Here is a 72,089-nt window from a genome sequence, read left to right as displayed (position 1 = left end):
GCAGTCATATGTAATTACCACTGATGAAACAACCTGTCTAACAGTTTCGGTGTCCTTATAGCTCCGCGTTGAAACATTTTTAGCTACAACACCTGGCAAAAATTATGGAATCACCGGCCTTGGAGGATGTTCATTCAGTTGTTTAATTTTGTAGAAAAAAAAGCAGATCGCAGACATGGCACAAAGCTAAAGTCATTTCAAATGGCAACTTTTTGGCTTTAACCTTAATGGCCGCCAATACATCTTTTAACTGACCTGAGATATAAGAGTCTAGCCTCCCCATACAGATGACAATCCAGCAGCTGTCGGCTGTACACTATAGCTGACAACTTGCTGCATCAGCCACGATCAGTGTTTGCACCGTCCAAATCTGTTTAACCCCTTAGATGCGGCTGTCAATAGTGACTACATCATGTAAATGGTTAACAGAGTGTGGGGGCTTCCTCTTTATCCCAATTGGAGCCCTCAGATCATGATTTTGTGGTCCTGTTGCTTGAGTTGGCAATTCACGGCCAAATAGCAGCCTTAGGGTATGGCTCCACGGTACGGCTTGCCGGCGGGATCGCCGCAGCGGCGAAGCCGCTCGGCACGAAGCCCCGCCCCCTTTCTGGGACGCGATGGTGCCGGATGTGTACAGTACACATCCGGGATCATCGCACCCCTCGCATAGGGCTCTGTGATATGCCTTGCGGGGACGCTGCGTCCCCGCAAGGTGTACGGACATGCTGCGATCTGAAAAGACGCGCAGCATGTCCGGAGTCGCAGGGCCGCCGCGTGCGGGTTTCCACGCATAGTGGAGACGGGATTTCATAAAATCCCCTCCACTATGCTGGAACATCTGGACGCTGCTTGTTTGACGCTGCAGCGTCAAACAAGCAGCGTTTACGTACCGTGGAAACATACCCTTAGAGTCTGCCAGCTATAGAGACCTGTTCAGAAGCTAGAGGCATTTAGGTGGTAAAAATACACATTGTCATTTCTGTCATGCCACTTTGCATTAATTCCTGAAAAGCACCTGAAGGGTTAATAAACTACCTGACAGCAGTTTTCAATATGTCAGGGGGTGCTGTTTTTAAAATAGTATAACCTTGGGTGGTTTCCCAATATATGAGACCCCTAAAGTCACTTCAAACCTGGATAGGTCCCTAAAAAAATACATTTTGTAAATTTCCTTGAAAAAATGAAAAATTACTGCTACATTATTAAACCTCCTAAAATGCTAACAAAATAAAATGACATTTTACAAATGGCGCTGATGTAAAGAAGACATGTGGGAAATATTATTTATTAATGTTTTGCTGTGTTATGACTATCTCAATTAAAGGGATATTCATTCAAAGTTTGAAAATTGCTAATTTTTTAACATTTTTCTCAAATTCCTGATATTTTTTTATAAATAAGCACAAAACATATTCACCTAAATTTACCCTTATCATAAAGTATAATGTGTCACGAAAAAACAGTCTCAAAATCACTGGCATTTGTTGAAGCGTCCCAGAATTATTACCACATAAAGTGACACTGGTCAGATTTCAAAAATTTGGCTCCGTCACTAAGGGGTTAAAAAACACTAGAAGAAACCAAGAACAAAAAACGTGACAGTCAGTAATGGTACTTTTTTAAAATGTAATGGTTACAGGTTGAACTCGATGGACTTAAATCTACCTTCAACCATAAGACTATGAAGCTATGAGACGATGAATCTGGTATGCCATAGGAATCTCTTACAAAGTAAGCTCTGGCAGAGAATGATGAGGTAGAAAAAACAAGTGAAGAGGCTCTGGTAATGTAGAAGGAGGCTGAGATGAGCCAGTTGAAAATGAAAAAGAAAATAAAAATGTCTAAAATTGTTTTTCAAATTGTGTCTGCAAATTGAGATTCTGGTTTGGCTTTTACCCTGAGTCATGTGACAAGGCTCGTTAAAGGGTCGACATTGACTGTTAGGATTGCTACTTCCAATAGGTGGCACTAGAGTTCTAGTCCTCTTCCTCTCTAAAGAGACAATTTGCATATTTCCCATTGCGGCTTTAAGTCTCCTCACCTCGACATGCTTAACATGCCACTCTCCACAAGGAGAAACAATACTTCTTAAAATTGTTTTAAAATGCAACATATTTTGGCTGAATGGTGTTATACCATAATATTTTATATATGTTTTTATGTTTTTATGTATATTTTTTGTAATTGTTAAATGTTAGCTCAGATCATTACATATAAAGAGGGATATATATGATCTTCTTTTATTGATCAACTTATAGATACCTGAGGAAGGCTGGATACAGCCAAAGCGCTTTGTAATTTTAAAGGAAATATTTTTAGAATTTTTTATATTATTTATTTTGAAGTAGCCTAAAAAGGGAGGAGAGGAGCAGTATCTAATCATAGTAAACGTGGTAAAGATATATCAAGATGAATTGATAGTTGTTTTCTCACCTGGTGGGGTTGCATTAAAAGGCACAACACTAGGTGTCAATTGTGATGCAAAGAATCCTTCAAAGGACTTGATGCCAGTCTAAAGTAAAATTATTTCCAGGAAACATTTTCAACTTGTAAAAATGGAAAAAGTTTTAGACCAGAGAGGTGCATCAGCTGAATGGATGAGGACTCCAGACAGAAATTATTTTTATTTAAAAAGTGCAACAATTACACTCATAGATTAAAACACAATGTGCTTCAGCTGATTGAGCCTCCATCAGGTGTCTAAGGAATAATGCCCCATATTGCCCACTAATAAAATCTCCAATTTCCCATAAGTGGAGTTTCCCAATGTGAGGATCTAATCTTTACCCCCTTATATGCTCATGTGGTGGGTAATTACAATTGAACACATATAGAAAATGGACAAGTAAACATATATGTAATTCAATAAATGAGGAACATCGCAAAATATCCACTAACATCCTGTAGTGTTTACCAAAGAAGGATGAGATGTTCAGCTTGCTGAGGAATACTTAAAACGGATAATTTATGCAATATACGTGCAAACCTTGCCCTAGGGGATCCCACACAGATACCTTCCGCTCATCCCTTTAACGCACACCTCCTTTTGTCCTCCAGATCTCCCCCAACCACTTGGACAGACAATCCCCAGTGACAGAACCCAAATCGCCAATCTACCACGTGAGGCTGACAGCCGCTGGATCCAACTTGCACCATGGACTTTCATTGACGCCGTCCTCATCAACCATGTAAGGCCAACCTTCGTTGCATCAGTCCCGCCCAACAGACATAAGCAGATGCTATCTGTCCCATCTTACAGCGCACAACCACAAACACGATCTGCCCAACTGCACAAGAGGACAAGCATGTGATGCCTCCAAGAAACGGAGCAAACATAGAGTGGTTTTGTATTGGTCTGTATGATACTAAATTAAGCCTGCTCAAGAATCTCTTTTACTCCATCTGGGTGCAGGCTGTGTAGTATATTACATATCCAGTTGGATTCCTTGGGTTTATGAACTGGTTTTCTGCTCATGGTGTTAATGTGGATTTGTTCTAAGGGTATCACTTGCACGAAATTAAAGATTTTATTATGTTGAGAGTCATGACAGTATAAGTTTTAAAAAAGCTTTTTAACATTATGCCTGTGGCTAGGTCTGCCACCAGTCAGGTCTCCACATTAGCAACTTTTTCGGTCCATCATGAGACTCTGCCAAATTTCCCTCCAGCTCCTCCTCCACCCCTCAAACCTTTCACAGTCCCACTACCTAGTCTTGGAAAAACTCCACTTCTTCATATATATATATACAGTATATATATATATACTGTATATATATACACTCACTGGCCACTTTATTAGGTACACCATGCTAGTAACGGGTTGGACCCCCTTTTGCCTTCAGAACTGCCTCAATTCTTCGTGGCATAGATTCAACAAGGTGCGGGAAGCATTCCTCAGAGATTTTGGTCCATATTGACATGATGGCATCACACAGTTGCCGCAGATTTGTCGGCTGCACATCCCAAAGATGCTCCATACAAGGCAGGATGGATCCATGCTTTCATGTTGTTTATGCCAAATTCTGACCCTACCATCCGAATGTCGCAGCAGAAATCGAGACTCATCAGACCAAGCAACGTTTTTCCAATCTTCTACTGTCCAATTTCGATGAGCTTGTACAAATTGTAGCCTCAGTTTCCTGTTCTTAGCTGAAAGGAGTGGTACCCGGTGTGGTCTTCTGCTGCTGTAGCCCATCTGCCTCAAAGTTCGACGCACTGTGCGTTCAGAGATGCTCTTAGGCCTACCTTGGTTGTAACGGGTGGCGATTTGAGTCACTGTTGCCTTTCTATCAGCTCGAACCAGTCTGCCCATTCTCCTCTGACCTCTGGCATCAACAAGGCATTTCCGCCCACAGAACTGCCGCTCACTGGATTTTTTTTCTTTTTCGGACCATTCTCTGTAAACCCTAGAGATGGTTGTGCGTGAAAATCCCAGTAGATCAGCAGTTTCTGAAATACTCAGACCAGCCCTTCTGGCACCAACAACCATGCCACGTTCAAAGGCACTCAAATCACCTTTCTTCCCCATACTGATGCTCGGTTTGAACTGCAGGAGATTGTCTTGACCATGTCTACATGCCTAAATGCACTGAGTTGCCGCCATGTGATTGGCTGATTAGAAATTAAGTGTTAACAAGAAGTTGGACAGGTGTACCTAATAGAGTGGCCGGTGAGTGTATGTATTAAGCTGAGGAAAGAAGACGAACGTTGTGAAAGTTGCGGATTCCTCAGTGGAAAAAAAAATGAAGCCGAAACTTTCACAGAGATACGCGTGGGAACCTATCCCACACCTCGTTTCCCCTGCTGCTGACATGGCTCCGCTCTGAACTCATGAATTTTTGGGTATGAGTGCGTACTGGTTTGAGGATTGGCTTGCTTACCTTAGCTTTTTTTCTTCTTTCCTCACCTTACAAGCTTAAGTGACTTAAAATCTTATTCACTTACTTTCTTTGATGCCCTGTACTAGGCACGCACACACACACACATGCACGCACACACACACACACATATATATATATATATATATATATATATATATATATATATATATATATATATTTGTGGCAGGAAATCTTTACATCACTTTGGGCTCATATGGTACTGTGATATAGCCATGTATGTATATGTTGACCTTTTACTGTGGTTTAGGTATCTAATATGATTGATTATGTTACAGCATTCATTGCCATTTTTGCAGGGGAACACCATTGTGGGTTATCATTGCCCATATATCAGGGCATGATATTTGTATAGGTTTGTGTTGTATGTTTGCAATTTTAGTGTTTTTAAACAATCACTGTCTGTGTTTTGTCCTTCATGTATTTTTGATATTTACCAATAAAACTAAATATTGTGTATATATTTGTATATTGAGGTGTTCCCATTATGTGGGCATGATCTTTTCTTGCTCTGTGTTGTATACTTATTTCCAAGCCCATGGTGAGCCCTCCTGTTGAACATTGATTGGCGGTGCCCTCCACTTACTTCTAAATATCCCTTAATTAGCCCCTACAGTAATAACGTTACACATCCAGGTCCCTTCCTGTAATAATGTCAAACATCCTAGCTCCCATGTGTCTCATTCCTGTCCCTATATGCTCTCCCATTTTGACCTTATGTGTCTTCATCCTGCCCTCATATGTTCTCCCATCATGGTCACATGTGTCTCTAACCGGCCCCCATATGATCTCCTATACTGGCCCCATATGATCTCCAATCCTGGCCCCATGTGTCTCCCATACTGCTCCCATTTGTCTTCTCCATCTTGCCCCATGTGTTGCCTCCATCCTCCCACATGTGTCATCTCCATTCTGCCCCATGTGTCATCTACATCCTGCCCCATGTGTCATCTCCATCCTGCCCCATCATGTCTCCTGTTGTGAACTCTATTTTTGGGCTCCCTCTAGTGGTCACAAGCGGTACTGTGTAGTGTTGTCTTTCTGCAGGTTGGCAGCATCAGCTGGTTCGTTATCCTTGGTTGGTTTCCTATTTAGCTCACCTGGAGACTCAGTTCCTTGCCTGCTATCAATGTATTCAGTGCTCTTCAGATTCCTTGTGACTACCTTGCTCCCAGTCTCTCCAAGACAAGCTAAGTTTTTGTTTGTTCATTTTTTGATTATCAGCATTCATTATGTTTCTTGTCCAGCTTGCTAAAATGTGATTTCCTCGCTTGCTGGTTGCTCTAGGGGACTGAGTTTCTCCCCCCACACTGTTAGTTGGTGTGGGGGTTCTTGAAATCTCAGAGTGGATATTTTGTAAGGGTTTTTTACTGACCGCATAGATTCCCTTTTCTATTTTCTGCTATCTAGTATTAGTGGGCCTCATTTGCTAAATCTGCTTTCACCCCTGTGTATGTGCCTTCCTCTTACCTCACTGTTATTATTTGTTGGGGGCTTCTATATCTTTGGGGATTATTTCTCTGGAGGCATGAGAGGTCTTTCTTTCTCTCTAGGGGTAGTTAGTTCCTCAGGCTGGCTCGAGACGTCTAGGATTTTTAGGCACGTTCACCGGCTACTTCTAGTGTGTTTGGATAGGTTCAGATTTGTGGTCAGTCCAGTTTGCCACCTCCCTAGAGCTTGTCCTATGTTTGTTACTTAGCTGGAGTAATTTGTGATCCTCAGCCACTAAGGATCATAACAGTATAGCAGGTCAAAAAGTGTTTGATGCATCGCAGAAGTGGGATAAAAAGAAGACCTGAGTACATTTTTTTTTTTTTCCTCCTGCTTTTCCTTTGCTGCAGTCTGTTTAGCTTCTTTCATCCCCTTGAACTCTGGGTGGTTTTGAGCTCATCTGCAGACATGAATATTCAGACTCTGACTTCTAGTGTGGATCATCTTACGGCACGGGTGCAAAGTATTCAGGATTTTGTTATTCATAGCCCTATGTCAGAACCAAAGATACCCATTCCTGAGTTGTTTTCTGGAGATAGATCTAGGTTTCTAAATTTTAAAAATAATTGTAAGTTATTTCTATCTCTGAGACCTCGTTCCTCTGATGATTCCGCTCAGCAAGTTAAAATTGTTATCTCCTTGTTGCGTGGCGACCCTCAAGATTGGGCTTTCTCTCTGGCGCCAGGAGATCCTGCCTTGCTTAATGTAGATGCATTTTTTCTGGCTCTTGGACTGCTTTATGAGGAGCCTAATCTTGAGAATCAGGCAGAAAAAGCGTTGCTGGCTATCTCTCAGGGTCAGGATGAAGCAGAGGTGTATTGTCAAAAATTTCGGAAATGGTCGGTGCTTACTCAATGGAATGAGTGTGCCCTGGCTGCAAATTTCAGAGAAGGTCTTTCTGAGGCCGTTAAGAATGTTTTGGTGGGGTTTCCCACCCCTACAAGTCTGAGTGATTCTATGGCTTTAGCCATTCAGGTTGATCGGCGTTTGCGGGAGCGCAAATCTGCTCATCCTTTGGCGGTGTTTTCTGAACAGAGACCTGAGTCTATGCAATGTGACCGAACTCTGACCAGAATTGAGCGACAAAGTCATAGACGTCAAAATGGGTTGTGCTTTTACTGTGGTGATTCTACTCATGTTATCTCAGCATGCTCTAAACGCTTAAAAAAATTCACTAAACCTGTCACCAATGGTACTATACAGCCTAAATTTATTTTGTCTGTTACTTTGATTTGTTCTTTGTCGTCCTACCCGGTTATGGCTTTTGTGGATTCGGGTGCTGCCCTGAATCTGATGGATTTGTCGTTTGCCAGGCGCTGTGGTTTTGTCCTGGAGCCTTTGGAATTTCCTATTCCTCTGAGGGGAATTGATGCTACGCCATTGGCTGAGAATAAGCCTCAGTATTGGACACAAATGACCATGTGCATGACTCCCGTACATCAGGAGGTGATTCACTTTCTTGTTCTGCATAATTTGCATGATGTTGTCATTTTGGGTCTGCCATGGCTGCAGGCTCATAATCCAGTTTTAGATTGGAAAGCTATGTCCGTGTCAAGTTGGGATTGTCAGGGAATTCTTGGCGATACTCCGTTGGTGTCTATTGCTTCTTCCACTCCTTCTGAGGTCCCTGAGTTTTTGTCTAACTACCAGGATGTATTTGATGAGCCCAGGTCCAGTGCCCTGCCCCCTCATAGGGATTGTGACTGCTATAAATCTAATTCCTGGTAGTAAATTTCCTAAGGGACGACTTTTTAATTTGTCTATTTCAGAGCATGCCGCGATGCGGAGTTATATAAAGGAGTCTTTGGAGAAGGGACATATTCGCCCATCCTCTTCCCCTCTTGGTGCAGGATTTTTTTTTGTGGCCAAGAAGGACGGTTCTTTGAGACCTTGTATAGATTATCGTCTTCTGAATAAAATCACAGTCACATTTCAGTATCCTTTGCCACTATTGTCTGATTTGTTTGCTCGGATTAAGGGTGCCAGTTGGTTCACCAAGATAGATCTCCGTGGTGCGTATAACCTTGTGCGCATTAAGCAGGGAGATGAATGGAAAACAGCATTTAATACGCCCGAAGGCCATTTTGAGTACTTGGTGATGCCTTTTGGACTCTCTAATGCTCCTTCTGTGTTTCAGTCCTTCATGCATGACATCTTCCGAGAATATCTGGATAAATGTATGATTGTTTATCTGGATGACATTTTGGTCTTTTCTGATGATTAGGAGTCCCATGTGAAGCAGGTCAGGATGGTGTTTCAGGTCCTGCGTGCTAATGCTTTATTTGTGAAGGGCTCAAAATGTCTCTTCGGAGTACAGAAGGTCTCCTTTTTGGGTTTTATTTTTTCTCCTTCTACTTTGGAGATGGACCCAGTCAAGGTCCAGGCTATTCATGACTGGACTCAGCCCACGTCTGTTAAGAGTCTTCAGAAGTTCTTGGGTTTTGCTAATTTTTACCGTCGTTTCATCACTAATTTTTCTAGCGTGGTTAAACCTTTGACGGATTTGACCAAGAAGGGTTCTGATGTGACTAATTGGTCTCCTGCGGCCGTGGAGGCCTTTCGGGAGCTGAAGCACCGGTTTTCTTCAGCTCCAGTCTTATGTCAGCCAGATGTCTCTCTCCCCTTCCAGGTCGAGGTTGATGTTTCTGAGATTGGAGCAGGGGCTGTTTTGTCGCAGAGAAGCTCTGATGGCTCTGTGATGAAGAAATGTGCTTTCTTTTCAAGTTGTTGGCTATGAAGTGGGCATTTGAGGAGTGGCGACATTGGCTCGAAGGAGCTAAACATCGTGTGGTGGTCTTGACTGATCACAAAAATCTGATTTATCTTGAATCTGCCAAGCACCTGAATCCTAGACAGGCTCGTTGGTCATTGTTTTTCTCCCGTTTCAACTTCGTGGTCTCATACCTGCCTGGTTCGAAGAACGTGAAAGCTGATGCACTTTCTAGGAGTTTTGTGCCTGACTCTCCTGGAGTTTCTGAGCCGGCTGGTATTCTCAGAGAGGGAGTGATTTTGTCTGCCATTTCCCCAGATTTGCGACGAGTGCTGCAGAAATTTCAGGCGGATAGACCTGACCGTTGTCCACCAGAGAGACTGTTTGTCCCGGATAGATGGACCAGCAGAGTTATTTCCGAGGTCCATTCTTCGGTGTTGGCGGGTCATCCTGGGATTTTTGGTACCAGAGATTTGGTGGCTAGGTCCTTCTGGTGGCCTTCCTTGTCGCGGGATGTGCGTTCCTTTGTGCAGTCTTGTGGGATTTGTGCTCGGGCTAAGCCTTGCTGTTCTCGTGCCAGCGGTTTGCTTTTGCCTTTGCCTGTTCCGAAAAGGCCTTGGACGCACATTTCCATGGATTTTATTTCGGATCTTCCAGTATCTCAGAAAATGTCTGTCATCTGGGTGGTGTGTGATCGTTTTTCCAAGATGGTCCATTTGGTGCCCTTGCCTAAGTTGCCTTCTTCCTCCGATTTGGTTCCTCTATTTTTTCAGAATGTGGTTCGCTTGCACGGCATTCCTGAAAATATTGTGTCTGATAGAGGATCCCAGTTTGTGTCCAGGTTTTGGTGGACTTTTTGTGCTAAGATGGGCATTGATTTGTCTTTTTCGTCGGCCTTCCATCCTCAGACTAATGGCCAAACCGAGCGAACTAATCAGACGTTGTAAACTTATTTGAGATGTTTTGTTTCTGCTGATAAGGATGATTGGGTGACTTTTTTGCCATTGGCCGAGTTTGCCCTTAATAATCGGGCTAGTTCTGCTACTTTGGTTTCGCCTTTTTTCTGCAATTCTGGTTTCCATCCTCGTTTTTCCTCGGGTCAGGTTGAGCCTTCTGACTGTCCTGGGGTGGATTCTGTGGTGGATAGGTTGCAGCAGATTTGGAACCATGTGGTGGACAATTTGAGGTTGTCACAGGAGAAGGCTCAGCGCTTTGCCAACCGCCGCCGCAGTGTGGGTCCCCGACTTCGTGTTGGGGATTTGGTGTGGCTGTCTTCTCGGTTTGTTCCTATGAAGGTCTCCTCTCCTAAATTTAAGCCTCGCTTCATCGGTCCTTATAAGATCTTGGAAATCCTTAACCCGGTGTCTTTTCGTTTGGATCTCCCAGCATCGTTTGCCATTCATAATGTGTTCCATAGGTCTTTGTTGTGGAGGTATGTGGTACCTGTGGTTCCTTCTGTTGAGCCTCCTGCTCCGGTGCTGGTCGAGGGCGAATTGGAGTACGTGGTGGAGAAGATTTTGGATTCTCGTATCTCTAGACGGAGGCTTCAGTATTTGGTTAAGTGGAAGGGCTATGGTCAGGAGGATAATTCCTGGGTTGTCGCCTCTCATGTTCATGCGGCCGATTTGTTTCGTGCCTTCCACGCGGCTCATCCTGATCGCCCTGGGGGTCTTGATGAGGGTTCGGTGACCCCTCCTCAAGGGGGGGTACTGTTGTGAACTCTATTTTTGGGCTCCCTCTAGTGGTCACAAGCGGTACTGTGTAGTGTTGTCTTTCTGCAGGTTGGCAGCATCAGCTGGTTCGTTATCCTTGGTTGGTTTCCTATTTAGCTCACCTGGAGACTCAGTTCCTTGCCTGCTATCAATGTATTCAGGGCTCTTCAGATTCCTTGTGTCTACCTTGCTCCCAGTCTCTCCAAGACAAGCTAAGTTTTTGTTTGTTCATTTTTTGATTATCAGCATTCATTATGTTTCTTGTCCAGCTTGCTAAAATGTGATTTCCTCGCTTGCTGGTTGCTCTAGGGGACTGAGTTTCTCCCCCCACACCGTTAGTTGGTGTGGGGGTTCTTGAAATCTCAGAGTGGATATTTTGTAAGGGTTTTTTACTGACCGCATAGATTCCCTTTTCTATTTTCTGCTATCTAGTATTAGTGGGCCTCATTTGCTAAATCTGCTTTCACCCCTGTGTATGTGCCTTCCTCTTACCTCACCGTTATTATTTATTGGGGGCTTCTATATCTTTGGGGATTATTTCTCTGGAGGCAAGAGAGGTCTTTCTTTCTCTCTAGGGGTAGTTAGTTCCTCAGGCTGGCTCGAGACGTCTAGGATTTTTAGGCACGTTCACCGGCTACTTCTAGTGTGTTTGGATAGGTTCAGATTTGCGGTCAGTCCAGTTTGCCACCTCCCTAGAGCTTGTCCTATGTTTGTTACTTAGCTGGAGTAATTTGTGATCCTCAGCCACTAAGGATCATAACAGTCTCCATCCTTTCCACATGTGTCGTCTCCATCCTGCCCCCATGTGTCATCTTCATCCTGCTCCCTTGTGTCATCTCCATTGTGCCCCCATGTGTTGTCTCCATCCTGCCCCATGTGTCATACATCCTACCCCATGTGTTATCCATCCATTCTGCCCCTTGTGTCTCCATCTTGCCCCAAATATCATCAATCATGGGCCCATATGTCTGCTTTATGTACAAAAGAAAAAAAAAAGTTTCTCCTTACCTGGCCACGTTCCAACAGCATCCTCTTCCTCATCCATATAAAGCACGGATGCCCCTACACATGGCTGTGATGTAATTTGCCAGCTATGTTCTCACCAACATCAGCTGCAGGCCTCTTATTGGCTGGTGGCTGTTAACTGTTGTGGTATAGGAAGACGGCGGCTTCTTGCACGGCAATAGATTTCAACTGAATGTGAGTCCAAGGACACACATTCAGTTACTGAATGAGGACCGGTATACAGCAAAAAGAGGGGAGTCCGGTCTGAGCCCTCCCTCCTCGCTTTTGCCCCATAAACCAGTAAGTGCAGTAAAGCCCTGATGGGGGCCCTGCCTCTAGCCATTCATATATGCTCATGGGGTTTCTGTGGTACAGCCTACATAATGAAGACCCCAATCGCATATAACTGCATTGACATAATTGAATTGCAATACTATTCTTGGTTAAAATTATAAACAATATTGATGTTTTTCATTTTGATGAATTTGTGCCAGGTCTTCTAGTGCCCGGCACTGGACCATGAACAAAGACTTCCTATTGTGTGCCCAGTTTCTGTTCAAGTCCAGAAGTCTAATAAAGCTTGTTAAAAGGCTCCAGTGCAATTAACAAGATTTTAGACTGTGGGTACTTCCAGAGCCATCACAGCCATGCCAAGTATTGGCATTTCTGTTACTGACCGGCGTACCACGTGATGGACGGATCACAAGTGCCACTGCCATTCTGCTCCTATTAGTGTAGGGATAGGACACAGCTGGAGTAAGGGACAGATTCTAACTACACACTCTGCAAAAAAAGCCATTGAGTGTACTCCGCAAGTGAATTATGTCAGAAAACTATGCCAAAAGCCTCTCTGTGTGTATGCTCTGCAATTCATATATGTAGGAGCACTGTGCCAAAAGCTGTTGTGTGTACTATGCAAGTCATATCTGTGGGGTTACTGTGTCTAAAGCCGCTGTGTGTACTCTGCAACCCATATATGTAGGAGTACTCTGCCACAACCAGCTATGTGTACTGTACAAGGCATATATGTGTAAGTACAGTGACAAAAGCCGATATGTGTACTCTGCAACCCATAACTGTGGGAGTACTGTGCCAAAAGCTGCTGTGTGAACTCTGCACACCCCATCTGTGGGAGTAGTGTTCCTTTACACCACTGTGTGTACTCTGTACCCCCCACCTGTGGGAGTGCCTTTAAGCCATTGTGTATGCTATGCACCCCCTGCATGTGGGACTGTCCTGTCTTTAAGCCACTATGCTTACTCTGCCTTCTGTCTGTGAGAGTACTGTTCCCTTAAGCTGCTGGGTGTACTCTGCACCCCCTGTCTGCGGGAGTAGTGTTCATTTAAGTTGATGTGTGTATTCTGCACCCCCCAACTGTGGGAATATTGTGCCTTTAAGCCATTGTGTATTTTCTTGGAACTAAAAAATTGGCATCAGCCATCTCATTGCGATTAGTAGGCCACAGAAATTATTTGTCTAGAAAACTGTGTTTTATAGTAGTCTGGGATATAAATAATTGTCATCAGCCATCTCGTTTCCATTTGTGGGCCAAATAAATAAATTTTCTGGACTGGTGTGTATTTTCTAGTAGTCTGGGAAATAAATAATTGGCATCCACCATCTTCGTGCCATTTGTAGGCCAAATAAATAATTTCTCTGGGCCGCTGTGTTTTTTATAACACTGCAACAAATAAATAATTGGCATCAGTCATCTCAATGCCAATAGTAGACCAAAGTAATATTTTTTCTGGACCGGTGTGAGTTTTCCAGTAGTATGGAAAATAAATGACTGGCATCGGCGGTCTTGTTGTGAGTTGTGTGCAGAATATTCACTTCCATAAATAAGGAAAACATAAAATAAGGGACGTGGCTTGCTGTTGCTGGTGTAGCTGCTGTTGGTGGTTGTGGTGTAGCTGCTGCAGGGAGAGGACATGTTTGTTCTGTACCTACTATGTGCCCGAATCCTCCGGTGCATGCATGCGACTGGACAATATGCGTCCTTTTGTAGGCCCAAATACCTTTGCACAATTGTGAGGCCACAAGATGTTGAAAAATTTTAGATTGGGTGACTGACAGTGGCATAAGTCCATTCGCATTATCCCCCCCCCCCCCGTCCACTGCAGAGAGTGCACACTTGGCACCTGAGGACCATGATCATCCTGTTTCCACCTCACCCCCTTGTAAATCAGCCAAGCGGTCTGAACCCCAAGTCATGCAGGAATCTCTTCTGCTTTTTGATGAGTACGCTGGCTTGTTTTTTAGAATGAGCACATGGGAGGGCTAGTGCACATGGTCAATGGACCACTGCAGCACAGAAACTCAATTGCCAACTGCAGCGCCTTTTTACAGTGTGCAAACTGGTAAGAAGGGCAGGGTTGAAGGGTCAGTAGAAGATGATGTGGGGGATGATGAAGTCCTAGACCCCACATGGAGCAGAGGCCATCCTTGTGAAGTGCGCAGTTCTGAGGGAAAGGAGCTGGCCTTGGTTCCCCAGAAAAATAGCAAAACGGGGCAATATGCAAAGGCAGAGCGGGAGACCCCTAGCCAGTATGTTGGCTGTTACTACCCGACGCACAGTTGCTGAAATCAAAGACAGCTGCAAGAGCTCCCTGGTGTGGCTCTTCTGGGAATGTGCTGCCGACAAGCAACTGGTGGGTTGCACACTGTGCCATCAGACCCTCAAGTGAGGCATAAATGTTCTTAACCTCTACACCACCTCTATGAAGAAGTATCTGACTTGATGTATGAGGTGAAGTGGAGTACACACCTTAAAAGCATGACAGATCTGAGCCTCTTCCTGCTTCATCTTCCTATGTGTAGCAGATATACTCATCTGATATGAAAACTGGCCACTGAGCTGCGCTCATAGCAGACCCCGGTTGGCATATCATGTGATCATGTGACAGAGGTGCCAATGGGTGGAGCTAGTAAGGGCACTGTTACCTTTTTTATGTTATTCATTTACTTTCTATTTTACCATGCTTGTTATGGTGAACCCCTTTAAGTTATTTCCCTATCTACATTTGTTTGCATGACAATTGTCCTGCTCTTACCACAATTTTGCTTTCCTTTTGCAGCTTCCTAGCCCTCACTTCAATCATTTTACAGCCATTTTACACCACTGAAGTTCAAGTCTCCATTGACTTATATAGTTTTTGGTGTCCAGGGTCACGTTTGGGTCAAGTTCGTTCCCTGAATTGGACCCTACATTTAAACACTCTCTTTTTAATATTTTTGGAACATTTCTCTTTCTCTTTGTCTCCAGGGATGATTTCAGAATCATTGGCTATTTTGATGAGTGTTTTTGCCTTTTAAAACACTGGGCGCTATTTGATTTTCCGATGCTGGGGAGTGTTATTCCAGATCGACATTTTAAAATGGCAATGAGGGAATAAGGCCCGTTAATGGTCGCCATTTTAATCGGCAGTCGTCAAAGAATTAAACGAAAGCCTGCCATGACATCTCACTCTCAAACATAATAAAAACTTTAATTCTGTATGGGTAATACCCTTAGAAGAAATTCCCATTCACATCATGGACAGAAAATCAGTTCTTAAGGCCAAGGAGTCCAACTAGGTATATAGACTACACAGCCTGTACCCAGATAGATTAAATGAGATTCTTGAACAGGTTTAGCTTAGTATCACATGGACCAATACATACTCACTCTGTGTTCACTCCCTTAATTAGTGTTTTGCGGCGTGCTTGTTCTCTGTGTACGGTAGGGGCGATCATGTGTGTCCATGTGCTGTAGGTTGGCACAGAAGGCATGTGCTTGTGTCTGTCAGGTGAGACTAATGCTATGAATTTTGTCCTTGCATGGTAGAAGGGGACTGCATTCATGAAAGTCTGTGGTGCAGGTTGGATTCAATGGCGCTTAGACTCACGTGGTGGATTGGCAGTCTGGGTTCTGTTATGGTTTCCAATGGCAAGGAAACATCAGAAGCATAGAATAAACGGACAAGCTCTCGGGTGATGGAAACTAGAGCTGACCGCGATGCTAAACCTACACACCACACTAGAAGTAGCCAGGGGGCATTCCTGCGTTGTCTCTAGATGCCGCGCGCCAGCCGGAGAACTAACTACCCCTGGTAGAAGAAAACAGTCCTGGCTTGCCTCCAGAGAATGTCCCCACAGGAGATAGCAGCCCCCCACATATAATAACGGTGAGAGCAGATGAAAAGACACACGTAGTATGAAAGCAGATTTAGCACAGAGAGGCCCGCTAACTAAATAGCAGAAAGATACAACAGAGGACTTCGCGGTCAGCTGCAAAACCCTTCAAAACACCATCCTGAAATTACCTTAACTCATGTGACAACTCATGCCACTGGAGTGGTAATTTCAGCCCAACAAGAGCTTCCAGCTGCAGAGATTCACATAAGTGCAAACTGGACAAAACATACAAAAATAGACTTAAGGACTAAAGTGTCCAACTTAGCTGAGCAGAAAACTGGGAGCAGGAACATGCAACAGAATCCCTCTGGATACATTGATGGCCAGCATTAGAATGACTGAGGAGCAAGGTTAAATAGGATACTCCCACATCCTGATAGGAACAGGTGAACTGAGAAGGCAAAGCTTGCAGGACACCAGTACCACAAGAGACCACCGGGGGAGCCCACGAACCGAATCACAACAGGGTTCCATCACTGGGGATGGCCTGTCCAAATGAGGGGGGAGATCTGAAGGACAAGAGTGGGGGGAGTTATAGGGGGGAGGAGTGAGGGTTAATGGGGTTAGAGGAGAAGTAACCGTGTCGGATCTCCCTAGGGCATCAGCACAGTTGCAGGTGGTTAGAAGCACCGCAGCTTTGCACCTACGGGATTTCACATCCTGTAAGTTTTCCATGTGTATCAGATAAATTACTGTTTTCAGTATTCGTCAGCAAGTTGGACATCTCATCCTTCTTAGGTAAACAAAATAGAATTTGAGTTATTACAAGGAATGAAAGCTGTACCCATCCCACATACCTTTACATTGAATTGATGGAGGATATTGTTTACTGCAGTTTCTCTCTTCTCCAGGTGTCCTTGTACAGTCTATTAATCTGGTCTCATTACCATTACAATGGATCTGTTCTGTCCATTTCTGATCAAGTCTTCTTGCATAGTTCAGTAATGATGGCACTGCATGTCCACAGTTAGACTCTCTACAGATAACATTGGCTGCTCTTAGATCTGAGTCAATCTCACAAACCGATCCCCAAGTATCACCATGGAGAGCTTCTAAATGGCCTGAACATGGGTGAGACCCACCAACCAATCTGTAGTATCTGTTCCCTAAAGAATCATGAACAAAAAATCAATTGAAAAAATAATTAATGGGGGACATCTAAACAATGTTGTCATTTTGTTATTTGAAACTATAATGGATTCAATGTTTATATATACTGTATATATTTTAAAATATGAGGCTGAGTCAAAAAGCATTTTTCATTTTGATTGAAAAAGTTAATTTTAATCAACTTTTAGAACAAACAAATACATATCTGTTATATATAATCTCCCTGCTTTGTTCATCTGTCAACAAGCTTTTATATTTCTTCAGTAAGTACTATTTAATATTTTTTGCCTTTATTACTTTATTAGGCTGTGACATAAGCTTGCAATATGAAACCTGTAATTGTTTATTTGCTTGTATTATGTATTGCAACAGCATTGCAAAGAATTATATAGTAAAATCTACAAATCTCTTATGAAGGCTAGCCCCAGGCAGTCTGATCTTCACAGGAGCAACATTATAGATGTCGTGGATGTTTTCAGCAGACCCTTACATATAATGTCCATCCATCTACAAGCAGAGGAATACAGATTTAAGACTCTACATGACAGTATCCAAGACACTCTACAGGAAGCCAGTTTAAGGGATCATGGCCCCAGCTGGAGGAATACAGATCTGCTTAATTAACCTTCATTGGACCCATTGAGATGTTTGGAGAATCCAGAGTATGACAATCAGGTCACCTAGCCTCATGGAGATGTGTGAAGAATCCAGGTTGGGACAATCAGGTGTCCTGGCCCCATGGAGATGTTCAGAAAATCCAGGTTGGGACAATCAGGTCACCTGGCTCCATGGAGACATTTGGAGAAGCCAGGTTGGGACAATCAGGTCACCTGGCCACATACCTCAATGGACTATCAGCTTCCTAAGCTTGCCGCTACCCCTTCTTTGTGGGTGCTCTCCAAAATCGGATGCCACTGGTTGGGGTAGTCGACCCTGGAAGCCCTGAAGTCACTGCTGCTCTAATCCAAGGAAGCCAATGGAAGTGTGAAACTCTGTAATATGCACCATCTTGTGTATTTCCAAGGACTACTGTATGTTATGGTCTGTTGGTGGTTCAATAATGAAGTGGCAAACTGTTTTACCTTCACACTTTATTGTCTGAATAGTATTCGGCCCACGGGATACAAGTGCGGGTGTTTAGTGGTATGAGCCTTGATCCATTCGATCTTTCTAAAGACAGCCAAGCCAGCAAATGAGAGCACCCACTGACCCCCGGGTCTGCACAACTAGTATATGACAAAATATCTTATGGTGACCTGGTGCAGTCAATTCACAAAGCCACAAGTTAGGATGGACAAACAAAAGTCAAAGCGCTGGCACAACAGGCTGAAAGGCATGAATAACAGTGCGAACAAACTAGTTATGCTTGACAATAGACAAACAGATGAGGAAAGACATGCTGGAAGCCACAGAATTGAGAAGGCAGATAATGAGGATAACAGCAGGTCTGAAGCTGCACACAGATGTAAATGGCCACAACTCAGACAACATCATCTCAATCAGTATGTTTGCACCTGTAAAATAGCACCTCTGATGCCGGTGTGATGCCCTGGAGACCGAGGTACCCAGCACCAGATCAATGAGGTCCGTCTCTTGAGGGGGATGTCACTAGTGGCTTGACCAGGTGCTGTGGCCTCAGGCGATGCACAGTGTAAGGGATATCATGAAGGAACAGACACTTACTTGATCAGCAGCAGGTCCTCTCAGCTGTTATGACCCCGATCCTGGATTGATGGCTATTGTCCAAATGAAAGACTGAGGCGCTGAAACGTTCAACCAGTTTACTTCAACAAAAAGGGATTTGTGACCAACACCGTCACCGGAGTCTGTATAAGAACTCTGAAATTACTTTGACCCTGTCAGGATTTCCACCTCTTATTATGCGCAGTTTCTGTATGGCCCTGCTGCTGTATGTGAACTGGCTGCCAACCCAATCTGTCTCTTCTATGCTCTGGTTTGACGGACAACCCAAGTCCTTTTTGTCGGCTTACCCCCTCTGGGAGTACCGCTGAACTCTGTGTCTGTTGCTGCGTCTTACCCTGGTGAAGCTGATATCACCTCACGTCCTTCCGGTTGCTGTATTATATATAATGAATATAGCCACGGATCTGGTATCCGTCTCTGCGCCTATTATGGGTAGTGATTATTGCTACCCGGTTCTCACAATGTCCTTTTTCTCTACTCCTCTTTTCCTACTATGGGTATTACGGGCCTATAATCTGTCATAGGGCTGTTAGGAGTTGTTATACGACCTCTCACTTTCAGCTCCTCAGCCCAACTGCCAGTCCTTTTCTCAGACCGGAATAGATCAAGGGGAGTCTCTGGAGCTCCCCCTTCTGGCCGGAGATGGTAGTGCAGTCTTGCTATTTTAGTATTTGTATTTGGTGTCAATAACTATTTTTGTGGCAAATACCCCTAGGGGTGCCACATTTTCCCCCTTAGTTAAGAACAGTACTCCGGGACTGTGGGACGATAACATTTTGAAATAACAATTGATATGTACAGAGTCTTAAAAATAAAAAGTTACAAAAACCACTCAAAGAAACAAAAAAAAATGGAATTCTGTAAAAAGTCACTTCAAATAGTGTCCATTAATACAGTTCTATCCTTGAAGGTACTAGGAAGCCAAGTTCACAAAGCAGTCTTTCCGGAGCTTTGATTTAGTGTTTCCGGGCTGATAAAAAGTTCAAGAATATGCAAGAAGTTCATACAGGTAAGTCTCTGTAGGTACTGGGCTTAAACGTTACAGAACGATAACAATGACTATAGTCTTATAGTTGGTAATCCGCATACCTGGCCGGTAATTGACCCTGGGTACTATGCTGGGATCTACGTAATAGCGGTGTCTCTTTATGTGGTGTACTACTGTCTACTGCGGATATAGTATCTGCCCTCTCTGCTAAAGATAATTCCACCACTATGGGGTTGGCAAGTCCACCGTGAATGGGTTGAATAACTTCTGATTCTGGCTGGACAACTTCTGGCTCTTTCAGCGTTTCCGGACATAGTTTAAGATTGTCTCTTGACACTAGTACAGATGTTAAACCTCCATTTTTGCTAATGAGACACATTTTAGGATTATCCATTCTTGTTGGTAAAACTGTGTAGGGTACGGCTTCCCACTGATTATTCAGTTTATTGGTTCGATGATTCCTCTTGAGTACTTGGTCACCCGGTCTTAATGGAGTTGCTAGAGCATTCTGGTTGAAAGTTCGCTCTTGTCTTTCTCTGGTTTGCTGGAGGCTTCTTTCCACACTCTCTTGTACTTGGCGATACTGCTTTTGCCGTACGACATCCCAATTGGAGTCTTGAACTTCTGCGTCTGGTTTCAGAATTCCCATTTCTAGATCGATTGGCAATTGGCCGGGTCTTGCACGCATAAGATAAGCTGGGGTGCAGTTGGTAGAGCTCACCGAGACATGATTATACAGATCCACCAAGTCAGGCAATTTCTCTGGCCATTGATTCCTTTCTGTTTCAGGTAAAGTCTTTAGTAGGTCTATCACAATATGGTTCATCTTCTTACATAAGCCGTTTGTTTGCGGATGATAGGCCGTCGTCCGGATCTTTTTGCAACCATACTTATTACAGAATTCTCTGAAGATCTCTGATTAAAAGGCTGTACCCTGGTCAGTGAGAACCTGTTCCGGATATCCATGGGGTCTACAAAAGTACATTTGGAACGCTTTGGCTGCTGTTTTTGCAGTCAGATCTTTTACAGGTACTACTACCAAGAAGCGCGAATAATGATCCACGATGGTCAAGGCATAGACGTAACCGGACCGGCTCGGTATCAACTTCACGTGGTCCATGGCTACCAGTTCAAATGGTTGTTTGGTGATTATGGGCTGCAGTGGTGCTCTTTGGCTCTTTTGATCGTTCCTTCTGAGGTTGCACGGGCCACAGTTTCTACACCACTGTTCGATTGATTTTCTCATCCCGATCCAATAAAATCTTTCTCTCAGAAGTACTTTTAGCTTTTTCCAACCAAAGTGACCAGCACCATTGTGGTAAGCCTCGAGGACCATCCTCACATCTTGTTTAGGCACGATAATCTGCCAAACCAATTCATGTGTTTTCGGATTGGTGTATCTTCTACAGAGTTTCCCTTGATACAGGAACATTTTGCCTCTCTCTTTCCAGAGTTGATGCGTCTCTTCTGGGGCATCCTCATCGGGATATGCACTTTGCTCAGTCAATAGTTCCTTCACTAGCTTCACAGCCGGATTGCTATCTTGGGTGTCAGCCCATCTATGGTGTGCTAACGGATTAAAATTCACTTCTTGTTGTTTCTGATAGGTATTTGACTGACGATGTTTTACCTTGGGCTGATGAAAGGCTGGTAGTTCAATTTCTTCAAGCTCCCCCGTTTCTTCTTCTACATCTCTCAAGTGTTGCATCCGGGATAGGGCATCGGCATTTCCATTTTTGCGACCTGCTCGATACTTGATCACGAAGTTGTAATTAGATAACCGGGCTATCCATCGCTGTTCTAACGCAACTAATTTAGCCGTGTCTAGGTGGGTCAATGGATTGTTGTCAGTATAGACAATAAATTCTGCACCGGTCAAATAGTGTTTGAAACGTTCAGTCACAGCCCAAACTACTGCCAGTAGCTCCAATTTGAAGGAGCTATAATTTTCAGAATTTCTTTCAGTAGGCCGGAGTTTTCTACTTGCAAAGGCGATTACTTTCTCCCGACCTTCTTGCTTTTGTGACAGCACCGCTCCCAATCCCACATTACTGGCATCGGTGTAGAGGATGAAAGGTTGATGGTAATCCGGGTACGCCAGAACTTCTTCTCTGGTTAGTGCCTTCTTTAGTTGTTCAAAGGAGTCTTCTCTTTCGTCGTTCCACTGAAAAGGAGGGTTTCAGTTTGAAGGTTTCTTCGTCTGCCCTATCAAAGCATCTTGCAAGGGCGCTGCCAATTTGGTAAATCCTTTTATAAATCTACAATAGTATCCCACTAATCCCAAGAATTGCCTCACTTCTTTTACGTTGGTAGGTCTTGGCCAATCCCTTATGGCAGTTATTTTCTCGGGATCCGGTGCTACTCCCTCCGAACTCACGATGTGCCCTAAGTATTGTACCTTTGACTTGAGAAGGAGACATTTGGATGGTTTGATTTTCATACCATACTTGGATAAGGCTTCGAACACCTCTGCCAGGTCTGTTAAGTGCTGTTCGTAAGTCTTTCAGTAGACGATCACATCATCTAGGTACAGGAGGACGGTCTCGAAGTTCTTGTGTCCGAGGCAACATTCCATCAGTCGCTGGAAAGGACCGGATGCGTTGCAGAGTCCGAACGGCATGCGATTAAATTCGCTTAGACCCATTGGTGTGGTGAATGCCGTTTTTTCTTTATCTCTCTCAGCCACAGGGACTTGACAATACCCGCTTGTTAAGTCTAAGGTGGAAAAATAATTAGCAGATTTCAAAGCAGTCAAGGAATCTTCTATCCTAGGCAAGGGATTGGCGTCTTTATGGGTGATGTTATTAATCCGCCGGTAGTCTACGCACATTCTCATGGTTCCGTCCTTTTTTTTGACAATCACCAGAGGGGCCGCCCAAGGGCTACAACTATCTCTTATTAGCCCGGCCTGTTTCATCTCTCTCAGCATGTCCTTCGCGCATTGATAGTGAGCGGACGGTGTGGGTCTATATCTTTCTTTTATCGGGGGATGGTCACCGGTGGGGATTGTATGTTCCACTCCTTCTATCCATCCGAAGTCTAATGGGTGTTTACTGAAGACCTGTTCATATTCAATCACTAATCTATACACCCCTTGTCTTTGATGGGTAGGTGTTGAATCTACACCCACATCTACCTGTTGGCACCAATCCTCCGATTCTCCATCTGAGCCGTTATTTTCCACCTGACAGGTCAATTCTAAGGGCTCAACGGTTGTGATGGCATTGTTGTCAACAGTATATAACTTTGCCACTGTAGCGTACCTTGGCAAAGTGACCTTTTCCTCTCCACAGTTCAAAAGTCGTACCGGCACCCGTCCCCGGTGTACCTCGACCACCCCTCGTGCCGTGAGTATAGTGGGCCTGCTGTCGGTGTACGCTGGTTCTATTAAGGCTTGATAGTCTCGTCCTTTAGTACCAATGGCCGCTCTACACCATACCGGCATTTCTGTTTTTGGTGGGATTACAATAGACGTTGGATCACTCACCTGTTATGATTTTCCCAATGGCAGGGAAATCAAAAATAACAAACGGACTAGCTCTCGGGTGATGGAAACTAAAGTGACCGTGACCTGAACCTGACACAACACTGGAAGTAGCCGGGGAGTGTTTCCTACGATGCCCTAGACACCACGCGCCAGCCGGAGATCTAACTACCCCTATCAGAGGAATATACAGGCCTGCCTTACCTCCAGAGATGAACCCCAAAAGGAGATAGGAGGCCCCCACAAATATTGACGGTGAGTCAAGAGGAAAAGACATACGTAGGATGAACAGCAGATTTAGCACAGTGAGGTCCGCTTACTAGATAGCAGAAGTACAGGAAAGAGTTACTTCACGGTCAACTTCAAAACACTACTCAAAAACACCATCCTGAAATTACTTTAAAACTCCAGTGACAACTCATGCCACTGGAGTGGCAATTCCAGTCCACGAGAGCTTCCAGCTACAGAGAGTCACATTGCAGATAGCTGGACAAAAAATAGCATTAACTAGGAACAAAATTCAACTTAGCTGAACTGGAACTTGAGGCAGGAGAATGCAACAGAATGCTACTGATACATTGTTGGCCGGCATCAGACCAGCAGCCAAGCAGGCTTAAATAGGAAACTCCCCTAATGGGTGTCAACAGGTGATCAAGGATAGAAGAAGGCAAATAAGTGGCAATACCATAAAACACCACCGGGGGAGCCCACAAAAATAATTCACAACAGTACCCCCCCCTTAAGGAGGGGGCACCGAACCCTCACCAGAACCACCAGGGCGATCTGGATGAGCACTATGGAATGCACGAACCAAATCAGGAGCATGAACATCAGATGCTGTCACCCAAGAATTATCCTCCTGGCCATAGCCTTTCCACTTAACCAGATACTGAAGTTTCCGTCTGGAAACACGGGAGTCCAAGATCTTTTCCACCACATACTCCAACTCACCCTCAACCAGCACAGGAGCAGGAGGATCAGCAGACGGAACAACCGGCACCTCATACCTCCGCAATAATGACCGATGAAAAACATTATGAATAGTAAAAGATGCTGGGAGGTCCAAACGAAAGGACACAGGATTGAGAACCTCCAGAATCCTATAAGGGCCGATAAACCGAGGCTTAAACTTAGGAGACGAGACCTTCATAGGAACAAATCGAGAAGACAACCAAACCAGGTCCCCAACACAAAGACGAGGACCGACACGCCGATGACGATTAGTGAACTGTTGAGTCTTCTCCTGGGACAACTTCAGATTGTCCACAACCTGTCCCCAAATCTGATGCATTCTATCAACCACAGCATCTACTCCAGGACAATCCGAAGACTCCAATTGACCGGACGAAAAGCGAGGGTGAAACCCTGAATTACAAAAAAATGGAGAAACCAAAGTGGCAGAACTGGCCCGATTGTTAAGGGCAAACTCTGCCAATGGCAAAAAATCAAGCCAATCGTCCTGATCAGCGGACACAAAACACCTCAAGTAAGTCTCCAAGGTCTGATTAGTACGCTCAGTCTGGCCATTAGTCTGAGGATGGAATGCAGACGAAAACGACAAGTCGATGCCCATCCTGGCACAGAACGCCCGCCAAAATCTAGACACAAACTGAGTACCCCTGTCAGACACTATATTCTCAGGAATACCATGCAAACGCACAACATTCTGAAAAAATAGAGGGACCAGCTCAGAGGAGGAGGGCAATTTGGGCAAAGGTACCAAGTGAACCATCTTGGAAAAACGGTCACACACCACCCAGATGACGGACATCCTACGAGAAACAGGAAGGTCAGAAATAAAGTCCATAGAGATGTGCGTCCAAGGCCTCTTAGGAATAGGCAAGGGCAACAACAACCCGCTGGCCCGGGAACAGCAGGGCTTAGCCCAAGCACAAACATCACAAGACTGCACAAAAATACGTACATCTCGAGACAAGGAAGGCCACCAGAAGGACCTAGACACCAGATCCCTGGTGCCAAAAATTCCAGGATGACCTGCCAACGCGGAAGAGTGAACCTCCGAAATAACTCTACTGGTCCAGTCATCAGGGACAAACAGTCTACCAGGCGGACAGCGATCAGGCCTATCCACCTGAAACTCCTGCAAAGAGCGCCACAGGTCTGGGGAGACAGCTGACAATATCACCCCATCCTTCAGGATGCCAGTAGGTTCGGAATCACCAGGCGAGTCAGGCTCAAAACTCCTAGAGAGGGCATCCGCCCTCACATTCTTAGACCCAGGCAGATATGAGACCACAAAGTTAAATCGAGAGAAAAACAACGACCAGCGCGCCTGTCTAGGATTCAGACGCCTGGCTGACTCAAGATAAATTAGATTTTTGTGGTCAGTCAAGACCACCACCTGGTGTCTAGCACCCTCAAGCCAATGACGCCACTCCTCAAATGCCCACTTCATGGCCAAGAGCTCCCGATTTCCAACATCATAATTTCGCTCAGCGGGCGAAAACTTTCGAGAGAAAAACGCACATGGTCTCATCACTGAGCAGTCAGGACCTTTCTGCGACAAAACTGCACCTGCTCCGATCTCGGAAGCATCTACTTCAACCTGGAACGGGAGCGAAACATCAGGCTGGCGCAACACAGGAGCAGAAGAAAAGCGGCGCTTAAGCTCCCGAAAGGCCTCCACAGCCGCAGAGGACCAATTAGCAACATCAGCACCCTTCTTGGTCAAATCAGTCAAAGGTTTAGCAATGGCAGAAAAACCCGCTATGAATCGGCGATAGAAATTAGCAAATCCCAAGAATTTCTGAAGACTCTTTAGAGAAGTAGGTTGTATCCAATCACAAATAGCCTGAACCTTAACAGGGTCCATCTCCATAGATGAAGGGGAAAAAATATATCCCAGAAAGGAAATTCTCTGAACCCCAAAAATACACTTTGAGCCCTTCACAAATAGAGAATTAGCTTGTAAAACCTGAAAAACTCTCCTGACCTGTTGAACATGAGATTCCCAGTCCTCCGAAAAAATCAAAATATCATCCAAATACACAATCATAAATTTATCCAGATATTCACGGAAAATATCATGCATAAAGGACTGAAAAACGGAAGGGGCATTCGCGAGACCGAAAGGCATTACCAAATACTCAAAATGGCCTTCAGGCGTATTAAATGCGGTCTTCCACTCATCCCCCTGCTTAATCCGCACCAAATTATACGCACCACGTAGATCGATCTTAGTGAACCACTTCGCCCCCTTTATGCGAGCAAAAAGATCAGTCAGTAAAGGTAACGGGTACTGGTATTTAACAGTAATCTTATTCAGAAGTCGATAGTCGATACAAGGTCTCAATGAACCATCCTTTTTACCCACAAAAAAAAACCCTGCCCCCAATGGAGACAAAGAGGGGCGAATATGACCCTTTTCCAAAGATTCTCTGATATACTCCCGCATAGCAGTATTTTCAGGTACAGACAAATTAAACAAGCGACCCTTAGGAAATTTACTACCAGGAATCAACTCAATAGCGCAGTCACACTCTCTGTGAGGGGGGAGAGAATCAGTTTTAGGCTCCTGAAAGACATCATAAAAATCTGACAGAAATGCTGGGATCTCAGAGGGAGTAGATGAAGAAATGGGAACCAAAGGTGCATCCCCATGAATCCCCCGACATCCCCAACTCAGCACAGACATTGATCTCCAGTCCAAGACTGGATTATGAATTTGTAACCATGGTAATCCAAGTACTAATACGTCATGTAGATTATATAACACAAGGAAACGAATAATCTCCTGATGGTCTGGGGAAAGATGCATAGTCACTTGTGTCCAATATTGTGGTTTATTGCTAGCCAAAGGTGTAGAATCAATACCCTTTAAGGGAATAGAAACCTCCAGAGGCTCTAAATCAAACCCACAACGCTTGGCAAAGGACCAATCCATGAGACTCAGAGCGGCGCCAGAATCCACATAAGCATCCACAGTAACAGATGATAAAGTACAAATCAATGTCACGGACAAAAGAAATTTAGACTGCAAGGTACCCATAGAAAAAGATTTATCAACCTTTTTATCAACCTTCTTTATGCATTTAGAGCATGCTGATATAACATGAGCTGGATCTCCACAATAGAAGCACAACCCATTTTTGCGCCTGTAATTCTGTCGTTCGCCTCTAGACAATACACTATCGCATTGCATATGCTCTGGTGCCTCTTCAGAGGTCACCGCCAAATGATGCACAGGTCTTTGCTCAGAAGATACCGCCATATGGTGCACAGGTTTTTGCTCAGAAGATACCGCCATATGGTGCACAGGTTTTTGCTCAAAAGATACCGCCATATGGTGCACAGATCTTTGCTCAGAAGATACCGCCATATGGTGCACAGATTTGCGCTCCCGTAAACGCCGATCAATCTGGATAGCCAATTTCATGGCATCATTCAGACCTGTAGGCACAGGGAACCCCACCATGACATCCTTCACGGCATCAGAGAGACCTTCTCTGAAATTAGCTGCTAGAGCGCACTCATTCCATTTAGTAAGCACCGACCATTTACGAAATTTCTGGCAGTATATCTCAGCTTCATCTTGCCCTTGGGAAAGAGCTATCAAGGCTTTCTCAGCCAAAATCTCTAAATTAGGTTCTTCATAAAGCAACCCCAAAGCCAGAAAAAACGCATCTACATTTAATAACGCAGGATCCCCTGGCGACAATGCAAATGCCCAACTTTGTGGGTCACCCCGCAATAGAGAAATAACAATTTTAACCTGTTGCGCAGGATCACCAGCAGAGTGAGATTTCAGAGACAAAAACAATTTACAATTCTCTCTGAAATTCAAAAAACGGGATCTGTCTCCGGTAAAAAATTCAGGCATAGGAATCTTAGGTTCAGACATTGGGGCACGAATAACAAAATCTTGTAAGTTCTGGACCTTTGAAGCCAGGTTATTCAGACCTGCAACCAAACTCTGTGGATCCATGATTCAAACAGGTGTAACCAAAGCCATTCAGAGATTAAGAGGAGAGGAAAAAAAAAAAAAGGCTGAAGACTGCAGTTTAAGCAAGGAGTACAAATAAGCACTAAGGTGCACTTTCCAAACACAGAAGGAAAAAAAAAACCCTTTTCATATCCTTTCCTGCTTTAGTGCATAGTTTTAACACATGTGGGCCGGCCAAACTGTTATGATTTTCCCAATGGCAGGGAAATCAAAAATAACAAACGGACTAGCTCTCGGGTGATGGAAACTAAAGTGACCGTGACCTGAACCTGACACAACACTGGAAGTAGCCGGGGAGTGTTTCCTACGATGCCCTAGACACCACGCGCCAGCCGGAGATCTAACTACCCCTATCGGAGGAATATACAGGCCTGCCTTACCTCCAGAGATGAACCCCAAAAGGAGATAGGAGGCCCCCACAAATATTGACGGTGAGTCAAGAGGAAAAGACATACGTAGGATGAACAGCAGATTTAGCACAGTGAGGTCCGCTTACTAGATAGCAGAAGTACAGGAAAGAGTTACTTCACGGTCAACTTCAAAACACTACTCAAAAACACCATCCTGAAATTACTTTAAAACTCCAGTGACAACTCATGCCACTGGAGTGGCAATTCCAGTCCACGAGAGCTTCCAGCTACAGAGAGTCACATTGCAGATAGCTGGACAAAAAATAGCATTAACTAGGAACAAAATTCAACTTAGCTGAACTGGAACTTGAGGCAGGAGAATGCAACAGAATGCTACTGATACATTGTTGGCCGGCATCAGACCAGCAGCCAAGCAGGCTTAAATAGGAAACTCCCCTAATGGGTGTCAACAGGTGATCAAGGATAGAAGAAGGCAAATAAGTGGCAATACCATAAAACACCACCGGGGGAGCCCACAAACAGAATTCACAACACTCACCCTCACACTGCCGATTTCTCCACCTGCAACTTCTATCTGTTGCCTTAACATTAATACTTTTATTTCCCTCCGGAGAACTCTCTGCTGGCAGGATCGGGCAGTTTCAGCAATTTGTTGTAAGACAGAAATAACTTCTGAAAAGCAGTTCTCTAACACATTCATTCCTATCAATACAGTTGGTTCACAGTTCTGTCGGTCAACATCAACGACAATTATACCCTGTTTCTTCAATTCTGCTTTACCAATCTTTATAGTCATCTCCCTGAATCCTAGTTTTGGTACCAACTTACCATTACTGGCCCATATATCTAGTTCAACATCAGAGGGTCCTTTATCAATATCTACCTCAGCCCAGTACCTCTTATGAAGGATATATGGTATAGATGAAATCTGGGAACCTGTATCCAGCAAAGCGTTGAGGGGAATTCCGTCCAGCATGATAGGGATGATGGGTCGTCCTCCAATGTACCTGTCGTGCCAGGGTGTTGGGCCTTGAAAATTCATTCCTGTGAAGCGGCCCGCATTCCCAGGGGATTCCCGTTTAAATCACAATTTCGTGCAAAGTGGCCTGGCTGCTGGCAACGGCGGCAAATGGGCTGTCCATCCGGTTGGTAGCGGTCACGGGGTCGTCCTCTCCATGTCGGGTATCTCCGGGACCTCATCCATGGAACATCCTCTCTATGGTTTGCCAACTCCATCTTGGGTTCTCTCATCTCCTGCATGGTTTTAGCCATTGAAGCAACAACATCAGTTAAAGAGTCAAGCTTTTGCTGAAGAGCCTCATTAGTAATGGGCCCCAGGGACTTAGCACTGGCACCGGACGTAGCTGATGTCACTGGCATTCCCCGTTGCTGAAGTGCATCTGCCATGGGTTTTGTGAGATTCTGATCCCGAGGTGCCTCTGCCAGCTGGAGACGTATAGCTGTTATGGACCTGGTGGTTAGGAGCACCTGAAATGACCTGATGGTTAAACTGTAGAACAGGACAAGCTCTGGGAAGTGGGAGCTCTGCTGACCGCAAACTCTAATCCTATCACACACACTAGAAATAGCCATGGAGCGTACCTAACTCTGCCTAGACGCCTCTTCACAGCCTAAGAGCTAACTACCCCTAAAGATAGGAAATTAAGCCTGACCTTGCCTCAGAGAAATTTCCCAAAGGAAAAGGCAGCCCCCCACAAATATTGACTGTGAGTTAAGATGGAAGTCACAAACACAGGAATGAAACAGGTTTTAGCAAAGGAGGCTAGACTTACTAAACAGACAGAGAATAGAAAAGGTGTCTTTGCGGTCAGCACAAAAAACTACAAAATACCACGTGGAGTGTGCAAAAAGACCCCCGCACTGACTCACGGTACGGAGGTGCCACTCTGCACCCCAGAGCTTCCAGCTAGCAAAGCAATATCATGATAGCAAGCTGGACAAGAAAACAATGAACAACAAAATAACTAGCAGGGACTTAGCTTCTGCTGGAGTAGACAGGTCATCAGAAAGATCCAGGAGAGATCTGAACCAGTACTAAAACATTGACAGCTGGCATGGAGTAACGATCTGAGTGGAGTTAAATAGAGAATCCAGCCTAGCCCTAAACGAGGGCAGCTGGGGAAGGAATCTCAGAACCAGCAGCTCCACTCACAGCCACCAGAGGGAGTCCACGGACAGAACTCGCCAAAGTACCATTCATGACCACAGGAGGGAGTTCAAGAACGGAATTCACAACAGTACCCCCCCTTGAGGAGGGGTCACCGAACCCTCACCAGAGGCCCCAGGCCGATCAGGACGAGCCAAATGAAAGGCACGAACTAAATTGGCAGCATGGACATCAGAGGCAACAACCCAGGAATTATCTTCCTGACCATAGCCCTTCCATTTGACCAGGTACTGAAGTTTCCGTTGCGAAATACGAGAATCTAAGATCTTCTCCACCACATACATCCCCTCGACCAACACCGGAGCAGGAGGGTCAACGGAGGGAACCATAGGCGCCACATATCTCCGCAACAACGACCTATGGAACACATTATGGATGGCAAAAGAAGCTGGAAGGGCCAAACGAAATGACACAGGATTGAGAATTTCAGAAATCTTATAGGGACCAATGAAACGAGGCTTAAACTTAGGAGAAGAAACCTTCATAGGAACATAACGAGACGACAACCAAACCAAATCCCCAACACGAAGTCGGGGACCAACACGGCGACGGCGGTTAGTGAAACGTTGAGCCTTCTCCTGGGACAATGTCAAATTGTCCACTACGTGATTCCAAATCTGCTGCAACCTGTCCACCACAGAATCCACACCAGGACAGTCCGAAGGCTCAACCTGCCCTGAAGAAAAACGAGGATGGAAACCAGAATTACAGAAAAAAGGCGAAACCAAAGTAGCCGAACTGGCCCGATTATTAAGGGCGAACTCAGCCAAAGGCAAGAAGGTCACCCAATCATCCTGATCCGCAGAAACAAAGCATCTCAGATATGTTTCCAAAGTCTGATTGGTTCGTTCTGTTTGGCCATTTGTCTGAGGATTTAAAGCCGAAGAAAAAGACAAATCAATGCCCATCTTAGCACAAAAGGACAAAACCTTGAAACAAACTGGGAACCTCTGTCCGACATGATGTTCTCCGGAATGCCGTGCAAACGAACCACATGCTGGAAAAATAATGGAACCAAATCAGAGGAGGAAGGCAATTTAGGCAAGGGTACCAAATGGACCATCTTAGAGAAGCGATAACAAACCACCCAGATGACCGACATCCTTTGAGAGACAGGAAGATCTGAAATAAAATCCATGGAAACATGCGTCCAGGGCCTTTTCGGGACTGGCAAGGGCAAAAGCAACCCACTGGCACGAGAACAGCAGGGCTTAGCCTGAGCACAAGTCCCACAGGACTGCACAAAGGAACGCACATCCCGTGACAAGGACGGCCACCAAAAGGACCTAGCCACCAAATCCCTGGTACCAAAGATTCCAGGATGACCAGCCAACACCGAACAATGAACCTCAGAGATAACTCTACTAGTCCATCTATCAGGGACAAACAGTTTCTCTGCTGGACAACGGTCAGGTCTATCAGCCTGAAATTCCTGTAGCACTCGCTGTAAATCAGGGGAGATGGCAGACAAAATTACCCCTTCTTTGAGAATACCAGCCGGCTCAGGAACTCCCGGAGAATCAGGCACAAAACTCCTGGAAAGGGCATCAGCCTTCACATTCTTAGAACCCGGAAGGTATGAAACCACAAAATCGAAACGGGAGAAAAACAGCGACCATCGAGCCTGTCTAGGATTCAACCGCTTGGCAGACTCGAGATAAGTCAAATTCTTGTGATCCGTCAAGACCACCACGCGATGCTTGGCTCCTTCAAGCCAATGTCGCCACTCCTCAAATGCCCACTTCATAGCCAACAACTCCCGATTGCCAACATCATAATTACACTCAGCAGGTGAAAATTTCCTAGAAAAGAAAGCACATGGCTTCATCACAGAGCCATCAGAACTTCTTTGAGATAGAACAGCCACTGCTCCAATCTCAGAAGCATCCACTTTGACCTGAAAAGGGAGCGAAACATCTGGCTGACACAACACAGGGGCTGAAGAGGAACAACGTTTTAACTCCTGAAAAGCCTCAACGGCCGCAGAGGACCAATTCACCACATCCGCACCTTTCTTGGTCAAATCAGTCAACGGTTTAACCACACTAGAGAAATTAGCGATGAAGCGACGGTAAAAATTAGCAAAGCCCAGGAATTTCTGAAGGCTCTTCACAGATGTAGGCTGAGTCCAATCATAAATGGCCTGAACTTTAACAGGATCCATCTCGATAGTAGAAGGGGAAAAAATGAAGCCCAAAAATGAAACCTTCTGAACTCCGAAGAGACATTTAGACCCCTTCACAAACAAGGAATTTGCACGAAGAACCTGGAACACCATTCTGACCCGCTTCACATGAGACTCCCAATCATCTGAAAAGACTAAAATATCATCCAAATATACAATCATGAATCTATCCAGGTACTTTCGGAAGATGTCATGCATAAAGGACTGAAACACAGATGGAGCATTAGAAAGCCCGAATGGCATCACCAGGTACTCAAAATGGCCCTCGGGCATATTAAATGCTGTTTTCCATTCATCGCCCTGTTTAATACGCACAAGGTTATACGCCCCTCGAAGATCTATCTTGGTGAACCAACTGGCCCCCTTAATCCGAGCAAACAAATCAGACAGCAGAGGCAAAGGGTACTGAAATTTGACCGTGATTTTATTGAGAAGGCGGTAATCTATACAAGGTCTCAGAGAACCATCCTTCTTGGCCACAAAAAAGAACCCTGCTCCCAACGGTGACGACGACGGGCGAATATGCCCTTTCTCCAAGGTCTCCTTTATATAACTCCGCATAGCGGCATGTTCTGGCACAGATAAATTGAACAGTCGACCCTTAGGAAACTTACTACCAGGAATCAAATTAATAGCACAATCGCAATCCCTATGAGGAGGTAGGGCACTGGATTTGGGCTCATCAAATACATCCCAGTAATCCGACAAAAACTCAGGGACTTCAGAAGGAGTGGAAGACGAAATTGACAACAATGGAACATCACCATGTACCCCTTGACAACCCCAGCTGGACACAGACATTGATTTCCAATCCAACACTGGATTATGGACCTGTAACCATGGCAAACCCAAAACGACCACATCATGTAGATTATGCAACACCAAAAAGCGAATATCCTCCTGATGTGCAGGAGCCATGCACATGGTCAATTGATTCCAGTACTGAGGCTTATTCTTGGCCAAAGGCGTAGCATCAATTCCTCTCAATGGAATAGGATACTGCAAGGGCTCCAAGAAAAAATCACAGCGCCTGGCAAACTCCAAGTCCATCAAATTCAGGGCAGCGCCTGAATCCACAAATGCCATAACAGAATAGGACGACAAAGAGCAAATCAGAGTAACGGACAAAATAAATTTTGGCTGTACCGTACCAATGGTGGCTGACCTAGCGAACCGCTTAGTGCGCTTAGGACAATCAGAGATAGCATGAGTGGAGTCACCACAGCAAAAACACAGCCCATTCTGACGTCTGTGTTCTTGCCGTTCAGCTCTGGTCAAAGTCCTATCACATTGCATAGGCTCAGGCCTCTGCTCAGAAGATACCGCCAAATGATGCACAGCTTTGCGCTCACGCAAACGCCGATCGATTTGAATGGCCAAGGACATTGACTCATTCAGACCAGCAGGCGTGGGGAATCCCACCATAACATCCTTAAGGGCTTCAGAAAGACATTTTCTGAAAATTGCCGCCAGGGCACACTCATTCCACTGAGTAAGCACAGACCACTTTCTAAACTTCTGACAATATACCTCCACTTCATCCTGACCCTGACACAAAGCCAGCAAGATTTTCTCTGCCTGATCCACTGAATTTGGTTCATCATAAAGCAATCCAAGCACCAGAAAAAATGCATCTACATTACGCAATGCAGGATCTCCTGGCGCAAGGGAAAATGCACAGTCTTGAGGGTCACCACGTAACAAAGAAATAATGATTTTTACTTGCTGAATGGGGTCACCAGAGGAGCGGGGTCTCAAAGCAAGAAACAGTCTACAATTATTTTTGAAATTCAGGAACTTAGATCTATCCCCAGAAAACAAATCAGGAATTGGAATTCTAGGCTCCAACATCGGATTCTGAACTACATAATCCTGAATGCCCTGTACCCTTGCAGTGAGTTGATCCACACAAGAGGACAGACCTTGAATGTCCATATCTACACCTGTGTCCTGAACCACCCAGAGTTTAAGGGGAAAAGAAAGACAAAACACACTGCAGAGAAAAAAAAATGGTCTCAGAACTTCTCTTATCCCTCTATTGAGATGCATTAACACTTTACTGGCCAGCTGTACTGTTATGGACCTGGTGGTTAGGAGCACCCGGAATGACCTGAAGATCTGATGAACTGTAGAACAGGACAAGCTCTGGGAAGTGGGAGCTCTGCTGACCGCAAACTCTAATCCTATCACACACACTAGAAATAGCCGTTGAGCATACCTAACTCTGCCTAGACGCCTCTTCACAGCCTAAGAGCTAACTACCCCTAAAGATAGGAAATTAAGCCTGACCTTGCCTCAGAGAAATTCCCCAAAGGAAAAGGCAGCCCCCCACAAATATTGATTGTGAGTTAAGATGGAAGTCACAAACACAGGAGTGAAACAGGTTTTAGCAAAGGAGGCCAGACTTACTAAACAGACAGAGAATAGAAAAGGTATCTTTGCGGTCAGCACAAAAAACTACAAAATACCACGTGGAGTGTGCAAAAAGACCCCCGCACTGACTCACGGTACGGAGGTGCCACTCTGCACCCCAGAGCTTCCAGCTAGCAAAGCAATATCATGATAGCAAGCTGGACAAGAAAACAATGAACAACAAAATAACTAGCAGGGACTTAGCTTCTGCTGGAGTAGACAGGTCATCAGAAAGATCCAGGAGAGATCTGAACCAGTACTAAAACATTGACAGCTGGCATGGAGTAACGATCTGAGTGGAGTTAAATAGAGAATCCAGCCTAGCCCTAAACGAGGGCAGCTGGGGAAGGAATCTCAGAACCAGCTGCTCCACTCACAGCCACCAGAGGGAGTCCACGGACAGAACTCGCCAAAGTACCATTCATGACCACAGGAGGGAGTTCAAAAACGGAATTCACAACATATAGCGCTCTTCCTTAATTGGGCAAATGTCAATTCAGGGTTCTTAAAAACAAGCATGCTCACATGCCCCCGGTGAGAAGGGGTGTAGAGTCCCTCAATAAATTGATCTCTTAGCAGTTTATCGGCTCCTGTGTTAAAAATGGGTTTAGCCAGTGTAAGTGATTTAAGGGCTTCCTGCAGGTTTAAGGCAAAATCTCTCACGCCCTCATTAGCTTTTTGTTTGCAATTAAAGAATCGTACTTTAGCTTTGCTGCTGGTAGTGGTTTCAAATGTAGCTTTTAATCCAGCAAATATGCGTTCAACAGTACCTTTTAGATCAGTTGCCCATGCCGTGACTTCTCGCTTAGCATGGCCACTTAACTGCATCATCAGGAGACTAACACGCTGAGCTTCACCCACGGGGAACATATCAAAATGAGCCAGCATCTTTTCCCTGAAACCGTCAAGGGTATTAGGTTCACCTTCATACATTGGAAGCCATGGCCACCCGGGGTATATGGCATCAACATCGGCATGATGGGCGCCACTCCTTGCACTGCTGCGCTGCCAGGCTCTCTATCGACACTCTGTCTTTCAGCTGCATTAGCGTCGCCGGGTGCTGCGGCGTCTCCGTGCTGCGACACACTGTACCCCCTTAGTTAATCCAGACCCCTCCGGTCCCAGCTTCCGTCTAGATAATGTAGATTCGTTCCTCTGTGCAGCAGGATGACAATGACACGCCCCCTGCTGCCTCTAACTGCCGCACGCTCTGTGATGATGGATTTTGAAGTTTTCAGTTAGACTGGGGCTTGGGTAATAACGTAGCTCGAATAACAGTTTTGTGCTTAGCGGTTATGAGTAGTTTTGAGCGATACCTTCCGATATCGGAAAGTATCGGTATCGGAAAGTATCGGCCGATACCGTCAAAGTATCGGATCTAATCCGATACCGATACCCGATCCCAATGCAAGTCAATGGGACGAAAATATCGGAATTAAAATAAACCCTTTCTTTCCTTGTAGGTTAATTCTACATGAAGGAAAACAATTAAGAAAAATGTAGGACGTATTGGGGGAGGTGGCGGAGACATTAAAGGCACAGAGGTTTAGCCCAATAAAATAGAATAGCATGATTTTTATTTTTTTTATGACGTTCGGCGTTAGAAAGATTTTGACTATGTTATTTTTTTTTATTTTGTCACATATTGATGTTTCACTACTTCCACGCCCTTCACCTTCTTTTTTACTTCTCCCACACTTTCTTCTTCATTATCCTCATCATCAGCTTCTTTGACATCAACTTCTTCACCTTATTCATCTTCTTCTTCATCTTCTACCTATTATTTTTTTTCTTACATTGTTCATATTCTTTTTATTTAACTATTATCTTCTTCGTATTCAACTTCTTCATCATATTCTTATTTGTGACAGGCATTCCCGTAGTTGTTATCTATAAAAGTTTGAAGATTACACCTTCCGTTCTGCCTGTCACAAAAGAGTTACATTTGTCCGCGTTCAGTTTGGCCTGCAGCATCAGGCTTTATCCAGGGGCACCACGAGGAGGAACGGACTCACCCCCATACACTGCTTAGTCTTCTTCTGCTTATAATTTAGATAATATCTTTTGCTCTGATATTTAGTCTTATGCTTAATGTTCTTCTGCTCTTTGTTCTGCAGCCTCTTGTTCTTCTGCTTCTCGGTCTTCCAGGTCGTCGTCGTCTCCAGGGTCGTCGTCTCCGGGGTCGTCGTCATCGGGGTGGTCTTCAGGGTCATCGTCTCCAGGGTCGTCGTCATCTCGGTGGTTGTCGTCTCTGGTGTCGTCGTCATCTTAGGGGTGGTCTTCCGGGTCATCGTCTTTAGTCTCTTGAACTTGGAAATGTAGCAGAAGGTACAAGAAGGCTGAGAAAATGCCGAGAAACAGCTGATGGAACTGGAACTCGGATGGCTACCCGAAGATCCAAGAGCCAATGGAACTACCGAGGACCAGCTGACGTTACTGGAACCCAGTTACTAAGCAGGAGGTACCCGTGCCTGAAAGCACTACCAACGACCACCTGACGTTGGTGGAACTCGGATACCCAGAGGGAGGCACCTAAGCCAAAGGCTCTGCCCAGAACCAGCTGACGGTACTGGAACCAGGATGGGGAGCAGAATGTACAAGAGCAAAAGACACTGCCGCGAACCAGCTGACGGTACTGGAACCCGGATGGGTAGCCGAATGTCCAAGAGCCAATGGAACTACCGAGGACCAGCTGACGTTACTGGAACCCGGTTACTAAGCAGGAGGTACCCGTGCCTGAAAGCACTACCAAGGACCACCTGACGTTGGTGGAACTCGGATACCCAGAGGGAGGCACCTAAGCCAAAGGCTCTGCCCGGAACCAGCTGACGGTGCTGGAACCAGGATGGGGACCTATTTAAGCTTGTCTTCCTAGAGCCCCAACTAGCGTTGTTGGAGCAAAGGGTCAGCAGGGGGAGCAGAGTGTAGGCCGAAGCCTGCACTGGCGGCAGCTTTGGGTCTGTTGTGTCTGCGTGGCTGTTGCAGGACACGTTGCTGGCTACACAGCAGGGGAACAGCTGGCGGTGCTGAACCCCACTGACACATTGGCAAGGTGTTTGGCTCTGTGCAGCTAGCACATCTGGGCCCCAACTGGCGGTGTTAGAGCCTAGGGTCAGCAGGAGGAGCAGAGGGAGCAGAGTGTAGGCCGAAGCCTAATTGAACCAATTTCAAAGGTAACCTTTAACCCCCCCTCAGGTGTTACAAACTAGAAGAGCCACAGCTTATGCAGCAGTAGTGCTGCACAAGTCAAAGGTTGCTCTTTTAATTTTTCTCCTTGCACACGCTGAATGAAACACGTATAACATTTAGCCCTTTATACAGTCAAACTGTGTTGGAGGCGAGAGTTCCCTTCGTAATGAGACACAGCACAGATGTCAAGAATCCCACCTTGGTGCTGGGCGCAGCCTCCTGAGCATTGTTATTTGCTGTACAGGAGTCTGCGCTGTCGTGTTATCCCTTGGCCTTGCGCTGTTAGCGCTGCCCATCTTCTGACATCATTTAATGTCGGCCGTTGCGGTTTGCGATGACCATGAATCCCAGCCCCGCAGTGTCTTTACATAGTTAAAACACTGCGGGGCTGGGATTCATGGCCTGGCGCAGTACATATGTTCGCCTCTCACACTCGGGTCCTTACACCCGCTTCAGACTGTGCGGCGTCAGCTGATCCCTTATCGCATGCCACGGCCATGAAGCCGCACAGTCTGAAGAAGGCGGAAGGAGATGAGGGACAGGCGAACATATGCACTGCTCATGCCCATCAATCACACCCTCGCAGTCCAAATAAATAAGACACTGAGGTGCGTTGTGTGGGTCAGGGCGGCCGCAGAGGCGCAGGCAGCCAAAGAATGATGCCAGAAGACGGGCAGCGCTACCAAGGGGGTTGCAGCGTGTCATTACAAAGGAAAGTCACACCTCCGGGACGGTTAAATGGTCACAGAGGACACATTTTTGACGTGTTCAGTTCCACATGTGCGAGGAGAATAAGTTTATGAGCCACCTTGCACACATGCAGCATTACCGCTGTACAAGGTGGCTGTAAAACATACAAACGCCTGGGGGAGGGGGGACTGGTTCCCTTCAATTTCAGTTCTTGTGTCTGCGTGGCTGTTGCAGGACACGTTGCCAGCTACACAGCAGGGGAACAGCTGGCGGTGCTGAACCCCACTGACACATTGGCGAGTTGTTTGGCTCTGTGCAGCTAGCACATCTGGGCCCCAACTGGCGGTGATAGAGCCCAGGGTCAGCAGGAGGAGCAGGGGGAGCGGAGTGTAGGCTGAAGCCTGCACTGGCGGCAGCTTTGGGTCTGTTGTGTCTGCGTGGCTGTTGCAGGACACGTTGCCGGCTACACAGCAGGGGAACAGCTGGCGGTGCTGAACCCCACTGACACATTGGCGAGGTGTTTGGCTCTGTGCAGCTAGCACATCTGGGCCCCAACTGGCGGTGTTAGAGCCCAGGGTCAGCAGGAGGAGCAGAGGGAGCAGAGTGTAGGCCGAAGCCTAATTGAACCAATTTCAAAGGTAACCTTTAACCCCCCCTCAGGTGTTACAAACTAGAAGAGCCACAGCTTATGCAGCAGTAGTGCTGCACAAGTCAAAGGTTGCTCTTTTAATTTTTCTCCTTGCACACGCTGAATGAAACATGTATAACATTTAGCCCTTTATACAGTCAAACTGTGTTGGAGGCGAGAGTTCCCTTCGTAATGAGACGCAGCACAGATATCAAGAATCCCACCTTGGTGCTGGGCGCAGCCTCCTGAGCGTTGTTATTTGCTGTACAGGAGTCTGCGCTGTCGTGTTATCCCTTGGCCTTGCGCTGTTAGCGCTGCCCATCTTCTGACATCATTTAATGTCGGCCGTTGCGGTTTGCGATGACCATGAATCCCAGCCCCGCAGTGTCTTTACATAGTTAAAACACTGCGGGGCTGGGATTCATGGCCTGGCGCAGTACATATGTTCGCCTCTCACACTCGGGTCCTTACACCCGCTCCAGACTGTGCGGCGTCAGCTGATCCCTTATCGCATGCCACGGCCATGAAGCCGCACAGTCTGAAGAAGGCGGAAGGAGATGAGGGACAGGCGAACATATGCACTGCTCATGCCCATCAATCACACCCTCGCAGTCCAAATAAATAAGACACCGAGGGGTGTTGTGTGGGTCAGGGCGGCCGCAGAGGCGCAGGCAGCCAAAGAATGATGCCAGAAGACGGGCAGCGCTACCAAGGGGGTTGCAGCGTGTCATTACAAAGGAAAGTCACACCTCCGGGACGGTTAAATGGTCACAGAGGACACATTTTTGACGTGTTCAGTTCCACATGTGCGAGGAGAATAAGTTTATGAGCCACCTTGCACACATGCAGCATTACCGCTGTACAAGGTGGATGTAAAACATACAAACGCCTGGGGGAGGGGGGACAGGTTCCCTTCAATTTCAGTTCTTGTGTCTGCGTGGCTGTTGCAGGACACGTTGCCGGCTACACAGCAGGGGAACAGCTGGCGGTGCTGAACACTGACACATTGGCGAGGTATTTTTCTCTGTACAGCTAGCACATCTGGGCCCCAACTGGCGGTGTTAGAGCCCAGGGTCAGCAGGAGGAGCAGGGGGAGCGGAGTGTAGGCCGAAGCCTACACTGGCGGCAGCTTTGGGTCTGTTGTGTCTGCGTGGCTGTTGCAGGACACGTTGCCGGCTACACAGCAGGGGAACAGCTGGCGGTGCTGAACCCCACTGACACATTGGTGAGGTGTTTTTCTCTGTGCAACTAGCACTTCTGGGCCCCAACTGGCGGTGTTAGAGCCCAGGGTCAGCAGCAGGAACAGAGTGTAGGCCGAAGCCTGCACTGGAGCAAGTTGAAAGTGAACCTTTAACCCCCAACCAGGCGTTTGTAGCTGAAAGAGCCATCTTGTACAGCACTAATGCTGGAAAAGGTAAACTTAGCTCTTTTAATTATGGTCCTTGCACATGCTGACCCTACCACTTATGAGATGTGTCCCCTCACACCGTTAAACCGTCCGGTAGGTGGAACTTTCCTTTGTCATGTGACGCAGCACAGCCGTCGCTCTTACCCCCTTGGCGCCGTGCGCCGCCTACTCAGCGTTGTTTGAATCTGTCCCGGAGCCTGCGCTGTTAGGTTACCCCTTGGCCATGCACACATTTTGCGCTGCCCGTCTTCTGACATCATTTGGTGTCAGGCTGGCTGCGCCTGTGCGGCCGCGCTGGCCGAGATCCCGCCTCGCAGTGTCGTCTAATGTAATCCCACCGTGGGCCTGGGATCCGTGGCCATGCGCAGTGCATATCCTTGCCTCTTACTCCCCTCCCTACGGCTTCTTCAGACTGTGCGGCATCACGGCCATGGCATGCTATTAGGGATCAGCTGACGGCGCACAGTCTGAAGAAGGCGTAGGGAGATGAGTGAGAGGCGGAGGTTCTGATATGCACTGCGCATGTCCATGGATCTCAGGCCCCCAGTGGGATTAAATCAGAAGACAATGCGAGGCGGGCTCTCGGCCAGCGCGGCCACACAGGCGCAGCCAGCCAGACACCAAATGATGTCAGAAGACGGGCAGCGCAAAATGTGTGCATGGCCAAGGGGTAACCTAACAGCGCAGGCTCCGGGACAGATTCAAACAACGCTGAGGAGGCGGCGCACGGCGCCAAGGGGGTAAGAATGACAGCTGTGCTGCGTCACATGACAAAGGAAAGTTCCACCTACCGGACGGTTTAACGGTGTGAGGGTACACATCTCATAAGTGGTAGGTTCAGCATGTGCAAGGAGCACCACGAAAAGAGGCACTTTTTCCATTTGCATCATTACTGCTGCACAAGGTGGCTCTTTCAGTAACAAACGCCTTGGGGGGGGGACAGGTTCCCTTAAATTTAAGTTGTTGTGCCTGCATGGCGGTCGCATGACACGTTGCCGTATACACAGCAGGGGAACAGCTGGCGGTGCTGAACCCCACTAACACATTGGCGAGGTGTTTGGCTCTGTGCGGACAGCACTTCTGGACAGCAACTAGCGGTGTTGGAGCCCAGGGACAGGAGGAGGAGGAGGTGGAGGAGATAGGAGGGATTGCCACACACACAGCTGGGGAGCAGGAGGCTTTACTGAACCCCAATAACAGAGGAGCGACTGTTGGGACTGTGCGGACAGCACTTCTGGACAGCAACTAGCAGTGTTGGAGCCCAGGGACAGGAGGAGGAGGAGGTGGAGGAGATAGGAGGGATTGCCACACACACAGCTGGGGAGCAGCAGGCTTTACTGAACCCCAATAACAGAGGAGCGACTGTTGGGACTGTGCGGACAGCACTTCTGGACAGCAACTAGCGGTGTTGGAGCCCAGGGACAGGAGGAGGAGAAGGTGGAGGAGATGGGAGGGATTGACACACACACAGCTGGGGAACAGCAGGCTTTACTGAACCCCAATAACAGAGGAGCGACTGTTGGGACTGTGCGGACAGCACTTCTGGACAGCAACTAGCGGTGTTGGAGCCCAGGGACAGGAGGAGGAGGAGGTGGAGGAGATAGGAGGGATTGCCACACACACAGCTGGGGAGCAGCAGGCTTTACTGAACCCCAATAACAGAGGAGCGACTGTTGGGACTGTGCGGACAGCACTTCTGGACAGCAACTAGCGGTGTTGGAGCCCAGGGACAGGAGGAGGAGGAGGTGGAGGAGATAGGAGGGATTGCCACACACACAGCTGGGGAGCAGCAGGCTTTACTGAACCCCAATAACAGAGGAGCGACTGTTGGGACTGTGCGGACAGCACTTCTGGACAGCAACTAGCGGTGTTGGAGCCCAGGGACAGGAGGAGGAGGAGGTGGAGGAGATAGGAGGGATTGCCACACACACAGCTGGGGAGCAGCAGGCTTTACTGAACCCCAATAACAGAGGAGCGACTGTTGGGACTGTGCGGACAGCACTTCTGGACAGCAACTAGCGGTGTTGGAGCCCAGGGACAGGAGGAGGAGGAGGTGGAGGAGATAGGAGGGATTGCCACACACACAGCTGGGGAGCAGCAGGCAGAGCCCAGGGACAGCAGGAGAAGCAGAGGAACACAATGTAGGCCGAAGCCTGATTGGAGAAATTCGAAAGGGAGCCTTTAACCCCCCCCCCCCCAAGGCGTTTGTAGCTGAAAGAGCCAGCTTGTGCAGCAAAAAAGATGCAAAAGGAAAAGGTGGCTCTTTTCATTATGCTTCTTGCAAACACAGAACTAAACACTTATAAAATGTGTCCCCTGAAACCGTGAGACCGTCCCGGAGGTGGGACTTTCCTTCGTAATATGACGCAGCACAGCTGTCATTCCTATCCCCTTGGCGCCGTGCCCCGGCTCCTCAGCGTTGTTTGAATCTGTCCCGGAGCCTGCGCTGTTATGTTATCCCTTGGCCAGGCACACTTAGCGCTGCCTATCTTCTGACATCATTTGGTGTCATGCTGGCTGCGCCTGTGCGGCCGCGCTGGCCGAGATCCCGCCTCGCAGTGTCGTCTAATGTAATCCCACCGCGGGCCTGGGATCCGTGCCCATGCGCAGTGCATATCCTCGCCTCTCACTCCCCTCCCTACGGCTTCTTCAGACTGTGCGGCGTCACGGCCGTGGCATACTATTAGGGATCAGCTGATGGCGCACAGTCTGAAGAAGGCGTAGGGAGATGATTGAGAGGCGGAGGTTCAGATATGCACTGCGCATGTCCATGGATCTCAGGCCCCCAGTGGGATTAAATCAGAAGACAATGCGAGGCGGGCTCTCGGCCAGCGCGGCCGCACAGGCGCAGCCAGCCTGACACCAAATGATGTCAGAAGATGGGCAGCGCTAAGTGTGCCTGGCCAAGGGATAACATAACAGCGCAGGCTCCATGACGGAATCAAACAACTCTGAGGAGCCGGGGCACGGTGCCAAGGGAGTAGGAATGACAGCTGTGCTGCGTCATATTACGAAGGAAAGTCCCACCTCCGGGACGGTTTTACGGTATCAGTGGACACATTTTATAAGTGTTAAGTTCTGCGTGTGCAAGGAGCTAAACAAAAATAGCTACCTTTTCCTTGTGCAGCATTACTGCTGCACAAGGTGGCTCTTTCAGTAACAAACGCCTTGGGGGGGGGACAGGTTCCCTTACATTTCAGTTGCTGTGTCAGCGTGGCAGTCGCAGGACACATTGCCGGCTACACAGCTGGGGATCAGCTGACGTTACTGAAACCCAATAACACTGGGTCGTATGTTTTGACTGTGCAGACGGCACTTCTGAGCCTCAACTGGCGGTGTTGGAGCCCAGGAATTTAAGTTCAGGTGGTAGAAAGATGAACACAACAGGAGACCTGGATAACGTAGACAGTCACCTAATTATTTAATCAGGAAGAGGAGTGGCAAATTCCTGCGAGATCCAGGCCTTGTTCATTTTCAGGAAAGTAAGCCGGTCAACGTTATCGGAGGATAGTCGCATGCGACGGTCAGTTAGTACACCACCTGCAGCACTAAAGACGTGTTCCGATAATACACTAGCCGCAGGGCAAGCCAGCACCTCCAATGCATACTGGCTTAGCTCTGGCCATGTATCCAGCTTTGAGACCCAAAACTTGAAAGGTGAAGAGCCGTCTGGGAGTACAGCAAGAGGGCAAGACATGTAGTCTGTCACCATCTGACGGAACCGTTGCCTCCTGCTGACTGGAGCCGTCTGTGATGGTGTAGACTTTTGTGGCGGGCACAGAAAACTGTTCCACAGTTGGTCCATACTGGTCTTGCCTTGGGCAGAGGCACTGCTTCTGCTCCCTCTTTGTGCAGAGCCTCCACCACTGCCTGGACGCACTGAGCTGCTTTGTAATGCACTAGCAGCACTTCTCTCACTTGGAATGGAGAAGATAATGGAATTCACCAGTGTGTCTTGGTACTCCCGCATTTTTCGCTCCCGGTTCAACGGTGAGATGAGGCTTTCTACGTTGTCCCGGTAGCGAGGATCGAGGAGGGTGAACACCCAATAATCAGACATGTTGAGAATGTGGGCGATGCGGCGGTCGTTTCTCAGGCACTGCAGCATGTAATCCACCATGTGCTGCAGACTGCCAACTGCCCAAGAAACGCTGTCCCCTGCTGGAGGCGTGATCTCTGCCCGCTCGTCATCACCCCACCCTCGCTGTACACACTGAGTACTGGACAATTGTGTAACTCCCTCCTCTGGACGGATGTCTTCCTCCTCCATTGACTCCTCCTCATCCTCCTCACAAACTGTCCCCTGCCTACGCGTTTGTGAGGAACCACGTGGCGCTGACTGTCCAGAAGATGATGGAAATGGTGAATCCTCATCCTCCACCTCTTCCACAACATCATCCCTTAGCGCTTGCAGTGATTATTCAAGCAGGCAGATAAGGGGGACAGTCATGCTGACTAGTGCATCATCTGCACTCGCCATCCGCGTGGAATAATTGAAGGGACGCAAAACCTGGCAGACGTCATTCATAGTGGCCCACTCTGTGGTTGTGAAGCCTGAACGGCGCGGAGTGCGACTTCTTTGCGCCTGATGCAGCTGGTACTCCATTACAGCTTGCTGCTGCTCACACAACCGCTCCAACATATGTAACGTGGAATTCCACCTGGTAGGTAGGTCACATATGATGCGATGTTCCGGCAGGTGGTGTCGGCGCTGCAGAGCCGCAATGCGCGCTTTTGCCGTGCTGGAACGCCGCAAGTGAGCACACTCTAGGCGGACCTTGTGCAGCAGTGCATCAAGATCCGGATAGTCCCTCAGAAAACTCTGCACGACCAAATTGAGCACATGTGCCAGACATGGGATGTGAGTGAGGTTGCCGAGGCCCAGAGCTGCCACCAGATTTTGGCCATTATCACACACTACCATGCCTGGCTGGAGATTCGCTGGCACAAACCACACATCGCTCTCCTGCTTGATGGCATTCCAGAGCTCCTGCGCTGTGTGGCTTCGATTCCCCAAAGAAATTAATTTCAAGACGGCCTGTTGACGTTTGGCCACGGCTGTGCTCATGTCGGTCGTAACAGGTAAACGTTCATCACGGGTCCATGTGGAGGTGGGCTGTGACGGCTCCTGCAGCGATGATTCTGAGGAACTGGTGTAAGAGGAGGAGTCAATGCGTACAGAATGGATTCCTGCAATCCTTGGAGTGGGCAGGACACGTCCTGCACCACTCGCACGATCTGTACCCGGCTCAACGACATTAACCCAATGGGCAGTGAGGGAAAGGTATCGCCCCTGTCCATGTTGACTGGTCCACGCATCAGTGGTGAGGTGGACCTTGCTACTGACGGCATTCAGTAGCGCGTGTTTTATGTGTCCCTCCACATGCTTGTGCAGGGCAGGGACGGCTTGCCTGCTGAAGTAAAAGTAGCTGGGCACATTGTACTGTGGGACTGCCAATGACATCAAGTCACGGAAGCTGTCAGTCTCCACCAGCCTGAATGACAGCATTTCCAGTGACAGAAGTTTGGCAATGCCTGCAGTCAGAGCCTGTGCTCGTGGGTGGTTTGACGAGAAAGGCTGTCTTTTCTCCCATGCCTGTACTACCGATGGTTGTACACTGGGCTGGGAGTGTGTGGATGACTGGGAAAGTGGTGCTGCGGGTGGAATTACAGCGGGTCTCTGGACAACAGGGCCAGAGGTTCTTCCACGGCGATCCTGGGAGGAAGCCGAACCAGCTGCGTGTGAGCTGGAGGAAAAGGCAACACGAGCTGAAGAGGTGGTAGCTGCCGCTGTTGGTTGGCCTAGCTCTTCAGTGTGTTTTTCTAACTCTGCCGCGTGCCTGTTGCGCACATGTTTCCACATGTTGGAGGTATTGAGGTTGCTGACATTTCGACCTCTTTTTACTTTGTGATGACACACCTTGCATTTGACATAGCAAATGTCATCTGCAACTGTGTCAAAAAAGGACCAGGCACTGCAAGTCTTGGGAGCGCCCTTTTTGGCTTTTGGAAGAGACATGCTCCTAACGGGTGCCAAAGCGGAGGCTGCAGGATCCGCAGTCTTCCCCCTCCCTCTCCCTCTTTGGGCCGTACGGGGAATCTCTTCCTCAGAGCTGCTCCCACCACCTTCCTGTCCCTCACGCCAAGATGGGTCAAGGACCTCATCATCTACACTACCCTCTGCCCCCAACTGCTCCTCCTGGGTAGTCTCAGCAGCAGAGCATGCACCAGAAAGTGGCACCTGAGTGTCATCATCAGTGGATGCGGCCTGCGATGTGGTGACCGGAGGCACTGGCCCACCCGCCTCTTCAGAGGAAGAGAGAAAAAGCTGTTGGGCATCACTGCACCCTGCCTCTTCTTCCATTTCTCCAATGCTGCTTGGCTGGCCCCCTGTTTCCAAGCCAAGAGATTCAGAGAACAGAAGTAGAGACGGCTCCTGTCCTGGGCTCTCTGTCTGCCTGGGCAATTTGGCAGGTGGTGAAGAGACAGATGGCTGCTCTCCAGTGCTCTGTGTCTGAGAGGATGTGGCACTAATTGAAGTTGATGCATTAGCTGCCATCCATCCGACAACGGCTTCAATTTGTTCTTCACGCAGCAGCGGTGTACGGCGCTCTGCGACAAAGCTGCGCATGAAGGACTGTTCGCTGGTGAAAGTGGGTGCTGATGAGTCACCGGTGCCCGCAGCAGGCACAGAATCCCCACGTCCTCTCCCTGCTCAGCGCCCACGCCCATGTGCCTTACTCACTGCCTTCTTCATCTTGGTTGACTGATAAAGATAAGCAGAAAAGTACTAACGGCTTTGTGTGCTTATTCCTAAACAACTCCTAACAGGTATAGGAAACACTAATTTTCTAAAGTGTGGACTAGACTTTAATATGAGCTAATGTGGCCTACACAAATGTTAAGTGGTGTCACTGGTGTGTTTGGTAAACTTTATTATTTATTTATTTTTGGGGGGCTGAACTGACAACAGAGAGAGCTGCAGTCATACGGAGACCGTGCAGACAGCCGTAAACGGCGCTGCAAGGCCCGAAAACCCTCCTCTACGTTATCCTATGTAGTGTTTTTCCACAAGTTAGCTGGAGACGGGTGGAAAGACACTAATAGGAATTTTTTGAAAAAATGTGCAGCAGCCTGCACTACTTAAAACAAAAGGAAAATTGATTTTACGGTATGACGCAGTGAAGAACCCTGAGCTGGAGACAACCAGGCTATGGCTGCTCACAGACGACAGGGCGAGCTGCAGTCACACGGAGACCGTGCAGACAGCCGTAAACAGCGCTGCAAGGCCCAAAAACCCTCCTCTACCTTATACTATGTAGTGTTTTTCCACAAGTTAGCTGGAGACGGGTGGAAAGACACTGTTAGGAATTTTTTGAAAAAATGTGCAGCAGCCTGCACTACTTAAAACAAAAGGAAAATTGATTTTACGGTATGACGCAGTGAAGAACCCTGAGCTGGAGACAACCAGGCTATGGCTGCTCACAGACTACAGGGCGAGCTGCAGTCACACGGAGACCGTGCAGACAGCCGTAAACGGTGCTGCAAGGCCCAAAAACCCTCCTCTACGTTATCATATGTAGTGTTTTTCCACAAGTTAGCTGGAGACGGGTGGAAAGACACTAATAGGAATTTTTTGAAAAAATGTGCAGCAGCCTGCACTACTTAAAACAAAAGGAAAATTGATTTTACGGTATGACGCAGTGAAGAACCCGGAGCTGGAGACAACCAGGCTATGGCTGCTCACAGACTACAGGGCGAGCTGCAGTCACACGGAGACCGTGCAGACAGCCGTAAACGGCGCTGCAAGGCCCAAAAACCCTCCTCTACGTTATCCTATGTAGTGTTTTTCCACAAGTTAGCTGGAGACGGGTGGAAAGACACTAATAGGATTTTTTTGAAAAAATGAGCAGCAGACTACACTACTTGAAAAAAAAAAAAAAGAACAGTATGAGGCAATGAACCACCCTCCCTGAACTGAATACAACCAGCTATGGATGGCCTATGGCTGCACTCAGACTAGAGAGTGGGCTGCACTCACACACACACACAGACCTTGCAGATCGCTGTGAAAACAGCGCTACAAGGCAAAAGCAAGGTGAATAGTAGGTGAACACAGCGGTTGCTAAATTAGCCTTTGAAAAGCACAAAGAAGCAAATCGCTATCTCTAAACTGGCCCTCAGTCAGCAAACAGTGTCCTGTCACTAACTGAATTCACAGCAGAGTGAGCGCAAAATGGCGCCAGCGACTTTTAAACTGCATCATGACATCATTTCAGCAGCCAATCACAGCCATGCCAGTAGTTTCATGCCCTCCATGCTGAACAGGATGTGCCCACACTTGGAATCATTCTCATTGGCTGAATTCGTGCAGTTTGAATCTGGGAACTTCCGATTCCGGTATCCGATACGCGGCAAGTATCGGATCTCGGTATCGGAATTCCGATACTGCTAAGTATCGGCCGATACCCGATACTTGCGGTATCGGAATGCTTAACACTAGTTATGAGATGATTACATCAGGGGATGGCGGCCATTTTTACCCCATTATAACCAATGGAGAAAAGTCACTTTCAATAGTTTTCAATGGGGAACGGGATTTTCTTTAACAAAGTCAGTTTCCAAGATTTTTCATCCAAATTTTCACAGTTTCAGACTCCAATTACGGCACACAATATCCGGTGTACGGGCTGGCCCAATCCTGTTCGTCACGCCAGTTGTGACGCCCTGGAGACTGAGGTACCCAGCACCAGATCAATAAGGTCCGTCTCTTGAGGGGGATGTCACTAGTGGCTTGACCAGGTGCTGTGGCCTCAGGCGATGCACAGTGTAAGGGATATCATGAAGGAACAGACACTTACTTGATCAGCAGCAGGTCCTCTCAGCTGTGATGACCCCGATCCTGGATTGATGGCTATTGTCCAAATGAAAGACTGAGGCGCTGAAACGTTCAACCAGTTTACTTCAACAAAAAACCTGGTGAAGCTGATATCACCTCACGTCCTTCCGGTTGCTGTATTATATATAATGAATATAGCCACGGATCCGGTATCCGTCTCTGCGCCTATTATGGGTAGTGATTATTGCTACCCGGTTCTCACAATGTCCTTTTTCTCTACTCCTCTTTTCCTACTATGGGTATTACGGGCCTATAATCCGTCATAGGGCTGTTAGGAGTTCAGTTATACGACCTATCACTTTCAGCTCCTCAGCCCAACTGCCAGTCCTTTTCTCAGACCGGAATAGATCAAGGGGAGTCTCTGGAGCTCCCTCTTCTGGCCGGAGATGGTAGTGCAGTCTTGCTATTTTAGTATTTGTATTTGGTGTCAATAACTATTTTTGTGGCAAATACCCCTAGGGGCGCCACACCGGCAATAGCCACTTTTCAGTGGTGTTGGCTCTAACTCTCCCGCAGTTTGCATGAGATTGTTTTGTCAAGTGTACTCTGTGCCCAATCAGTGCTGGCTTCACTCTTCCCACCTATGTACATATCAGACATAAAAAAAGTGAAAAGCCAGCTGCAGTTCTGACTTCCTTTAGATGCCTGATTTGTACAAATGCGAATCCAGTGCTGATTGGACACAGGGCTGAAGTAACATAACAATCATACACAACTCTGGAGAAGTGAGTTCCCACACCGATGCCGTCACCCAAGGTGAGTATGTGTTGTTATTTTACTAGTATGTGTTGTTATTTTACTGGTGCCAACATGCTGATTGAGACAGAGTGGTCCCAGTTGTGGGCAACCCCTTTAATGTGAGCAGTTTATGATAAAAGTTTATGATGCTTACAGCAACTGATGGTATAGCTTGAAGACTGATAACAGACTGCTAACTATCATTAGACTGAATGCAGCATAGTGATTAGACTCTAAATGTCAGTTCATAAAGCTTGCTGAAATGATAGGCTAACCAGCTGGTTCTTTTGACCTGTAAGTTTGATTTGCAAAAACAAAGAACATACTGTAGAAGAAATAGTAACAACAGTTGAAGCTGTCAAACAATCAGTAGCTGAACACAATATTGCAGTAGCACTCAGACATAGGTACAATCTGTGTCCAACAAAACCTTAAGAGAGCTAGAGAGAAAAGAGCACTGAGAAACACTAGGCAACTTTAAAACCCAATGTGGTGCACAACAACGAATGTCAGAAATGTGGATAACCTAGCCAAGATAGGTGCATAATGCAATATAAGTAGAAGTATTGTAGATTATCAAAAATATGCAGACATTTTTGTATTCTTTACCTGAGCATATCACACCTCGCACCTTTAAAATGAGGACAGTGTATTTTGCAAAATTCAATTAATGGACAGAGTAAAAAATGTGTCCTTTATATGTTACTCTATACAGTCAGTGGCTGCAGCCAGGTAGTGCTCAGCCGCCTCTTTTTGAATACATGCTAAAGGATTCCATCACTGACATCTTGCTGCTTCTTTGATGTACAGTACAGGCCAAAAGTTTGGACACACCTTCTCAGTTAAAGATTTTTCTGTATTTTCATGACTATGAAAATTGTACATTCACACTGAAGGCATCGAAACTATGAATTAGCACATGTGGAATTATATACTTAACAAAAAAGTGTGAAACAACTGAAATTATGTCTTATATTCTAGGTTTTTCAAAGTAGCCACCTTTTACTTTGATGACTGCTTTGTACACTCTTTGCATTCTCTTGATGAGCTTCAAGAGGTAGTCACCGGGAATGGTTTTCACTTCACAGGTGTACCCTGTCAGGTTTAATAAGTGGGATTTCTTGCCTTATAAATGGGGTTGGGACCATCAGTTGTGTTGTGCAGAAGTCTGGTGGATACACAGCTGATAGTCCTATTGAATAGACTGTTAGAATTTCTATTATGGCAAGAAAAAAGCAGCTAAGTAAAGAAAAATGAGTGGCCATCATTACTTTAAGAAATGAAGGTCAGTCAGTCCAAAATATTGGGCAAATTTTGATAGTGTCCCCAAGTGTAGTGGCAAAAACCATACAAAGAAACTGGCTCACATGAGGACTGCCCCAGGAAAGGAAGACCAAGAGTCACCTCTGCTTCTGAGGATAAGTTTATCCGAGTCACCAGCCTCAGAAATCACAGGTTAACAGCAGCTCAGATTAAAGACCAGGACAATGCCACAAAGAGTTCTAGCAGCAGACACATCTCTACAACAACTGTTAAGAGGAGACTTTGTGCAGCAGGCCTTCATGGTAAAATAGCTGCTAGGAAACCATTGCTAAGGACAGGCAACAAGCAGAAGAGACTTGTTTGGGCTAAAGAACACAAAGAATGGACATTAGACCAGTGGAAATCTGTGCTTTGGTCTGATGAGTCCAAATTTGAGATCTTTGGTTCCAACCACCGTGTCTTTGTGCAACTCAGAAAAGGTGAACGGATGGACTCTACATGCCTGGTTCCCACCGTGAAGCATGGAGGAGGAGGTGTGATGGTGTGGGGGTGCTTTGCTGGTGACACTGTTGGGGATTTATTCAAAATTGAAGGCATACTGAACCAGCATGGCTACCACAGCATCTTGCAGCGGCATGCTATTCCATTCGGTTTGCGTTTAGTTGGACCATCATTTATTTTTCAACAGGACAATGACCCCAAACACACCTCCAGGCTGTGTAAGGGCTATTTGACCAAGAAGGAGAGTGATGGGGTGCTCCACCAGATGACCTAAAATATAAGACATAATTTCAGTTGTTTCACACTTTTTTGTTAAGTATATAATTCCACATGTGTTAATTCATAGTTTTGATGTCTTCAGTGTGAATGTACAATTTTCATAGTCATGAAAATACAGAAAAATCTTTAAATGAGAAGGTGCGTCCAAACTTTTGGTCTGTACTGTATTTGAAATTTATTGTATGTATTACTTATATGTACAATAACTATAATGGCACAGCAAAAATAGTTAAATTACCGTATTTAAAAGTGTTTTAGTAAAAAAAAAATGTAAAGAAAAGTTAATATTTTTACCTGAGCATATCACACCTGCAGCATCAAAATGGTAGCACCAACTTTGACCAAGTTCTCTTGCTTTACAGTTCAATATGTGTGTTTCGTTTCCTACACATTGTACGTTTTCCAGCCAGATATGCCCGGTTCCACTCCCATAATAGGCTCCTGTTGTGGCGTTTATAGCATAACCACAATCCAGCTGCCTACAAACCACATCTGCATCTGCTTTATCCCAGGAGTCATCACAGATCGTTCCCCATCTTCCATTGTGATAAATCTCCACTCTTCCAGCACATTGGCTAGGACCATTCACCAGTTGGAGATGAATGTCTCCTACATTTATAAACAGACATGTACAGGCTATAATTTGACATTTTGCATGTCAATAAAAAGAAAAATCAAATATTATGGGACAAACCTCCCAATGAAAACAGGATATTTTTTAAAAATAAAAAATGCACTGTTCCAAATTATTATTTATGAGCATTTCCAAACATTGTATAGGTCGTATTAACTGAAAATGGTCGTGAGCTGAATTTTGAGCATTAAGAAGTCATATTTGCCTAAAAAAAATCTCAAATCAAAACATCTTAACAGGCCAAGTTACATGATAACATAGGACCCCTTCTTTCATGTCACCTTCACAATTATAGCATTCAGTGAAATTGTGAGTTTTTGGAGAGTTTCTGCTTGTATTTTTTTGTAGGTTGTCAGAATAGCGTCCCAGAGCTGCTATTTCTATGTGACTTGCCTCCCACCCTCATAGATCTTCTTCTACAGGGTTGAGGTCAGGGGAGGATGATGGCAACCCCATGATTTTCTCTATTTTGTCCATAGCACTCGATGACTCAGAGGTATTCTTTGCAACATGACATGGTGCATTGTCATGCATGAAGAGAGATTTTGCTATGGATGTCACGGTTCTTGTTGTATACAATGGATGAAAGTGGTCAGTCACAAAACTGTTTATAAAGAGAGAGGGGTGGTCTACCATACAGCATTGAGATCACTAACTAACCACTGCTCATTTCTCCTGCCAGTTCCTGTTCCTGGCTCACATACTCGGGATCATCCTTCATTAGTGTTGAGCGATACCGTCCGATACTTGAAAGTATCGGTATCGGAAAGTATCGGCCCATACCGGCAAAGTATCGGATCTAATCCGATACCGATACCCGATACCAATACAAGTCAATGGGACTCAAGTATCGGACGGTATCCCTGATGATTCCCAGGGTCTGAAGGAGAGGAAACTCTCCTTCAGGCCCTGGGATCCATATTAATGTGTAAAAGAAAGAAGTAAAATAAAAAAATATTGATATACTCACCTCTCCGACGCAGCCTGCACCTTACCGGCAGCCTTCTTTGCTTAAAATGCGCGCGTTTACTGCCTTCCGTGACGTCACGGCTTGTGATTGGTCGCGTGCCGCCCATGTGGCCGCAACGCGACCAATCACAGCAAGCCGTGACGTAAGGATTTGAAAATTAGGTTACGGCTTGTGATTGGTCGCGTCGCGGTCACATGGGCGACGCGACCAATCACAAGCCGTGACGTCACGGGAGGCAGGAAACGCGCGCATTTTAAGCAAAGAAGGCTGCCGGTTCCCTCGGTAAGGTGCAGGCTGCGTCGGAGAGGTGAGTATATCCCTATTTTTTAATTTTAATTCTTTATTTTACACATTAATGTTGTTTCGATACCGATACCCGATACCACAAAAGTATCGGATCTCGGTATCGGAATTCCGATACCCGCAAGTATCGGCCGATACCCGATACTTGCGGTATCGGAATGCTCAACAAATGTAATGCACCTTATAACTGTGACCCATTCCACACAGGTAAACTTACATCTTTTGTTTCCATTTTGCACCTTATACTACAGTACATTTGCCCAGTATTACCCAACTTCCTATTTCTACTGGCTCTTTTCTATCCACTGTTTGTTTGTTTTTTCACTTGGCATTACCTTTTGACTTTTGCTCTAATCTGTTCCTCACAAATCTTTTTATCTCATTTTATTTTTTATTTTACGCACTTATATAGCGCCATTAATTACATAGTGCTTTACAAACATTATTAGCAGTGTCCCCATTGGGGCTCACAATCTAGCATCCCTAACAGCATCACTCTCCTAATTGAAAATGTAACATGCATTCACATTGGTTAATAACCATATGATAATTATTGTATTAATCACCATCTCTTCTCTCCCCCCGAGGCCCTACAATACCATTTATTTTATGCAAAACTATAGATGAGCTCGCTGAGAAGGCGTTCTATTCTAGAGGCTACCCTTGATATCCTTTATACAGTATTTATGAGTGCACTAATAATCTTAGACCGTACTTATACTCTGTTCTCTAAAATACATCTCTTATTTGTTGTTTTATTTTTTTGTTTGTTTTTGTGCTAATACAGATATATCTTGAAAAAGGCCACAGTATAGGCCGAAACATTGATCTACCGTATTTTTCTGACCATAAGAAGCACTTTTTTTCCTCCAAATTTGGGAGGAAAGTGTGGGTGCGTCTTATGGTAGGGATGTAGCATGTGGGGAGGGGGGCAGCAGCGAGTGGGATCGCAATGATATCCCACTTCAGGAGGCAGAAAAATGTCCCCACTGCCCGGAATCAGTGTTGGGGAAACAGTGTGGTCCTGATGATTAAGTGCAGTGAATATTCATTAGCTACTCCCCGCCCACCTATCAGCTGAGGGAGCAGCAAATGAATACTGCACTTAAGCAGAGACACACATGGTTTCCTCAGCGTTGATTGCTGCAGCAGCTGGGGAGATCCGTGTGTCCGGGGGAGGAGGAGGCAGCAGCAGCAGGGTCCGGGGGAGAGGAGATCGCTGGTACCTTCCTGGGCTGGAGCTGAGTGCTGTGCAGTGTGCACAAGGAGGACCTGTGATGATGTCAGAAGTGGGCGGGCTGGAGCATCACATGGCAGCACAGAGCCCTCCCTCTTCTTGACATCATCACAGGTCCTTCAGACTCCAACACTAGAATCTGCTGGCTTCCATTAGGCTACGTTCACATTTGCGGTCAGCGCCGCAGCGTCGGGCGCCGCAGCGGCACCGCATGCGTCATGCGCCCCTATATTTAACATGGGGGCGCATGGACATGCGTTGTGCTGCGTTTTGCGCCGCATGGCCGCAAGCGTTGGACGCAAGAAACGCATCAAGTTGCATTTTTTTGCGTCCAACTTTCGGCCAAAAACGACGCATGCGGCGCAAAACGCAGCGTTTTAGCGTGCGTTTTGCCGCGTTTTTGTTTGCGTTGTGCGCTGCGGCGCCGACGCTGCGGCGCACAACGCAAATGTGAACGTAGCCTTACCTGTGCTGTGGAAAGGCAACAAGAGGGAGGGCTCTGTGTGTGCAGTCATGGGATGCTTTTACCTCACTACAGGCTGGCTGCCACAATTAAGAGATTAGTCTTTCCAAAACACAATAAAGCACTCTGCCACTCCTTTAGTGAACTATAACTCCCAGCATGTCATAGGATCTGCATGACATGCTGGGAGTTATAGTTCTCCCATGGGATTTTAAAGCAGCACTCCAGTGTTATTTTGCAGTGCTGGAGTGGTGCTTTCAATATAAGCCCTGCGCCCCCATTCTTATACTCACCCTCTAGCGTCTTCATATAGTACTTCACAGACACCACACTGGTCCCGCAGCTTCCAACATTATAATATACTATTATATATAATAACACCACATATAATAGTATGTTATTTATGTTATTAAATATTTTACCACATTTTTTTGCTTCAAATATTTTTTTCCCTATTTTCCACCTCTAAAACCTGGGTGCGCCTTATAGTCTGGTGCGTCTTATAGTCCAAAAAATACGGTAATTATCTGAAATTTACTGGGTCTTTTTGCTTTGTTTGTTAAATAAACTATTTTGCAACATATTTTCCAAAGTGCCAAAGTTTATACTCTAGAAAACTGTCTATATTTTGCGGTCATTTACACACCATCAGCAACCCTAAACAGGTCTACCTGTTCTCTCCCCATTATTCTGGCCTAAAATATAGCTCTTTCGCCTCCTTGCTGACATTGCATTCTTGTAGGGACATGGTAGCCATCCGCAATACATCCACTACTCTAACCATCTGGACCATTCATGGTTGCAAACCACTCATCAGTAAAGAAGACTGCTTTAAAAGTAGTCTTCATGCACAACTGGCCCACTACAACTGTTTCTGCCTGTGAGCACTGTTTTGAGGTAGACAAACAGTAGGTTTATGCACATTTGTAAGCCTTTTGAGGATCCCAAACTTTGACGCATGTGGAACTCCAGAGGCGCCTGCAGCTTCAAATATTTATTTGCTTTTTTTCAATTGTATTTTAGCAACTGTCCTCCTAATATGATGAATTTGTCTGGCAGAAACCTTCCTCACTAAGCTTTTATCTGCACGAACCCACCTGTGCTCTGGATTAACCACAAATCTGTTCACAGTTTTTGTGAATTATCTAATGTTTTTATACCTAGTGCTATGCCTTGGACAATGTGATGCTTTCTGGCAGTAGAGAGATCACTTTTCCATTCCCATATCATTTGAAATCTGTTGCTTGCTTAACCCCTTAACAACTGCCGATACTCCTTTTAATGGCGGCAGTTAAGGGTACTTAAAACACAGAGCCGTTAATTAACAGCGCTGTGGAAAAAGTGAATAGCGCCCCCCAGAGTCGGATTTTCTCTGGGGTCTCAGTTACTGGGGGTAGCCAAGACCCAAGAGAACATGATTTGAGGGTTTTTTACCGACCCCCGGGTTGCAAACGCCGGTAATTAACTGTTCACCGGCGACCGCAAAAAGAAAAAAAAAAGCGATGTGTATTTCTCTGTCCTCTGATGTGATTGCACATCAGAGGACAGAGAACTAGGGGTATCGGGGACCCTGTTATACTTACGGGTGTCCCTGGGTCCTCCTGTGTCCCCTCCTGGCCGCCGGCTTCTTCCTTCGGTAAGAAAATGGCGGGCGCATGCACAGTGCGCCCGCCATGATCTGCCAGCCGGCAGCTAGAGGAGTTGGGACTAAATTTAGGTTAGGGTTAGGGTTGTGACGTCGATGACGTCGCGGCTTGTGATTGGTCACGTGACCGCTCATGTGACGGCTCACGCGACCAATCACAAGCCGCGACGTCATCGAAGGTCCTTCACGCGCTCATTCTTAGGAGCGGAGGCTGCCGGTTACATCGGTAAGGTCCAGGGGCCTCCGGAGGGGTGAGTATATCCCTATTTTTTATTTGTATTCTTTATTTTACACATGAATATGCATCCCGATACCGATTCCCGATATCGCAAAAATATCGGAACTCGGTATTGGAATTCCGATACCGCAAATATCGGCCAATACCCGATACTTGTGGTATCGGAATGCTCAACACTAGCCACAGCCAATTTTGCGCTCAAAAAGTCAAATGGTGCTCCCTCCCTTCTGAGCTCTGCCGTGCGCCCAAACAGTGGTTTATTCCCACATATGGGGCATCAGCGTACTCGGGATAAATTGGCCAACAACTTTTGTGGTCCAATTTCTCCTGTTACCCTTGTGAAAATAAAAACTTGGGGGCTAAAAAATCTTTTTTTGGAAAAAAAAATATTTTTTATTTTCACGACTCTGCATTATAAACTTCTGTGAAGCACTTGGGCATTCAAAGTTCTCACCACACATCTAGATAAGTTCCTTGGGGGGTCTAGTTTCCAAAATGGGGTCACTTGTGGGGGGGAATTCTACTGTTTAGGTACATCAGGGGCTCTGCAAACGCAACATAATGCTCGCAGACGATTCTATCAAAGTCTGCATTCCAAAACAGCGCTCCTTCCCTTCCGAGCTCTGCCATGCACCCAAACAGTAGTTTACCCCACATATGGGGTATCAGCCTACTCAGCATAAATTGCACAATAAATGTTGTGGTCCAATTTCTCCTGCTACCCTTGTGAAAGTAAAAATTTGGGGGTGAAAACATCAATTTTGTGGAAAAAATATGATTTTTTTATTTTCATGGCTCTACATTATAAACTTCTGTGAAGCAGTTGGGGGTTCCTAGTGCTCACCACACATCTAGATACATTCTTTGGGGGGTCTAGTTTCCAAAATGGGGTCACTTGTGGGGGCATTCTACAGTTTAGGTACTTCAGGAGCTCTGCAAATGCAACATGACGCCCGCAGACCATTCCATCAAAGTCTGCATTCCAAGCGGTGCTCCTTCCCTTTCGAGCCCTGATGGGTGCCTGTTGTGAATTCTGCTCTTGGGTTCCCTCCGGTGGTTATTGGTGGTAATGCAGTTGTCCCTGGGTTGTAATTCTGCTCAGGTGTCCCTGCTTATTGCTGTTCTCACTGGGGTATTTAGGTGTGCAGAATCCATTAGTCCTTGCCAGTTGTCCATTGTTCTTGGAGGTTTTACATCTCTGTCTGGTTCCTCCTGCCCTGCTGCCCAAATCAGCAAAGATAAGTTTCTGGTTTTTGTTTCTGCAGCCCACATGCTGTGGGCTTTACTATTCAGTGCTATTTAATATTTTTTCTTGTCCAGCTTAGACTGTGTAAGGATTTATTCAGTCAAGTTGGATTCTCAGGAGATGCAGATATACATTCCATGTCTTTAGTTAGATGGTGGAATTTTTGTATTATCTGCTGTGGATATTTTTTAGTGTTTTAATACTGACCGCTTAGTATTCTGTCCTATCCTTTTCTATTTAGCTAGAGTGGCCTCCTTTGCTAAATCCTGTTTTCAGTCTGCGCGTGTTTTTCCTCTCCTCTCACAGTCAATATTTGTGGGGGGCTGCCTATCCTTTGGGGTTTTTCTCTGAGGCAAGATAGTATTCCCATTTCTATCAATAGGGGTATTTAGTCCTCCGGCTGTGTCGAGGTGTCTAGGATTGTTTGGTACATCCCACGGCTACTTCTAGTTGCGGTGTTAAGTTCAGGGTTTGCGGTCAGTATAGGTTCCATCTTCTCCAGAGGAAGTTTCATGCTGCTCCAAGGTCACCGGATCATAACAGTACAACTGGCCAATAATGAGTTAAATGCATCTCAGAAGAAGGGAAGGAAGGTGTTGAGACATTTTTTTTTCTGTAGTCTGCTTTGTATTTCCTTCCCTCTTTTCCTCTGGGTGACTGAGGAGTTTTGTGCTAGCATGGATGTTCAGGGATTAGCTTGTAGACCAGCTTGCTGCTAGGGTACAGGGTATTTCTGATTATATTGTTCAGACTCCGGTTTTAGAACCTAAGATTCCAAATCCTGATTTGTTTTTTGGTGATAGGTCCAAATTTTTGAGTTTTAAAAACAACAGTAAACTGTTTTTTCCTCTAAAACCGCGATCCTCTGGTGATTCCATTCAGCAGGTTAAAATTGTCATCTCCCTGCTGCGTGGCGATCCTCAGGATTGGGCATTTTCCCTGGAATCGGGGAATATCCGGCCTTGCTTAATATAGACGCCTTTTTTCAGGCTCTAGGATTATTATATGATGAACCAAATTCTGTGGAACAAGCGGAGAAGACCTTGTTGGCCCTGTCTCAGGGTCAAGAAGCGGCAGAACTGTACTGTCAGAAATTTAGAAAATGGTCTGTGTTGACTAAATGGAATGATGATGCTTTGGCGGCAATTTTCAGAAAGGGTCTTTCTGAATCCGTTAAAGCTGTTATGGTGGGGTTTCCCACGCCTGTCGATTTGAGTGATTCTATGTCTCTGGCCATTCAGATTGATCGGCGCTTGCGGGAGCGCAGATCTGTGCGCGCTGTGGCGTTGTCCTCAGAGCAGATGCCAATGCAGTGTAATAGGATTCTGTCTAGAACGGAATAGCAAGGATTCAGATGTCAGAATGGGTTGTGTTTTTATTGTGGCGATGCTTCTCATGTCGTTTCGGTCTGCCCTAAACATACAAAGAGGATCGCTAGTTCATTTACCATCAGTACTGTACAACCTAAATTTCTGTTATCTGTGTCCTTGATCTGCTCATTGTCATCAGTTTCTGTCATGGCGTTTGGGGATTCAGGTGCCGCCTTGAACTTAATGGACTTTGAGTTTGCCAGGCGTTGTGGTTTTCCTTGCAGTATTTGCAGAACCCTATTCCTTTAAGGGGCATTGATGCTACTCCCTTGGCTAAAAATAAGCCTCAGTTTTGGACACAGGTGACCATGTGCATGGCGCCAGTCCATCAGGAAGATTGTCCATTTCTAGTGTTGCATAATCTGCATGATGCTATCGTGCTGGGTTTTCCGTGGTTGCAGATACATAATCCTGTGTTGGATTGGAAGTCTATGTCTGTGATTAGTTGGGGTTGTCAGGGGGTTCATAATGACGTCCCTTTGATGTCAATCTCCTCTTCTTCCTCTTCTGAAATTCCAGAGTTTTTGTCTGATTTTCAGGATGTATTCGATGAGCCCAAGTCCAGTGCCCTTCCACCGCATAGGGACTGTGATTGTGCGATTGACTTGATTCCAGGCTGTAAGTTTCCTAAGGGCCGACTTTTCAACCTATCTGTGCCTGAACATACCGCCATGTGGAGTTATGTTAAGGAGTCTTTGGAGGAAGGGCATATTTGGCCATCTTCTTCACAGTTGGGAGCGGGATTTTTTTTTGTTGCTAAGAAGGATGGTTCCTTGAGACCCTGTATTGATTATCGCCTCTTGAATAAGATCACGGTCAAGTTTCAATACCCTTTGCCTCTGCTTTCCAATTTGTTTGCTAGGATTAAGGGGGCTAGTTGGTTTACGAAGATTGACCTTCGGGGGGCATATAATCTTGTTCGTATTAAGCAGGGTGATGAATGGAAAACTGCGTTTAATACGCCCGAAGGTCATTTTGAATACCTTGTGATGCCATTCAGGCTCTCTAATGCTCCTTCTGTTTTTCAGTCCTTCATGCACGATATCTTCCGGACTTATCTTGATAAATTCATGATTGTATATTTGGATGACATTTTAATTTTTTCCGATGATTGGGAGTCTCATGTGAAACAGGTCAGGATGGTATTTCAAATTCTTCATGATAATGCTCTGTTTGTGAAGGGGTCTAAGTGTCTCTTTGGAGTGCAGAAGGTTTCTTTTTTGGGTTTAATTTTTTCTCCCTCATCTATAGAGATGGATCGGGTTAAGGTTCAGGCCATTCATGATTGGATCCAACCCACATCTGTGAAGAGCCTTCAGAAATTTTTGGGCTTTGCTAATTTTTATCGCCGTTTCATTGCTAACTTCTCCAGTGTGGTTAAACCCTTGACCGATTTGACGAAGAAAGGCGCTGATGTGACGAATTGGTCCTCTGCAGCTGTCTCTGCCGTTCAGGAGCTTAAACGCCGATTTCCTTCTGCCCCGGTGTTGCGTCAACCGGATGTTTCTCTTTCGTTTCAGGTTGAGGTTGACGCTTCTGAGATTGGGGCAGGGGCCGTTTTGTCTCAGAGGGATTCTGTTGGTTCCTTGTTGAAACCGTGTGCCTTCTTTTCCCATAAGTTTTCACCTGCTGAACGCAATTATGATGTCGGCAATCGAGAGTTGTTGGCTATGAAGTGGGCGTTTGAGGAGTGGCGACATTGGCTTGAGGTAGCTAAGCACCGTATTGTGGTCTTGACCGATCATATGAATCTGATTTACCTCGAGTCTGCCAGACGGCTGAATCCTAGGCAGGCTCGATGGTCCTTGTTTTTTTCCCGTTTCGATTTCGTGGTCTCGTATCTTCCGGGTTCTAAGAATATTAAGGCTGATGCCCTCTCTAGGAGTTTTTTGCCTGATTCTCCTGAGGTCCTTGAACCGGTCGGCATTTTGAAAGAAGGGGTGGTCCTTTCTGCCATTTCCCCTGATTTACAACGGGTTCTTCAGGAATTTCAGGCTGATAAACCTGACCGCTGTCCAGTGGGGAAACTGTTTGTTCCTGATAGATGGACTAGTAGAGTGATTTCTGAGGTTCATTGTTCTGTGTTGGCTGGCCATCCTGGTATTTTTGGTACCAGAGATTTGGTTGGTAGGTCCTTTTGGTGGCCTTCTTTGTCACGTGATGTGCGTTCTTTTGTGCAGTCCTGTGGGACTTGTGCGCGGGCCAAGCCTTGTTGTTCCCATGCTAGTGGGTTGCTTTTGCCATTGCCGGTCCCTGAGAGGCCCTGGACGCATATTTCTATGGATTTTATTTCTGATCTTCCAGTTTCCCAGAGGATGTCGGTTATCTGGGTTGTTTGTGACCGGTTTTCTAAGATGGTTCATTTGGTGCCTTTGCTGAAATTGCCTTCCTCTTCTGATTTGGTTCCGTTGTTTTTCCAGCATGTGGTTCATTTGCATGGTATTCCAGAGAATATTGTGTCCGACAGAGTTTCCCAGTTTGTTTCTAGGTTTTGGTAAGCGTTTTGTGCTAGGCTGGGCATTGATTTGTCTTTTTCTTCCGCATTCCATCCTCAGACAAATGGCCAGACCGAGCGAACTAATCAGACTTTGGAAACTTATTTGAGATGCTTTGTGTCTGCTGATCAGGATGATTGGGTGGCCTTCTTGCCGTTGGCCGAGTTTGCCCTTAATAATCGGGCTAGTTTGGCTACTTTGGTTTCGCCCTTCTTTTGTAATTTTGGTTTTCATCCTCGTTTTTTCTTCGGGGCAGGTTGAGCCTTCTGACTGTCCTGGTGTGGATTCTGTGGTTGACAGGTTGCAGCAGATTTGGGCTCATGTGGTGGACAATTTGGTGTTGTCTCAGGAGGAGGCGCAACGTTTTGCTAACCGTCGTCGGTGTGTTGGTTCCTGGCTTCGGGTTGGGGATCTGGTCTGGTTGTCTTCCCGTCATGTTCCTATGAAGTTTTCTTCCCCTAAGTTTAAGCCTCGGTTTATTGGTCCTTATAGGATTTCTAAGATTATTAATCCGGTGTCTTTTCGATTGGCCCTTCCGGCCTCTTTTGCTATTCATAATGTCTTCCATAGATCCTTATTGCGGAAATATGTGGTGCCCGTTGTTCCTTCTGTTGATCCTCCAGCCTGTTGTGAATTTGCTTTTTGCTCCCTCTAGTGGTTACTAGTTTTTTGACTCTGGTTTTTCTGTCATTCCTTTTATCCGCACCTGGGTCGTTAGTTAGGGGTGTTGCTATATAAGCTCCCTGGACCTTCAGTTCAATGCCTGGCAACGTAGTATCAGAGCTAGTCTGCTGTGCTCTTGTCTACTGATCCTGGTTCCAGTTATATCAGCTAAGTCTGCCTTTTGCTTTTTGCTATTTGTTTTGTTTTTGTATTTTTGTCCAGCTTGTTCCAAATCTATATCCTGACCTTTGCTGGAAGCTTTAGGGGGCTGGTGTTCTCCCCCCGGACCGTTAGACGGTTCGGGGGTTCTTGAATTTCCAGTGTGGATTTTGATAGGGTTTTTGTTGACCATATAAGTTACCTTTCTTTATTCTGCTATCAGTAAGCGGGCCTCTCTGTGCTAAACCTTGTTCATTTCTGTGTTTGTCATTTCCTCTTACCTAACCGTCATTATTTGTGGGGGGCTTCTATCCAGCTTTGGGGTCCCCTTCTCTGGAGGCAAGAAAGGTCTTTGTTTTCCTCTACTAGGGGTAGCTAGATTCTCCGGCTGGCGCGTGTCATCTAGAATCAACGTAGGAATGATCCCCGGCTACTTCTAGTGTTGGCGTTAGGAGTAGATATATGGTCAACCCAGTTACCACTGCCCTATGAGCTGGATTTTTGTATTCTGCAGACTTCCACGTTCCTCTGAGACCCTCGCCATTGGGGTCATAACAGTTTGCCAGGCCAGTATTAAATGTTTAATGCATTGCAGAAGAGGGATTATAAGAAAGAAGATTCTGAGTTTTTTTTTTTTTTTTCTTCTTCCCCTTTACCTCAGAGTGGCTATGCTTGCTGCAGACATGAATGTCCAGACCTTGATTACAAGTGTGGACCAGCTGGCTACTCGTGTGCAGGGCATACAAGACTATGTTATCAGAAATCCTAGGTCAGAACCTAAAATACCGATTCCTGAACTGTTTTCCGGAGACAGGTTTAAGTTTAGGAATTTCGTGAATAATTGTAAATTGTTTTTGTCCCTGAGACCCTGTTCATCTGGAGATTCTGCTCAGCAAGTAAAGATTGTTATTTCGTTCTTACGGGGCGACCCTCAGGATTGGGCTTTTTCGCTGGCGCCAGGAGATCCGGCATTGGCTGATCTTGATGCGTTTTTTCTGGCGCTCGGTTTACTTTATGAGGAACCCAATCTTGAGATTCAGGCAGAAAAGGCCTTGCTGGCTATGTCTCAGGGGCAGGACGAGGCTGAAGTGTATTGCCAAAAATTTCGGAAATGGTCCGTGCTGACACATTGGAACGAGTGTGCACTGGCCGCTAATTTTAGAAATGGCCTTTCTGAAGCCATTAAGAATGTTATGGTGGGTTTTCCCATTCCCACAGGTCTGAACGATACTATGGCACTGGCTATTCAAATTGACCGGCGGTTGCGGGAGCGCAAAACCGCAAATTCCCTCATGGTGTTGTCTGAACAGACACCTGATTTAATGCAATGTGATAGAATCCTGACTAGAAATGAGCGGAAAATTCATAGACGCCGGAATGGCTTGTGCTACTACTGTGGTGATTCTACACATGTTATCTCAGCATGCTCTAAACGTATAGCTAAGGTTGTTAGTCCTGTCACCGTTGGTAATTTGCAACCTAAATTTATTCTGTCTGTAACTTTGATTTGCTCACTGTCATCTTATCCTGTCATGGCGTTTGTAGATTCAGGTGCTGCCCTGAGTCTCATGGATCTCTCATTTGCTAAGCGCTGTGGATTTACTCTTGAACCATTAGAAAATCCTATTCCTCTTAGGGGTATTGATGCTACACCATTGGCAGCAAATAAACCGCAGTATTGGACACAGGTTACCATGTGCATGACTCCTGAACACCGCGAGGTGATACGTTTCCTGGTTTTACATAAAATGCATGATTTGGTTGTTTTAGGGCTGCCATGGTTACAGACCCATAATCCAGTCCTGGACTGGAAGGCTATGTCAGTCTCAAGTTGGGGCTGTCGTGGTATTCATGGGGATTCCCTGCCTGTGTCTATTGCTTCTTCTACGCCTTCGGAAGTTCCGGAGTATTTGTCTGATTATCAGGATGTCTTCAGTGAGTCTGAGTCCAGTGCACTGCCTCCTCATAGGGACTGTGACTGTGCTATAGATTTGATCCCAGGCAGTAAATTTCCTAAGGGAAGACTGTTTAATCTGTCGGTACCTGAACATACCGCTATGCGTTCATATATCAAGGAGTCTCTGGAGAAAGGACATATTCGTCCGTCTTCTTCCCCTCTTGGTGCGGGATTCTTTTTTGTGGCAAAAAAGGACGGATCTTTGAGACCTTGTATTGATTATCGGCTTTTAAATAAGATCACTGTCAAATTTCAGTATCCTTTACCGCTGTTGTCTGACTTGTTTGCCCGGATTAAGGGTGCCAAGTGGTTCACCAAGATAGACCTTCGTGGTGCGTACAACCTTGTGCGCATTAAGCAAGGTGATGAATGGAAAACCGCATTCAATACGCCCGAAGGTCATTTTGAGTACTTGGTGATGCCTTTTGGGCTCTCCAATGCGCCTTCAGTTTTTCAGTCCTTTATGCATGACATTTTCCAGAAGTATCTGGATAAATTTTTGATTGTTTATCTGGATGATATTTTGGTTTTTTCTGATAATTGGGATTCGCATGTGGAGCAGGTCAGGTTGGTCTTTAAAATTTTGCGTGAAAATTCTTTGTTTGTCAAGGGCTCAAAGTGTCTCTTTGGTGTACAGAAGGTTCCCTTTTTGGGGTTCATTTTTTCCCCTTCTGCTGTGGAGATGGACCCAGTCAAGGTCCGAGCTATTCTTGATTGGACTCAGCCCTCGTCAGTTAAGAGTCTTCAGAAGTTCTTGGGCTTCGCTAACTTCTACCGTCGTTTTATCGCTAATTTTTCTAGCATTGTGAAACCTTTGACGGATATGACCAAGAAGGGCTCCGATGTAGCTAACTGGGCTCCTGCTGCCGTGGAGGCTTTCCAGGAGTTGAAACGCCGGTTTACTTCGGCGCCGGTTTTGTGCCAGCCTGACGTCTCACTTCCCTTTCAGGTTGAGGTGGATGCTTCGGAGATTGGGGCAGGGGCCGTTTTGTCGCAGAGAGGCCCTGGTTGCTCTGTTATGAAACCTTGTGCCTTTTTCTCTAGGAAGTTTTCGCCTGCCGAGCGAAATTATGATGTGGGCAATCGGGAGTTGTTGGCCATGAAATGGGCATTTGAGGAGTGGCGTCATTGGCTCGAGGGTGCTAAGCATCGTGTGGTGGTCTTGACTGATCACAAAAATCTGATGTATCTCGAGTCTGCTAAACGCCTTAATCCGAGACAGGCCCGCTGGTCATTGTTTTTCTCCCGCTTTGATTTTGTTGTCTCGTATTTACCAGGTTCAAAGAATGTGAAGGCCGATGCTCTTTCTAGGAGCTTTGTGCCTGATGCTCCTGGAGTCGCTGATCCTGTTGGTATTCTTAAAGATGGAGTTATCTTGTCAGCTATTTCTCCGGATCTGCGACGTGTGTTGCAGAGATTTCAGGCTGATAGGCCTGAGTCTTGTCCACCTGACAGACTGTTTGTCCCGGATAAGTGGACCAGCAGAGTCATTTCCGAGGTTCATTCCTCGGTGTTGGCAGGTCACCCGGGAATTTTTGGCACCAGAGATCTGGTGGCCAGGTCCTTTTGGTGGCCTTCCTTGTCAAGGGATGTGCGGTCATTTGTGCAGTCCTGTGGGACTTGTGCTCGAGCTAAGCCTTGCTGTTCTCGTGCCAGCGGTTTGCTCTTGCCCTTGCCTGTCCCGAAGAGACCTTGGACACATATCTCCATGGATTTCATTTCTGATCTTCCACTATCTCAGGGCATGTCCGTTATCTGGGTGATATGTGATCGCTTCTCCAAGATGGTCCATTTGGTTCCTTTGCCTAAGCTGCCTTCCTCTTCCGATCTGGTTCCTGTGTTTTTCCAGAACGTGGTTCGTTTGCACGGCATCCCTGAGAATATTGTGTCAGACAGAGGATCCCAGTTCGTTTCCAGGTTCTGGCGATCCTTTTGTAGTAGGATGGGCATTGATTTGTCGTTTTCGTCTGCTTTCCATCCTCAGACTAATGGACAGACGGAGCGAACCAATCAGACTTTGGAGGCTTATTTGAGGTGTTTTGTCTCTGCTGATCAGGACGATTGGGTGACATTCTTGCCGTTGGCTGAGTTTGCCCTTAATAATCGGGCTAGTTCCGCCACCTTGGTTTCGCCTTTTTTCTGCAACTCTGGTTTCCATCCTCGCTTTTCTTCGGGTCATGTGGAGCCTTCTGACTGTCCTGGGGTGGATTCTGTGGTGGATAGGTTGCAGCAGATCTGGAATCATGTGGTGGACAACTTGAAGTTGTCACAGGAGAAGGCTCAGCGCTTTGCCAACCGCCGCCGCGGTGTGGGTCCCCGACTACGCGTTGGGGATTTGGTATGGCTTTCTTCCCGCTTTGTTCCTATGAAGGTCTCCTCTCCCAAATTTAAACCTCGTTTTATTGGGCCTTACAAGATATTGGAAATCCTTAATCCTGTATCTTTTCGTCTGGATCTTCCTGTGTCGTTTGCTATTCACAATGTATTTCATAGGTCCTTGTTGCGGCGGTACATTGTGCCTGTAGTTCCTTCTGCTGAGCCTCCTGCTCCGGTGTTGGTTGAGGGCGAGTTGGAGTACGTGGTGGAGAAGATCTTGGATTCTCGCCTCTCCAGGCGGAGGCTTCAGTACCTGGTCAAGTGGAAGGGCTATGGTCAGGAGGATAATTCCTGGGTGGTCGCCTCTGATGTTCATGCGGCCGATTTAGTTCGTGCCTTTCATGCCGCTCATCCTGATCGCCCTGGTGGTCGTGGTGAGGGTTCGGTGACCCCTCACTAAGGGGGGGGTACTGTTGTGAATTTGCTTTTTGCTCCCTCTAGTGGTTACTAGTTTTTTGACTCTGGTTTTTCTGTCATTCCTTTTATCCGCACCTGGGTCGTTAGTTAGGGGTGTTGCTATATAATCTCCCTGGACCTTCAGTTCAATGCCTGGCAACGTAGTATCAGAGCTAGTCTGCTGTGCTCTTGTCTACTGATCCTGGTTCCAGTTATATCAGCTAAGTCTGCCTTTTGCTTTTTGCTATTTGTTTTGTTTTTGTATTTTTGTCCAGCTTGTTCCAAATCTATATCCTGACCTTTGCTGGAAGCTTTAGGGGGCTGGTGTTCTCCCCCCGGACCGTTAGACGGTTCGGGGGTTCTTGAATTTCCAGTGTGGATTTTGATAGGGTTTTTGTTGACCATATAAGTTACCTTTCTTTATTCTGCTATCAGTAAGCGGGCCTCTCTGTGCTAAACCTGGTTCATTTCTGTGTTTGTCATTTCCTCTTACCTAACCGTCATTATTTGTGGGGGGCTTCTATCCAGCTTTGGGGTCCCCTTCTCTGGAGGCAAGAAAGGTCTTTGTTTTCCTCTACTAGGGGTAGCTAGATTCTCCGGCTGGCGCGTGTCATCTAGAATCAACGTAGGAATGATCCCCGGCTACTTCTAGTGTTGGCGTTAGGAGTAGATATATGGTCAACCCAGTTACCACTGCCCTATGAGCTGGATTTTTGTATTCTGCAGACTTCCACGTTCCTCTGAGACCCTCGCCATTGGGGTCATAACACCAGCCCCTGTGTTGGTTGATGGGGAGTTGGAGTATGTGGTTGAGAAGATTTTGGATTCTCGCTTTTCGAGGCGGAAGCTTCAGTACCTTGTCAAATGGAAGGGTTATGGCCAGGAGGATAATTCTTGGGTTTTTGCTTCTGATGTCCATGCTGCTGATTTGGTCCGTGCCTTTCATCTGGCTCGTCCTAATCGGCCTCGGGGCACTGGTGAGGGTTCAGTGACCCCTCCTCAAGGGGGGGGGGGTACTGTTGTGAATTCTGCTCTTGGGTTCCCTCCGGTGGTTGTTGGTGGTAATGCAGTTGTCCCTGGGTTGTAATTCTGCTCAGGTGTCCCTGCTTATTGCTGTTCTCACTGGGGTATTTAGGTGTGCAGGATCCATTAGTCCTTGCCAGTTGTCCATTGTTCTTGGAGGTTTTACATCTCTGTCTGGTTCCTCCTGCCCTGCTGCCCAAATCAGCAAAGATAAGTTTCTGGTTTTTGTTTCTGCAGCCCACATGCTGTGGGCTTTACTATTCAGTGCTATTTAATATTTTTTCTTGTCCAGCTTAGACTGTGTAAGGATTTATTCAGTCAAGTTGGATTCTCAGGAGATGCAGATATACATTCCATGTCTTTAGTTAGATGGTGGAATTTTTGTATTATCTGCTGTGGATATTTTTTAGTGTTTTAATACTGACCGCTTAGTATTCTGTCCTATCCTTTTCTATTTAGCTAGAGTGGCCTCCTTTGCTAAATCCTGTTTTCAGTCTGCGTGTGTTTTTCCTCTCCTCTCACAGTCAATATTTGTGGAGGGCTGCCTATCCTTTGGGGTTTTTCTCTGAGGCAAGATAGTATTCCCATTTCTATCTATAGGGGTATTTAGTCCTCCGGCTGTGTCGAGGTGTCTAGGATTGTTAGGTACATCCCACAGCTACTTCTAGTTGCGGTGTTAAGTTCAGGGTTTGCGGTCAGTATAGGTTCCACCTTCTCCAGAGGAAGTTTCATGCTGCTCCAAGGTCACCAGATCATAACAGGGGCCCAAACAGTGCCCCCCCACATATGCAGTATCTGCGTACTCAGGACAAACTGGTCAACAGATTTTGGGGTCCAAAGTCTCCTGTTACCCTTGAAAAAATAAAAAATTGCAGGCTAAAAAATCATTGTTGAGGAAAAAAAAGGATTTTTTATTTTCACGGCTCTACGTTATAAATTTCTGTGAAGCACTTGGGGGTTTAAAGTGCTCACCACACATCTAGATAAGTTCCTTAAGGGGTCTAGTTTCCAAAATGGGGTCACTTGTGGGGGGTTCTACTGTTTAGGCACATCAGGGGCTCTCCAAATGCGACATGGTGTCTGATCTCAATTCCAGCCAATTCTACATTGAAAAAGTAAAACGGCACTCCTTCTCTTCCAAGCTCTGCGGTGCGCCCAAACAGTGGTTTACCCCCACATATGGGGTATCGACGTAGTTAGGAGAAGTTGCGCAACAACTTTTGTGGTCTAATATTTCCTGTAACCCTTGTGAAAATAAGAATTTGTGGGCGAAAAGTTCATTTTTGTGTAAACAAATGCGATTTTTTAGTTTCACATATGGGGTATCGGCGTACTCAGGAGAAATTGCACTACAAAATATATGGTTAAATTTCTGTTTTTACCCTTGTGAAAATAAAAAAATGGTTCTGAATTAAAATGTTTGAAAAAAGTTAAATGTTCATTTTTTCTTCCACATTGTTTCAGTTCCTGTGAAGCACGTAAAGGGTTAATAAACTTCTTGAATGTGGTTTTGAGCACCTTGAGGGGTGCAGTTTTTAGAATGGTGTCACACTTGTTTTTTTCTATAATATAGACCCCTTTGGCGCTGGTATATTGGGATACTGATGGCGTCTCTCTGGCTGAGTCTCAACTCTGTAAAATCAAGCAAGGGAGCAGGCCAGCTGAGGAGTAGTGCTCAGAGTTTAGGAGTGGAATGAACGTGCCCTTAGGAGCCATTTTTTTCAGGGTCTGTCACACAGGTTACGAGATACTCTGGTGCAGTACGCTGCTCCCAGGTCGCTGGAAGCTGCCAGGCTCAGGTTTGAGCTCATGGGATGAACATCCCCCATTCCCTATGGGTAGGGCCTTCCTCTCACCTTTTCCATCCCGTTGTTTGTGAGTTGTACCATCTTTCGACCGACCACCCATTGGGTCGGGTCACA

The sequence above is a fragment of the Ranitomeya variabilis genome, chromosome 1 (assembly GCF_051348905.1).
Source record: "Ranitomeya variabilis isolate aRanVar5 chromosome 1, aRanVar5.hap1, whole genome shotgun sequence".
Classification (NCBI taxonomy): domain Eukaryota; kingdom Metazoa; phylum Chordata; class Amphibia; order Anura; family Dendrobatidae; genus Ranitomeya; species Ranitomeya variabilis.
Note: the sequence above shows the minus strand (reverse complement) of the source record.